The sequence below is a fragment of the Electrona antarctica genome (genome assembly GCF_951216825.1).
Source record: "Electrona antarctica genome assembly, chromosome: 1".
In the NCBI taxonomy this organism is placed as follows: domain Eukaryota; kingdom Metazoa; phylum Chordata; class Actinopteri; order Myctophiformes; family Myctophidae; genus Electrona; species Electrona antarctica.
The window spans coordinates 14,401,008-14,473,096 of NC_136806.1; the positions used below are offsets into that span (position 1 = coordinate 14,401,008).

Below are 72,089 nucleotides of genomic sequence, written 5' to 3' on the forward strand. Positions count from 1 at the left end.
CAATTTTGAGGCATTTGTACTTTACTTTAGTATTCATAATTTCCAATACTTTTATTTCTACTCCACTACATCTCAGAGGCAAATATTGTATTTGTACGCCACTACATTTATTTGCAAACTTTAGTTACTAGTTACTTTGGAGATTTTGATTATTATAAAAAAACATGCATTAACCACTTCCTCAGTATAGTAGACTATTTGAAAATAGCCGATCTACAAGCTCACAATACGTCGTGATGTGCTAGATTATGAGCTTGTAGATTTGCTATTTTCAAAAGATTTGTATACATTTGAAAACTTGAAATGGGACATTCTTAAGTACACTTTGATACCAATAATTTTGTACTTTTACTCAAGTAAATGTTGAATACCGGACTGTTACTTGTAACAGTATGTATTTCAATGTATTTCTATATTGCAGTATTGATACTTTTACTCAAGTACAAAATGTGATACTTTTTCCACCACTCCACTGCATATTGCAAGCTATACTCAGTGCAGCTCTGCTCATCATGGCTTGAAGCCACCTGGTGGTTGAATGGCCACTCCACATATTAAAATAAACCTGTGGGTGTGGCTGAGAATCTGGGGGTGGGTCTGTGGGTGTGTCTATCAGAGGTACCTCTGGGTTCTGATAAATGTCCTTTTGAGACTGAGGCAAAAAGGAATGGGACTCCACTGTACATTAGTTAGGATATAAGTTATTAGTGAAGATTCACTTCTGTCCCAACTAAGAAGCTAGACACACGAAGGTTTTTCCCAATCTCAAATTTGCAATGTTAGTATTGAGGCATGACATAACATGTGTTAAAGAGGTTTTTGTTTTGTTTACCAGATAAGTGACACCCCTTCGGAGGACTTTTTCTGTTCTAAAAAGTAACAGGTCTATTTGGCTGTATATATTGGGCAATTCTGATGACCTCACAGATTCACAGTTGTGTTTCTGGTTTCTAGCTTTACTGGGAGATTGTCACCATTGGCATAACTATGTTTGAACTATCACAAATAACTGTCCACCAGGGGGTCTGCATAGCAGAGGCTTTGATGGTTCTGTGGGTAGAGATGAAGTCATCTCCATTGTTTCATCTTAATCTTTTCTTTGTTTACCAACAAATTATTTAAAAAAAAAAAAGAAGCTAACTTTGGCTAACATGCAGCTATCTCTCCATGTTACCTCTCTTCTACCCAGTCCACTGAGACAAGTTCAAATATTAGTGAGACTGTTGGCTGAATTGAGTGCAATTCTTTTTTCTTTTCCATAGCCATTGTTTCTTGCTTATTTCTCTATGCACCAACACACCGTGACACACTCCTATACTTTGTACTGTGCATATTGTTCAGTTAACTTTTAGTGATTTTTTTTTTTGTTTGTTTTTACTTAAGGTCACAGGGAGTACATTGTGGACTGTAGATGAGAAGCTATTGTCCTGCTCTGTGCACACATCAGGCTGAATTTATAGTGCATTTTTATTTCTTTTTTTAGTGTGTGCATTTCAAGTGTGGAGCTATTTCTGCCTGGTTCTTATTTTGAAAGGATTGGAGAAAATGAACAACCCCTGGTCCCCATTTTGATTGCTAATAAGAAATGGAACATATTGTCTGTACGTTACAATTAAAAAAAACATTATTTATTATTATATTATTTATTTTAAAAAGATTATCTGTTTGAATTACTTACACCTAGCATAGCTGTATTATTTAGTTAAGTTTATTTTTTTAAACGTAATTCTGTCCCATTTTCTTTTTATTTTAACACCATGTTCTAATATCATCTATTCTGTACAAGCCTGAATAAATACTGTGACACTGCAATCCAATCCTGTCTGGTCCTCATGCTCTAACAGGCATGCTGGTGTTCACTCACACACACACACACACACACACACACACACACACACACACACACACACACACACACACACACACACACACACACACACACACCTTAAATGTCTACAATATAAAACAATGCTGCTGCTGTGCTGATAATACTATACAAACATAATCAGTTATCACCAAGCATTCACTTCTATGAAACATCAATAGGTTACATATATATTAGCGAAATTACACTAAAACACATTGATAAGGTGATTCAAATTAAATATGATGATAATAACAAGCGATTTGTATTCAAACTAATGCATATAGGCTGTTATCGCGAGAATCTCAGTTCTTAACAGCTTGTCAATTAATTCTCGCGATACTGCCCGGTCAGAAACTCGTATTGTGCTCTTTCGAGACGTAAATATAATTATATCGTTTGCAAATCATAAAACAACGTATCCGAAAATAACCTTTGACATGTCTTCTTTCATCTGTCAGCATCGATATTTTTTTAGAAGGGCATAGTCATTAATATCGATGTTTTTTCATGCCTTGTCCGCTGGACTCCATTGCATCCCATGCATTCTGTCAACATCCGGTTCAGGAACTGTCCCTAATCGGAGTCCCCAGTAGCGCTAGAGGCCGCCATTACACCGGCCCCATGAAGTGAACGGAGTTTGCAGAACTCTGTTATTTCTAAGGCTCTGGTATGCGCTAGTTCTGTGGTTCTCAATCTGGCGTCCGGGGACCCCCTGCGAGTCCTTGACGGGGTTCCAACTTCCAGGGGGTCCTTATTCAGAATGGTAACAAGACAACTCACCCCTAAACTCACTTTTGGTGAGTTGTCCAGACAACTCACCCCTAAACGTGAAGACATCTCACCCCTGCTTTTTTAGGGGTGAGATGTCTTCACTTTCCGGGGTGAGATGTCTTCACTTTTGGCCACTTTCGGGGTGAGATGTCTTCACGTTTAGGGGTGAGTTGTCAGGACAACTCACCAAAAGTCTGACTGAATATGTAGCCTTTGAGCTATACTTTACTGAATATTTCACAAGAATATAACACAAGAATCAAATGTACGGTCAAATGTAATGTAGTTTATTTAAATATAGAAACATTGTAAACAAAGTTCAAACAGCAGTTTGTACAAAAAATATAAAAAAGGTAAACATCAAAAGTTTAGAAAAACATCAGTTTGTACAAAAAAATATAGAAAAAAGTTAAGTATAGAAAAAATGTAAACTAAAAAATATAGTAAAAAGTTGTCATATCTACAAAAAGAAAGAAAAAAGTTGTGCTGTGTGCAGTGCAGTGTGCTGTCCCATTTTGGTCAAAAGTTGTGCACTAAAAAGTTGTCATATCTACAAAAAGAAAGAAAAAAGTTGTGCTGTGTGCAGTGCAGTGTGCAGTGTGCTGTCCCATTTTGGTCAAAAGTTGTGCAGTGCAGTGTGCTCATCTCCACACTGGGGCATTCAATTCAGATGTAATTCAGTCAGTATAGGCCTATTAGAACTGTGATTGATTGATCATGCGTCCGTTGTGCGTCTAATTAGCAACTTTGTACAGCCGTCAGACTCTGCCTTTGAAGCGCAAACATTATCCACAAACGACCCCCCCCCCCCCCTCAATGCTGCATAGAGAGAGAGAGAGAGAGAGAGAGAGAGAGACGCTCTACTCCTTACAAGTGTTTCACCGGATTTTACTGTTAAATAAATAAATAATTAGCCGTGACTGCGCACGTCTGTAGGAACCGATAGTTAGATCCGAAATTGAATTATGCCTACTGTAATGGGTGCCACGGAAAGTACAGACAACTCACCCCGCAATGTCAGAAAGTGAAGACAGCTCACCCCGGAAAGTAAAGACATCTCACCGGGGTGAGATGTCTTCACTTTCCGGGGTGAGCTGTCTTCACTTTCCGGGGTGAGCTGTCCGGGGTGAGCTGTCCGGACAACTCACCCCGACATGTCAAAAAGTGAAGACAACTCACCGGGGTGAGATGTCTCGTATTCGTCAGAATGAGCTATACATATCGCACCAGAAAGCAAATTAAACCACTTTTTAACCATTCTCTTATTTACCATATCACAGGGGATTTTCTTGAAAGTGTTTATAGAATCATTTATGATTGACACCTTATTATAAGGCAATATTTTCTAAATTTCATTATGCTTTAAGTAGCATGTGACGTGTCAAACTAGGGGGTTTTCATGGTTCTGAATCCATTCCAAGCATTAGTTTTGCATGAAAAACACTCCTTGGACTATATTTGGCCATAGCCACTTACCCAAATGTCCCCAAAACGTGCTGACCTCATCACATTTGTGATGATGATGGCTATGGCCGTTTACAGATTGTGGATCGGCCGTCCAGTGGTGAAAAAAAGAGAAATTGTGAACTGGCCAACGTCTTTGGCCTTTATCAATATTATGTATTTTAATGTTTGCATGTTAATGAAATGTATTGCTTATTTCTGCCAAGGTACTGGTATTGTGGAACATCTTGCTCCATTACCAGAATACATTTCTGGTGTGAAATTGCACGACCCCCACAAAAATAAAACAGCCCAAAAACGGCACATGTGCCTTTTTGTGGGGTTTGGGCACCTGCCCCCTCATTGCTCTCTGCACGGACCTGTGGGTCCGGGGACCCCCTGCCCTGCGGGTCCTTGACAGGGTTCCAGGGGGTCCGGGGACCCCAGTCAGATAGATTTGCTATAAATATCGCACCAGGAAGCAATTGAAACCACTTTTTAACCCTTCTAGGCCAGTCAATCTAAAAAGGGCCACTGTGTCTGTGTGTCAGTCGGAGGAGGCAGAGCCCATATTATGAGCCTATAGGAGGCGGCGCTGTGGTGCTGAACTCTGTCTATAGTGTGTGTGTGTGTGTGTGTGTGTGTGTGTGTGTGTGTGTGTGTGTGTGTGTGTGTGTGTGTGTGTGTGTGTGTGTTGATTTGATTGAAAATTGTATTAACAGTTTGCAGAATTACAGTACATTTTAAGCACAAACTCAATACAAAGGCTGTTAACTGTGAGTGGACGACCCAATTAAGCATTACACTTGTTTACAACAGGGTCCACCATGTTCAATTCATCGTGTGTGTGTGTGTGTGTGTGTGTGTGTGTGTGTGTGTGTGTGTGTGTGTGTGTGTGTGTGTGTGTGTGTGTGTGTGTGTGTGTGTGTGTGTGTGTGTGTGTGTGTGTGTGTGTGTGTGTGTGTGTGTGTGTGTGTTGTGTAGCATGGAATGGCCTTCCTCTGCGTATAAGGGATTGTGCTACATGTCCATCTTTTAAATAGCCTACAATCTGAAAAAATGGTTGCTTGAAAACCAAAGCTTGCAACCATTCATCATTATTTATTTGTTATGCTGCTGTTCCCTATGTAATGCTATGTAAATGTATTCCACTGTTTGCCTGTCTGTTTTCCGTTTGTTTCTTGTGAGGACTGCGGAGGAAAATTTGCAACTGTGCTATATCCGGTGTATTTTGTGTGTGTGTGTGTGTGTGTGTGTGTGTGTGTTGAGTCACAGTGGAGTCACGTGATGCAGAATGACTTCAATCACTTCATGCACGTTTTGAGGAAGTTGAAGTTGTCACATGCACGCACGCACGCACACGCACGGAGAGAGAGAGAGAGAGAGAGAGAGAGAGAGCAGACAGCACAGGTTGACCACTGACCAGCCCACATGGAGAATCATTGGGTCTGAATGCGGAGGTCTGTATATAAACCGTGTCTTTACTCATCAGAGTTCATTCTGAGCTGTTGGAGGAAACTGGGAATTAAGTTGCGGAGATATTGAAAGACATGCACGCAGGAGTGGAGCGTCTTGACTCCACAAATGTGAGTTTTAATCTGAAATATATAAGTAACGACATTGACATCTATCTATATCTATCTATCTATCTATCTATCTATCTATCTATCTATCTATCTATCTATCTATCTATCTATCTATCTATCTATCTATCTATCTATCTATCTATCTATCTATCTATATATTTCTTTACTGTATTTTATTAGCTGGCACGTATAGAGAATTGTTAATCTCGTGGAAAAGTTCAGCTATGTGGAATAAATGTAAATGATGTAATGTATCATGGAATTATCAAGCAGCAACTTAAGACAGAATGCTGGTTTTATTTGGCATGTCTGAGACAAATAGTAAAGTGTGTGATTGGATCGGAGCGCATTGGTGCCAATATGCGCTTCTTTGCCCGGAGAAGAGCGCGCTGCGCGGCGATCTGATATGTTTATTTAGTACTTATGCTGTTGGCTGTTTTGTTGATTTATTATGTTGATTTATTTTTAGCAGTCACCGTGACCTTGGTTAGAAAGTAATCCCCTGAGCGGTTATTTAAATGAATGAGAAAACTCAGATGTAGCTTTAATGATTGTTGTTCACTGTGAATTAAATAGCTGTCTTTCTTCTCTGAACTCAAATTACATAATAGCGTAAATAAAATAATGTTATAATAATCAATGATTATGATTTACGCTGCTGTGTTAATTTGAGTTTAGATTAGGGCTTGTTGTAGCCTATATATTATTCGTTTTAAATTGAATTACCGTTTTCATATAGGATATACTTTTCTCATTTCTTATCTCGTGTCTTTTTATATTTATAAATATATATCTCGTCATTTCAGTTCCGTCTCACTCTCTCTTTGAGAACGCTGTTCTGAAAGGGATAATTCTAGCGCTCTGTCCACAGAGAGTTATAGGGACTCTGGGAGTCATTCTGGCCTGGCCTTTTTGGGGGGAAAAGTTGCAGGCGCAGCTATATACGTCTATTTGTGTTTAGTAATTAAAATGGTAATAGGCTGGCGTGTAAATATAATAACATGGCTGGTTGTATGTGTTGTTGGCTGCGAGTTGGCCAAACGGATCGGATATAGCCTATAGGCATTGAGCGCGCTGCGGTGCTAATACTGCAGGGCGCGTTCGGAATATACCGCACCGGAGCGCACTGGCTTATTAGTTTGCATTTTACAGCTGCGTCCAGTGCGCTATTTCCGAGCGCGCCCACTGTATGTGAGCGCGTGCGCCTCACGGAGCATTGCGCATCTCAGAAGTTCGCACTATAAGTGCGTGTGTTCGGAGGAAAAAACATATCGGCTATACCGTCTGCTAATCATTTCATCCATTTTCCACGCGCGAGCATATATTATACTATGATATCAGCCTGTAGTGCGCATGCATGTCGCGCAGGGAATAGTTATGCAGGTGTAAACCAGACAGCGCCTAATTTATGTATTTATTATAGACAGAACTTTGGTTCCGCCTGGCTTTACAACCTATTGAATTTCCATGTTCTGTATATTTATACTTTTCTCATATAAATGTATGTTCCATTCCGTCTCCCTTTGAGAATGAACACTGATTCATGACTGACTCATTAGACTGAATGGCTCCCACTGAGCTGTCGGGGGGCGGGGCCTAGCACAATGATCGCCGCTGATAGGCTGAATGGCCTATAGCAGCAGCCACATGCAGGTCAACTTTAGTAAACTCTGTCACGGTGCACGCGCCTGCATACAGTTAAGGCTCGCAGAGCGCAGACTTCACGTGAACGCGCTTACGTCGGTGATTGTGACTCAATCTGTTTCATATGTCAAGGACCCCCAAATGTACATGTAGCCCCCGCAGACCCCCACATTTAAAAAGATATGCCAGGGACCCCCATAACCCCATTAGAGAAGATGTTCACGGCTCTATAGCAGTGATTCTCAACCACTTTAATTTCAAGGACCGCCCACATGCATTATAGTCTACGGACCCCCATTTAATGGCATTTCTATCTCTGGGACCCCTGCATTTATGTTGTAAAATCAATGTTAATGTATTCCATGCTGAAGCGGTTTGGTCCTTGGACTCCTTGCGCTGGTGTGATCAAAGTATGTGTGTTCTTGTGTGTTTCAGATCTGGGGCTCTGTGTGCCAAGATGGCTGACAAATGGTGGCGCCGCGGCCTGCGTCCTAAACATCCTTACGTGATTGCTGGCCTCGGTGCCGGCATAGTTTTGGGAATAGTGGTTTTGGTGGCTCTGCTCTGCGGTAAGACAACGTATCATAGCTAAATCTAATATTATTACAGTTCCATTTGTCTGCATCAATTCCTATTTCACGTGAATCATGGTTAAAAGAGGGAGACCCCTTTTTACTGGAGGCTATAGCAAGCAATGATTAGGATACTATTAAAATATAGAGATATTTAACACGTATCCCTTAGGATAATTATTTGTCCCTAATCCCTAAACTTATTTTATCATTTTTTTTACTATTTTAAAACATTTTAAAATAGTACAAATAGCCGATCTACAAGCTAACAACGTGTCGATGTAGATTGGCTAGTTGAACTATTTTTAAACGTTTTAAAATAGTAAAAAATGTCAAATATGTTTAGGGATAAGGGGTAAGGGGTGGTGCAAGATGTATTTGTTTTAATTAATCATACAATGAAGTCTAGTCTACATGAGCCTATAGGTTCTTTAGTGGTTAATTGTATATCTGTGATCTGTGTCTCTTCCAGGTGGAAAGCAGACCGCTGACTCTGTCACGGCGGGGGGAGCCCAGCCGAGAAGCCCAAAGATAGTTGGCGGGAAGCCAGCCAAACTGCCGTTCATTGTCAGCATTCAATACCAAAACAAGCACAGATGCCAAGGAAGTATCGTGTTAGACAAATTTGTGTCTACCACCGCACAATGCGTCCAGTGAGTATAGTGTAATATTATTACACCAGGGAGGGGGTGATTCTCCTTAGAGATCGGCTCTTAGTATCCTACAGTATATTGCCACCATGAAAGACATTAGGCCAAGAGAGAGAGCTATGTAATGTTAAAGCCACATCACAAATAGCATACTGACTAAATGGGATGTTTGTGTATGTTTCTCTTCCAGTGGCCTCAAGATGAAGCACCTGACCCTCGTCATGGGACGGTCCAACCTCGATGACGAAGGCGGTGAGACGAGACGCGTTATTGATGTCACCATCAACTCAAAGTGGACTCCAAGGTAGGGGTCATGTGCATTGTGCACGACTGACCTAAATCACACTACATTATTCTAGTGTTGTTAATAACTAATATTGGATTATTCTGACTCATTCCTAGTCATACGGACTGGCGCTACGATGAAGCCGTGCTGGAAATGGAACGGCCCGTTGTCTTCGGAGAGAACATCCAGCCTGTGTGCTTCGCAGACGAGGGCAGTGTCTTCCCGACTGGCATGAAAGCTGCAGTGTACGGTTGGGGTAATGTCGGACAATCAGGTAAGAACGGGACCCAACATGGCACCATGGGGACCAAATGGACTTGTTTAAGGGTTCCAATTTGGTTCCATGGTTAACACTCTCAGAGCAGGTAACCAAATGGACCCTTATGATCAAGTATAACCCTGGAGGTCCCCGGACTACACTTTGAGTGCCGTACATGTAGAAATTCACTGAATAATGTTTTGACAGGCATGCTGAGTATTAATAATAGTACCTATTGAAGCAATATGCCCTTGAACAAGGCATCAACCACTACGATGAAATGTGTTCTATGAGCAGGGCCTGGCTGGAAACAAGTTCTTGAGCTTAGCCCAGATACCCTGGGTAAATATAGATTTCATTTAATTTCATTTAATTTAATTTCATTTCATTTCATTTCATTTCATTTCAAGCACATGCACCCTATATATAGCCTCCCTATTCTGGCCGAGTCATAATAGGCCAACATTTGGTGAAAACAGCAGATCTACAATAATCGCATAAATAATGCCATTTAGGTTCCCATTCCCCCCCCCCCCACACACACACACACTGATAATGGTTCTGTTCTGTTTGTGTCTATGTATAGAAGAACTGCCTCCACCCAGAACACTTCAAGGAGTCAACGTGACGGTAACTGACCGTGACACTTGTAACCTGAAATACAATGGGAGGGTGACCGAGGATATGCTTTGTACCGGAAACGTGGCAGGAGACAAGGACACCTGCTACGTACGAATGCCTTTCAGATCTTCAGCACTTCAGCCTCTTTCACAGAAAAAACACTACAGCCTTTTTTCTCTCTTCCTGGAAAGTTAGCACACTGAAATAGAATATATAAATTAGATCGAAAAGAGTAAAATGTAAAGTTTTAAATGACCAAACCTGCCTACTGATGATGTCACTGGTAGGCAGGTGGCATGTTAACGGTCCACAGCCCTCCTCTCAGTACACAGAAATGGCTCCACCTTCTTTTTCCCCTAAATTTAGAGTATCCAATTATTTATTTTTACCCCTTTTTCTCCCTGATTTAGTCGTTATACCAATTGATTCCTCTCCCCCCCACCCCTCACTGCTGTCACATCCTACTGAACAATGCTTCACTTGTGTCTTATTAGGGAGATGTAGGAGCTCCCCTGGTGGTGAAACAAGGAGATGACTTCATCCAGATTGGAAACGTCATCAGGATCCCAGATCAGTGCGCTGTTCCAAATGGAATGGAAACGGTTTCCTTGAAACCCTCTAAGACTTTCATCAAAGACGCCATTAAAGGTATGCGTGTGTTGATGTTTTAATGTCCTGCAGTCATTGAAGTGTCTGTCTGTCTGTCTGTCTGTCTGTCTGTCTGTCTGTCTGTCTGTCTGTCTGTCTGTCTGTCTGTCTGTCTGTCTGTCTGTCTGTGTGTGTGTGTATCTTAGTCAGTTAAACTCCTTTATATTGAGTTGACCGAAGTCTCCATGCAGGGCTCTATAGGGCTATACTAGGGTTCTAAGTGAAACTAGCAGATCTATTATCTGCTATTTATATTTCTAGATCTGCTATTTTCACCTGTATTTAGCTGTTATTATTCATAGAGCTGTCCTGGTGTTTTATCGTGTCTTGTGTAGGGATGAAAGACATGACATCAACTACGACCCCAAGGCCACAGTGTGGGAAGAGGAATGTTCCTGTTGTGTTGGACGCGTCGAGAACGGGCGGGAAGCTCCTCCTCAACGTTCCTGAGATGGTCCCCTGGATGAACCCGGTGAACTCTCAGCCCCCTGCTCCAACTCCAGACCCCTCCGACCAAATCTGCTTCAAGAAATATGAAGGTTAATAATTTGTAGAACAGATGTTAACCTCTAAGAAACACCTCACACACGCTGATTAATTAACCTCTTAAAGCCTGGAGTAAATGTTCTCATTTAATTAACCTTTAAAGCCATCCAAACCGGGAAAGCATCTGTTGTGTCATTTTAGATTTGGCTATTGGAGAAATAGCAGATCTACAAGCTCACAGCGTGGCACGAAGTGACGCGCTGTGAGCTTGTAGATCTGCTTTTTTGAAAAAAATATTTTTTGAAAAAATATTGAAAGTGTTTTTGAATAATTTTGATAATTTTCTTTACGCAAATCTTCTCTTCTGGGGGGTCCCTGGCACAAAACATTTTCAGGTGAGGGGTCCACGGACAAATACATCATCATTTTGGGGGTCCTTGGGCACCAAACACTTTGAGAACTACTGATTTAGAAGGAAACTTGTGGAATCGTCCCCTCAGGTCTTCATGGGTTAAACATGTTTTCATTTGATTAAAAACTTTACACTTTCCATATACATGTCTCTCCATGAGGGTTAAAGTGCTTCATTGATTTGAGCAGCAGTGTGATGTATTGATCAGATGGAGTTGTGGCAGCGGTGGCCGAACGGATAGCGGCGCGGTCTTGATACCGGAAGGTTCCTAGTTCGAATCAGCCGTCCGACACGTTAAATTTACCACCGCTGAAGTGCCCTTGAACAAGGCATTGAACCACTACGATGAAATGTGTTCTATGAGCAGGGCCTGGCTGGAAACAAGTTCTTGAGCTTAGCCCAGATACCCTGGGTAAATATAGATTTCATTTCATTTCATTTCATTTCAGTTACTTTGTGCCTTTAAAGAGAAAGCTTTTATAAAACTATTTTTCCTTCATGTCTCTTGGATGAAACAAGGTGTTCACTGCAGACAGGGTTTAATCTCTGACCTCTGATCCTAGGATCAGGATTAAAGTGGTTAATTGCAGTGTGATGGTAGTGATTAGATGGACAGAATGGTTTTAGAATAGTCTTTTTTTCAACTGTATACTTTATGCTTTATCACTGTTTGCAAATGATACATGCACTACACACAGAAAAATAATGTTGTTTAAATGCTTCTTCTTTATTTAGTGAATGGTTATAGAGAACCTTTTCAGTTGTAATTATTAGAGGGACCTTTTCATGGTTCTTTATAGTACCCTTCATTTAAATGGTTCTTTAAATATAACCTTGGTCTGAAAGGTCCTTCCTGGAACCAGTTTAGGTTCTAGTTGACACTTTTATTTTCCTGTGTGTGTAAACTAAACTAACAAGTGTGTTTAACAATAGCTGTAGTAATTACACAGGTGTAAAGATGATCTACACAGAAGGTACTCCATGTACAGTAATGTACATCATATGGAGCGTATTGATGGAACTACAGGATGTACTGTATAGTTAGACAGGTGTGTTGATTGGTATATCTGTGTGATGTGTGCAAATACTAACTAAACTAAACTAAACTATGGGACAGGAAAGGAATAACTGAACATTGGTCCCCCATGAGAACACATTTTATTTTTAATATTTGATTACAAATGTGCTGCAAAAATAATATTTTTTACTAAAGTAATGCAACAAAACCTGCCAGTCATTAGAAGATGTTGAATGGTCTGATAATGATGTACCGTGCATGTTAAAATCAGGTATACTTGACATTATTTATGTCCATTTTCCAAAGCATACATTCATTTGTTTTTTTATACATTTAAGGGGAAAGAAATTTAATGCTGACCATGAATCTGTCCAGAATTTGAACTGAATGTCAATAAATGTCTCTTTATGTCCTTTACTTGTGTCTTTTACTGTCCTTTATACCAGAAGGTTATTTATGAAATTAAATCCAGCATACAGTACATGGATTAAAGGGGCTGATAGTAGGTGTTATACTGTAAATGTGCTCTGAATTAATTTAACACAGTTTAACATGAATCAAACATCGATGTGTCAGTTTTAGTTCAATCTGTTGTGTCTGGGCCTGCCCTGCAGTCCCCAAGACTACATGGGCTACAGGTCAGAGAACAAAGGCTGTCTGTCTGCATCACATCGCATGGAACATGTGACAAACCACCATCACAATTTATACAATACTAGCCCAACTATATTTATATATAAAAGTGAATAAATAAAGATGTGTGTGGTATAACAACTGATGGAATCAAATGTTATAAAATGTGTGTTGTGTGTGGGCTCCATCCTTGGCTGTGTCAGTTTAACAAGAACATGTTATCAGTGACACAGACAGTCGTACTCCCTTCTGAACAAGAGCTCTTTCATGAGTTCAAGGTCTACTAGAACAGAGAAACACTGCATTGTTTAAGGCATGTGAAAAACACTTTTGGTTCGCTTTTTTTACTTGAGACATTTTATCATCCAAAAGTCTACAGCAGTGGTTCTCAACCAGTGGTCCGGGGACCACCAGTGGTCCTTGTGGGGGTTCCAGGTGGTCCCCAGTTAAATGATGGAGAGTTGGTAACCAAATGGAGATCTTTAACTCTTGAGTGTAAAATGAAACCATATGCTGTCAAGAGTTATTACAAATTCATTTAGTATTACAAATTCATTTAGAAGAAGTCTACACAATAATTAGAGAATGTAGAAGAATTGTTACTGTACTGTTACACCCAACGTGACTCTGCGTCCTAATTGGGCTTCACAGCCAGCTAAACTCTCTCCTATAAGTCTCCTCCAAGGAACAGGCAGATGTGTTGTACATGGACCAGATTTATTATAGGAAAGTTTAAAACTGAAACAAAGAAATAGCAGGGGTTTTTGTCCCCAAGGGGCCAGTGAGGCTATTCAACGTTGAAGCTCTGGGCCCTAGTGGTAGGAGGAGGGACTACAGAGCAACTTCCACTGACATGAATAGCTGGGGGGGCGGAGCTTCGCGCCAGTTCAGTCTCTATCCTTTTATATACTCTATGTTTTTTGTCCAGCGTCCACTTTATAAAGTCCATGCACTCCAGTGAATAGCATTTATCCATTTAGATAACTTTTTAATTACTTATCTTTACACAGAAACATTACTTTATTACTTATTTTTTACATAATGTGTGTCTTATATAATCGTTTAAATGCTTAATTTATAGTTTTAAGGTGCAAATGAATCTTTTTTGTCAATACTCTAGAGGGTACTCTTATTTTGAAGAGATCGTCCACCGGAAGTCTTATATTTGCTAGCTTAGATTTGCTAAAAAAAAACAGTGCCGCTTGTAGCATTAGCTTTTTCATGTTAACCGGTGGTGGCACATGCTGCTGATGAAACAAACAAACAATAATACACACATAAATAATAATGGCAGACAATAATAAAACAGAGGTTCAAGAGGCCATTAAAACGCAAGGCGAGGTGGTTCGCAAACTAAAGGCAGAGAAGGCGAGCAAAGAGCAGGTTAGTAACATTGAACAGAGTGAATATTACGATGACGGCTGGTTTAGTTGACATGAAGTAGCTGCTGCTAGCTGAATGAAATGAATGACAACGAATCGACACGACAGACGTCTTCGGACTGTCATATATATGCCTGCCAACACTCCCGAATTTACAATTTACAACTACATTTTAGGCATTTAGCAGGCGCTCTTAATCCGGAGCGATTTACAGTAAGCAAGACCAACGCATGGTAATGCAGAAAATACATTAAAAAAAATGTCATCAAGAATCATAAGCAAGCTAATAACCTCTCTAAACATCTGTCTTAACAGTAGATTATCTGTACTCTACAGTGAAGCCATTAGTGCTACGTCTACATGAAACAATAATGCTAATTATAAATCTAATAAAATGCTAAATTATAAATCTAAATGACAGGAGACCCCTTTTATGTTCACCCTTTTCTGCTCTACTTCTGAATTGTAATTTCTCCTAAATGATGGCAAATAGCCTCCTAGTCCTTATTTTTTGTGCAATTTGACTTTGATCGATTGATTAAATAAATACTGCAGTTTGAAACGAAATTAAAATACAAAAGGATGCTAAAAAAAGGATAAACCCAAGAAAGCCTATGGCTTGTTGTTCCATTTATTGGGGTCCTGCAGTGTGCATTGCATTCAAGCTAGCCCCATATGTGCCCTCTCCCTACGCTCATTCTGTAGCAGCTACAGAATGAGCGTAGGGAGAGGGCACATATGGGGCTACATTCAAGCCAGTTAGTGGCAGACCGTAACCTCGCCTCACCAGGCTTTCCACCACCTCGGAGGAAAGCCTGGTCTCTGTTTCAAAAGTCCGTATGATCCTGTCGGCAGCGGATGATATCGTTACGTCATGTTGTAGTATTGTTTTGTAGGCGACAGGCAGGATTAACAGGCGTCAACTTCCTTTTCCCTCAAACAATAAAAGCTCTCGTAGCCTGTAGCTTTTATTGAGAAAAATCGGTTTGAGGGAAAAGGAAGTTGCCGCCTGTTGTTCCTGCCTGTCGACTATCATCCGCTCCCGACAGGATCATATACCTAAATGAAATGGTGCCCAGGCTAGGCAGACAGTGGTTCACCAAGGTGGACACCATCTCAGCCAGGGCCCCTTTTTGGACCCCTAAATAGGTCTGTGTTACAGGTCCATTAGTTATAATGGCCCAATGGGGGACCTTTTATACATATAAAATGTCGAAGTTTGAGAACCACTTCTCTATGGTAAAAGAGCATGCCCATGGGGCTTACACATCAATTTAATTGAATTCAGTGAATATTTGTTAATTATTTCCACACTGACTGCACTGCAGTGTGCTGACGTGATCTTAAAGGGATAGTTCAGATTTTTTTAACTTAAGTTGTATGAAATACTTGCCATTAATATAGTGGTTGCAACTGTATTAATTGATTGCCCGAGTCCCATGGTGGGAGTTCTGCTCTGGTTTTGGTCAATATTAAGTAGTTCTGGTAATTTTGTGGGGGGCACTGGGGCCACGCAGTAAAAGTAAATTAATCCACAAAACGAAAGTAATTTGTATTGTTGACCTATTTCTAAAATATTAGCGCGACTTTCGTTCAACTTTGACCCCTCACATGGAACTATTTTTTGGGCGTAGTGATATGGACCACAAAAAACATAGTTCTGTGTGATAGAGGGGTAAAAAAAAAAGAACGGAAGTTGCACTAATATTTTAGAAATAGGTCAACAATACAAATTACGTTAGTTTTGTGGATTCATTTACTTTTACTGCGTGGCCCCCAGTGCCCCCCACAAAATGACCGGAACTACTTGATATTTCACCAAAACCAGAGCAGAACTCCCACCACAGGACTCGGGCAATCAATTAATACAGTTGCAACCACTAAATTAATGGCAAGTATTTCATACAACTTAAGTTCAAAAAATCTGAACTATCCCTTTAAGTTCAGCTGCAGCATGGATTGGGGAGTCTCTGGGGTCTTGTCTTTGCTCTAAATGCCATGTCACAGCGTTGCGGTTTGGGCAGAAACCTTGGCTCTTATCTCCATATTCTAACTTTGTGTTTTTTTAAACCCATTTAGGCCTGACGTCGAAATTTAAAAAAAAATGTCTTCTAAAGTTTTCTGAAATACCTCATGTTTCTGTATCAGTGGTGCTCGATATTTCATATCAAGGACCCCAAAAATGATATGTATTTGGCCACCGACCCCCATCTGAAAGTATGTTGTTCCAGGGACCCCCGTAAGCAAAGATTTGAGTTAAAAACGTAATCTAGTCAAAGCTTGGCACTACATTTTCATGATTTTTCAAAAATAGCAGACCTACAAGCTCGTAGCGCGCCACTCGGTGGCGCGCTATGAGCTTGTAGATCTGCTATTTTTCAATAGCTAAAGTATAACAATGCTTAGTTAAAACACCAAAAGGGGTTCCCGCCCAAAATGGGTTAAGTAAATTAAAATGTCCCCTTCATGTTTGCAGGGGGGGATGTGCATGTGTGTGCCCCGACTTAACCCATTTTAGACCTGAGGACGATTCTGCAAATGTCTCCTAAATCCTGACCGTTTTCTTGAAAAACCCATGTTTCTGTGTCAGTCGTTCTCATACATTTTCATGTCAAGGACCCCCAAAAATATTTGTAATTGGCCGCCGACCCCCATCTGAAAATACGTTGTTCCAGAGACCCCCCAGAAGCAAAGATTTGAGTTAAAAACGTTCGCTCTGAAAAAATATACATTTAAAGATTTGCACTACATTTCCACGATGCCGCGCTATGAGCTTGTAGATCTGCTATTTGTCAATAGCTAAAGTATAACATAATGCTTACAACACCAAAAGGGGTTCCTGCCCAAAATTTCTTAACAGATCCGGAAGCTCGAAACACGGTTTGAGGTGACGCGTTCTTCTGACATTGAAAATAGCCGATCTACACAAGCGACGCATTGTGAGCTCGTAGATTGTAGAATACAATATTCAATATTCATATTTGGCCCCCGGGCTGACCTAGAGCTTCATATATGGAGACGACAGAGGCATCTCCATATATGGATAAAGACGACTGGCTGCGTCCATTGTGACAAGCATCTAGCCGACTGGCATTGTAATATTGTGACAAGCATCCAGCCAAGCCCTATAATACAGAGTCAGTGGTTATTACCATTGAGCTCAGAGAGTGTGTGGCGACGTCATATAGTATAAAATAGAGCGTGAATGGGTCAGTGACATCCATCTGTCTTGTCTAAGCTTCGTTTGGCCTGTCGGTTTGATTGACCCGTGCGTTTCATTGTTCTATCTTCCACGCTGTGATGATGATGCCCATCCCCTAGAGATAGGGTCGCTCACCACTTTTCTCCTGTTCTTCCTGCCTGGCCCTCCTAACAACATCACCACCTATTCCTGCTCTACCTGTCTGGACCTTCCTGGGTGGCTGCTACTACTGACTGACTGTCTGGTGGTCCAATGGGACACCTTGGCCCTGGACAACAATGGCTGCACTCACTGATGTGATGGATAATTGGATGGGCTCCTCCTGAACTGTACAACCCTTCCAACTATTTTTTTTTTAACTTGCACTCTTCACTGTTTTTTTTGGGGATGTATGCACTGGGCTTGCTCTCGCTCCGTGCGTGTGGCTGTTTTCCGGGGCGTCACTCTGGACTGCGTGCCCCATTTCTGCGCTCCATCGTCGGGATGACTGTGAATCAGGTTTGTCTCTCTAGGAGGGTGTGGTGTGCACTGGTGGGGGTGGTGGCAGTCCGGTGGTAAAGTAAAAAAAAAATGAAGTCCAAACCTTAAAAGGATCCCTGGCTATAAGACAAATATGCCTTAAAACATTACACTTGCACTACATCAATATTTTATTTCTTTCATAAATAGAGAATCTTTCAATCAATAGGGACTGCTCCCATCGCAGGTTGATATATGTCCATGTGTGGTCCAGCACTATGGAATGCATATGCTAATAGAAACAACTTAATACTTCCTAAAAATAATATGATCATCAAAGCAATATTTAAATACTTGTTATTAGCATGTACATTCCCTGGGGCTGGACCACACATGGACTGGACATATGTCATATGACATCCTCAACTTGCGACAGGAGCAGTTCCTTTTGAGTGAAAGATAAACAGTGTACACTACCCAACTTTATTTTATGAAAGAAATACAAATATTTAAGGTGTTTTTATTTTTAGTTATAGAGAGCAAGTATAGTGTTTTAAGGCATATTTGTCTGGCCAGGGATCCTTTTAAACAAAGAAAGATAAATCCCCTTTGGGATTAAACAAGTGAAAACGTTTACAATATGTCCAAATTAATTCTTAAAAAATAGCCAATTTACTGTTTAGGTGCCCACTCTTCCTGCACCCTTTTGCAATGTGAAATGCCACTGAATCTGTAGGCCTAATCCTTTTCCATTGTGATTCTGTCTCGTCATATGGGCCATGTGAAAAATAATGATGCCACATCTCTTTTCAACTTGTGACAGCTGATGCTTGTACTGTGAAGGCAAAAGTTTATTAACGTCTCATCCTCCATTTGTACGCGTGCTGAAAATAGCCGATCTACTAGCTCACAGCGTGTTGCGGAGGCCACACGTCGTGAGCTTGCACATCAGCTACTTTTTAGCACGCTGATGCAACAGGTCGTACGGCGAAACATAAGACAGGCTTCCCCTTTGTTTTTAGCCGAGGCGACGTACACAGTCAACACAGAGTCAGACACACATGGCTATTGGCTCCTCGATGCAAAATAAACAGTGTACACTACCCAACTTTAGGATAATAAGGGACAGTAGGTCGGGACACGGTATTGATATTAAAGCTTCATGTTCTGCAGCAGCACCCACTCGCCTCTTAGCTCTGGTCCATAGCCCTAATGCTAGGGTAGAATTAGCATTAGGGCTATGGATCAGAGCTACTCTCGCCGCTATGCCTGTCCATTCTCCAGGCACTGGAACAAGCCACTCGTGCCAGTGGCGTATCCAGGAATTACGTTTTGGGCAGGCAAGATGTGTTAATTGTCGTCTCCCCGCGCACAATCGTAGCACTAAAGGTTTTCAAAGAGATATACCTGCCAGACGAGTAGTATACAAAGACTGAAAGGCATTCATTTACATTCCAATGGGTGATTGATGGTCGCGCTCTACCGCAACGGCCAATCAGCTGTCCATTAATAGTTCCCAGGTCTTGTTTTGGTCCTTTTTTTCTCATTGTATGGATTTTGGCCAGGCCAGAAATGGATTTGGACAGGCGGACGCCTGCCCTCGCCTTATTGTAGCTACGCCTCTGACTCGTGCTGCCATCTCCCACAGGGACCGACCCTCCACTATGTCGGAACTAAAACCTGTCCCCGTAAAAAGTGTACCTGTGAGAGACTGCAACACGAGCGTCCCAACCTGCTCCAGCACCCGGAAAACAAACACAAGCACAGCGGCGTGTGCAAAGCGTGTGTGCATCCCCTTTTTACAACTTTTACAACGCTGAGTAGTTTGCTCCAAATCTTAAACGGAGAAGCCGAACCATTTCCAGACGACAGACATTACGTTCCTCCGCCTGTTCGCCTCTATCGGCAGTAGTTGCCGGGTCCCATTGACAAATAATGCACTTCCGGAAAACCCGCTGTTCAAACGTACTGTTAGGTCTCAGAGGCAGTTGCCTGTCGGGAAAGTACAGGTCGTGTTCTACTTGGCCAAAGGTCATGTCCACTTGTACAGGTCGTGTTCTACTTGGCCAAAGGTCATGTCCACTTGTACAGGTCGTGTTCTACTTGGCCAAAGGTCATGTCCACTTGTACAGGTCGTGTTCTACTTGGCCAAAGGTCATGTCCACTTGTACAGGTCGTGTTCTACTTGGCCAAAGGTCATGTCCACTTGTACAGGTTGTGTTCTACTTGGCCAAAGGTCATGTCCACTTGTACAGGTCGTGTAAAGTACAGGTCATGTCCACTTGTACAGGTCGTGTTCTACTTGGCCAAAGGTCATGTCCACTTGTACAGGTCGTGTAAAGTACAGGTCATGTCCACTTGTACAGGTCGTGTTCTACTTGGCCAAAGGTCATGTCCACTTGTACAGGTTGTGTAAAGTACAGGTCGTGTAAAGTACAGGTCGTGTTCTACTTGGCCAAAGGTCATGTCCACTTGCCTGAAAAGTAAATTGTCCATTATGAAAGTATGGGTAATATTTTTTTTTTACTTTCGGGGGCTGTGTGATAAACAAAAATGACTCGAGTGACTCATTCAGTTATTCAGTCAAATGACTAATAACACCTGTATGAATTCACACTTGTTATTTTATATTTTTAAATGTAGCAACAGCGAAAACAGCACAATATACTGTAGGCAAACAGTGCTCTTATTTTACATTCCACTCTGGTGGACACGGGAGTCCTGGGGATTGATTCAGCTGGCTGAAATGTAACAGAAATAACAATAAGGGGTGTCAAGAATCTACACTACATTCATGAAACCATACACGATATTGGGCTGGACTAGATAATGATAATACAACATTGTACATCGTCCATCACCTTCAGTTTGCTCTTGTGGTGGAACTTAACCTGAGTTAATAATACATTTAATAAACTTTGTTTGTACAGCACCTTCCATGATACCAGAGAGTGTTCCTTGTAAATCTTGATCACACAGAAATAGAAGTCGATGCGCATCGCCACGCTTTAATATCGTAATATTTTCTGGCCTGATTATATACGTATTGTGACACCCTTAAAAGTAAATAGTTTTCTTTTCAAGTTGCTTACTGGTCCACATTTGCTGCAAGCAAAACATTTGTATTAAATGTGCGTGTGTGTGTGTTGCAGATCGACGAGGAAGTAGCCAAGCTGCTGCAGCTGAAGGCTCAGCTTGGAGGTGATGATGGCAAACACCAGTTTGTCCTTAAAACACCAAAGGTAAGAACAGACGGCACACAGACACACACACACACAGACACACACACACACACACACACAGTTGATGCTTGCTTTGATTTTCTCATGCATGGATTAAAGTTCTCAGTCACCGCGATTGATTTGAGTTACTTGGATTCCGTAGAAGTCAGCATGTCGTCTATGAAATCGAAAATGGGCTACAAGCTCACAATGGCCTATTTTCCGTTATTTGTTATTTTTTTCTATTTGAAGTGGTCAAACTAGTGCAAAGATGCATGTCCAATCTTCCGGAAAATCCGGAATGATCTCAGATAATTTCATGAAAGCAAACGTGTTTATAAATACAAAATGACCTGTACTATCCTTTTTTTGTCAGGGCTGGTATGACCAACGTTAGCACCAATCTGCAACTGGTTGTCCGTATGGCTACCAAAACATCATACTTCTACTGTACATATTGTGCAAATTGTTTGGGTGGGGGTCCTTTCATATAATCGTATATTATTAATGGTGTTCCGATCAGGATTTTTTTGGGACCGATCCCGATCTTGTGGGTATGGGGACACTTTTAATATTCCAAACATTATTATATATCAAAACTGTGTGTGTGTGTGTGTGTGTGTGTGTGTGTGTGTGTGTGTGTGTGTGTGTGTGTGTGTGTGTGTGTGTGTGTGTGTGTGTGTGTGTGTGTGTGTGTGTGTGTGTGTGTGTGTGTGTGTGTGTGTGTGTGTGTGTGTGTGTGTGTGTGTGTGTGTGTGTGTGTGTGTGTGTGTGTGTGTGTGTGTGTGTGTGTGTGTGGAGGAAGGGGAGAATGTTTAGGCCCGTCACAAAGGTGCAAAATGATATAGTTAGTACCTTTACTTTATTGTCGGTTTGCACTGAAATTTGTCTTTTGCGACCCTTGTACGCACATTTGACAGGACAAGAAAGAAAATACAATTACATAAGGGCAAAGAGCAATGTCCACAGCTCAGTATAGTCCTGGCCAAAATCCTGATTAACAAAGGTAATAGAGCATGCACCTCCACCTGATTAATCCTGATTAAGCCTCAAAGTCGACTGATGGACAAAAGTCCTCTTCAGTATGACCTTATTGTATCCTGGAACACCATATCTCCTTCCTGAAGGCAGCAACCTATACTCTCCATACAAAACATGGCTAGTATTAGAGGTGATATTCCTTGCTAACCTTAGGATGCTGTTATCATGCGTGGATGTGTAGAGCCTCTGAAGTGGTTGTCCAACAATCTTTGAACAAATGTTTAGTTGTTGCAGCAGTTGTGACTTTTAAGGCTACAGACAAACATCCATACCAGGTGGTGCTACAGTACTGAAAATGATCGTCGACTACCGTTTTACACTGAGGAAAACTGAATAAAAACTAGATGAAAACTAAGCCATGATGGCTAAAACTAAGCCTAAATATGTTGACAATTGCGTCAACAAATTCAAAAACTAGACTAAAAAATATTAGGAAGGGACTAGTGGACAGATACAGTATATAAGTAAAAGATACAAGTCATTTTACACTTGTTGCATGCTGAAAATAGCAGATCTACAAGCTCAACGTGTCGCGCTGCCACGCGTTGTGAACCTGTAGATTTGCTAAGTGTAAAACCAGCCATTACGACAGCATCAAGGCCTGCCAAAACACATTTTAGTCCACTAAACCAACTATAGATTTAGTCTAAAACTAGACTAACGCTAAAACATTCCAGGTGACTAAAATGTGACGACAAACTAAATAAACTATTCAAAAGACTACGACTAAAACTATAATCTGCTGTCAAAATCAACACTACCTCCCACCCACCCACCCACCCACCCAGGGGACGAGGGACTACACGCCCAAGCAGATGGCCATCAGAGAGAAGGTGTTCAACACCATCATCGGCTGCTTCAAACGCCACGGCGCCGAGACCATCGACACGCCCGTCTTTGAGTTGAAGGTAAAACGCATGATGAGTACGTCGTCCGACCACATGAACCCCATCCTGGGCATGTCGTCATACACATATGTGACAGAATTTGACTGAGAACTGCCATTGGATTTTTTTTTAAATTTTCGTTTTTTCATGTCATATGAAAGCAGGGAATCATAGCTGACGTATTGGTTGTTCAGTTTGACCCACCAGTTTTGGAGATATGGCTTATAGAGTAATGTCTAACATTACACCTACATACATGTTTTAAGCATTTATTTCATATTTACATGTCGATTTCAGCTCTGACACTTATTTCAGACATGCTCTAGTATGTGAAGAGTCTGCCTGTGCTATTAACTCATTATGAAAAGTTCTTCTCCTCTGGTGAAAAGCTGGAATTTGCGCGATGGCAGTCTCTCAGTCAAATCTGGTCACATATAGGCAAACATTCAGCAAAAGTAGAAGTTCTGCAGTTATTTTCTAGGCCAGTGGTTTTCAACCTTTTTCAAGTCAAGGTCCATGTATTCGGCATTTGAGCCACGAGACCTCCATTTTAGCCTCTTTCAGACTCAAAACGTAGAATATGTTGTTGTCGTTGGGATATGATTTTGTCCACAATTCCATACTGTATTGATGTACTGTATTCCATACTGTATTGATGTACTGTATTCCATACTGTATTGATGCCAGTGGTCCCTGGACCACTGGCTTAAAACCACTGTTCTAGGGCTATTGATGACAACAAACAAATTCTGATTGATATGCTGACAACAAACAAACATTCTCTATAGAATGTTGGTTCTCACTGTCGGAAGAGAGACGATGTTACAGAACAAACACCCTGTAGCAATGATTACTATCACAATATAGTGCTTCAACCTTTTAACAGAAAGAAATTAAAACGTTTTGCTCTCACCAAAAAATATCACTTACCCTACCTAGGTTTCAATGAAGTCATGCATGTTAGAAACTTAATTCCCTCGTGTGTGTGTGTGTGTGTGTGTGTGTGTGTGTGTGTGTGTGTGTGTGTGTGTGTGTGTGTGTGTGTGTGTGTGTGTGTGTGTGTGTGTGTGTGTGTGTGTGTGTGTGTGTGTGTGTGTGTGTGTGTGTGTGTGTGTGTGTGTGTGTGTGTGTGTGTGTGTGTGTGTGTGTGTGTGTGTGTGTGGTATTTTCTTGTGTGTGTGTCTCTCTGTGTGTAGGAGACATTGACGGGCAAGTATGGCGAGGACTCGAAACTCATCTACGACCTCAAGGACCAAGGAGGAGAGCTTCTGTCCCTCAGATATGACCTCACCGTATCCTTAGAACCCAGTCCAAAGATAGCCAGTCTGCAAGTTCTTTTCTTCTTCCTGCCTAATTTTGAACCAAATAAATTAGTTCGGATCCCTAAAAGTTGGTTCCGAACTGGAATTAAAAAAATATATATATTCTTGCCCGGAATTGGGTTCCAAAGTGGTCGTGTCACTATACAGTTGTGATTTAATAAACCGTGATAAAAATTAAAGAACGGAACCAGTTCTAGAACCAAAGATCTTTTGGTGGAAAAGGGGGCCCCCATCCACAACATGTTGTGAGCTTGTAGTAGTGCTGCCGGAATTGTCCAAAAATTACATTCGGATATTCGTTTTAAAAACCCACGTGGATTCGACCCATTCGGATTTCGATTTCGATTCGGGGCCATTCAGATTTTTTAATAATTAGATTTAGACCAATACAACCTGAGACATAACATTTAAGATCGCATTGCTGGCGCAACTCTCTCTCTCTCTCTCTCTCCGTGCATTGGCGCTGCTGAAAACCGAGTTGGAACACAACGCATGCATTCTCCCTTCTCCCGTAAAACTTCACCGACATTTTTCTTAAATGAGCAATCCTACAACACATAGCCTTATCAAAACGAGGCACGGAGGCAGTATTAAGTCACAGAACACTGCATTGCTGATGCTGCCGGACCGGCGCTGCAATTCATCCGTACGCATTTTATTTATCTTTTTAAAATTTCCTGAAGGATAAAGTCGCTTCATGATTGAAGATTGATGAGTGATAGATCCGTGTGTTGTTGTCTAAATATACTCTCCCGTCCGTCCGAAACAACACCGAAGCAAAAATAAAAGTGTCGGTGTAGGCCAGGCCTGTCCCAGATTCTGATCACTAGGTACGCTGTTGACGGAAGATTTCACCCTTCTGAGCAGCGTACACTCACTGCGCAAATAACGTAAAAGGCCACCGCGGCCCCGCCCGCCCTGTGCCCACCGTTCTTTTCGCACCGTCTGTGCGCAAATAACGTAGCACGCTCTTTGCCGACTTTGCGCAGGGCGGGCGGGGGCCTTTTGTGAATCGGGGAACCTGCGTAGTCTGCGTTTAGGAGGAGTCTGAGGCAGCTTATTTATTCTTCAATGTGTGGCGGTGTCGGCGTGTCGCGTGGCAAATGCAAATATAACTAATCTACAAGCTCACAACGCTTACCCACGGCACCGTCTCACGAAAACTTGCACAGTATTTTTTTATTTTTTTTTATTCGAATCTTAATTTTATATATTCAGTTATTCATTTATTTTTTTGATTCGAAAATTCGTTCGAATATGGAATATTCGTTGGCAGCTCTAGCTTGTAGATGTGATTCTACAACTGACACTGACCAGCCACCTGGTCAGTGTATCCTATCCAAACTAAGCAACGGGTGCCAGACACCTGGTCAGTGTATCCTATCCAAACTAAGCAACGGGTGCCAGACACCTGGTCAGTGTATCCTATCCTTGACCCCGGCCACTCTCAGGTGCCTTTTGCTCGCTACCTCGCCATGAACAAGGTTACCAACATCAAGCGCTATCACATCGCCAAGGTCTACCGCCGGGACAACCCAGCCATGACCCGGGGCCGCTACAGGGAGTTCTATCAATGTGTAAGAAAGTGATCCTGAAGGAAAAGGCTCCATGTAGTCTGTAGTGCATGCCAGTTTTTCTCGGGTGCATATGTTTAGTTCTCATGTCAATGAAACGGGCTAGGGTTAGGGTTTTAACAGGAGTATATGCAAACGTAACTGCCATTTACAGAGAAGTGTCTTGTTTCTCTAACGTATGTGTGTGTGTGTGTGTGTGTGTTCCCTCCCAGGATTTTGACATCGCAGGTCAGTATGATCCCATGATCCCCGATGCAGAGTGCCTGAAGATCGTTCATGAAATCCTCAGTGAATTGGACCTGGGAGACTTTCGGATCAAGGTGTCTCTCTCTCTCTCTCTCGCACGCGCGCACGTGCACACGCACATACTCGCCCTGGGATGGGTCCCGATTATCGATTAATCGATTATCGTGAACAGGACCCGAAATCGATTATGAAAATTAATAATCGATAATCGATTTTTTTATTTTTTTAATGAAAATCTGTTGGAAAGGCAATATTGTCATCCAAACAGGACAGGGCTATAGGCCTACCAAAGTGTGCCTCGGATGTGTCTGTGTAGCTGCATGAGGAGTGTGAGTCATTGAGTGTGAGTAGAGATTGATTCCAATCAAGATACATGTTTGGAGGATTTAGCAGGTGTTGGGAATTTACCTAATCAGGCCTAGGCTGGGGTTGCGATGGTGATCAATTGACTCAACACTGGTCCAGGGACCACCAGTGGTCAGTAAGTTAGTAACCAAATGGACCCTTATTAACTCTCAAGAGTTATTGTTAAGCATCTACATCAGGTGTTCCCAAACTTTTTTGACTTAGGTACCCCTAGGGGGGAAGAATGTTTTTATTTGTAGGGTTCATTAAAAATTGGGGGGGGGGGGGGGGGCTTATCGATTATCGATTAATATTGAATTATGCTAATCGATTTTCATTTTTGACACATTTACACATCCACAGGTTTACTGCCACCTGCTGGTAAGCAGTAAGTCTGTTAAATATGCCGCATCAGAGCCCACCATTTTTGCACTCTGTCTGAACATTAACCCAAGCATGTCACCAATACAGGTGAATGATCGGCGCATTCTGGACGGGATGTTTGCAGTGTGTGGCGTGCCAGATGACAAATTCCGAACCATCTGTTCAACGGTTGACAAGTTGGACAAGGTACTGATTGGATAATTTTATATTCTCCATATGTTTCATATTCACTAATAATAATTTACCTATTTTCTTTTTCCATTTTAACATGTTGCTATGTTGCTCTCACAATGTTCTTAAACTCCATATATGGTGTCGGACCCAATGCTGACTGCAGATAGGTCTCCAGAGAGTCAGAAACCTTTTGGGGAGGCACAGTGCGTGCGGCGTGTTCTCACGTAGCAAGCACTCCCTGCTTCCTCCAAGGTCGCGACTCTGCTATAACTTTGATTCTTCTATCAAAGGGCTTTGTACTTTTGCATGTCTAGGTGAGCGACCAGTTTGAACCAGTACAGATTGTTATTGCCCAGCTCATGCCATGCACGTGGAAGACCCACCCATTTTGGAGATAATGTGCTCTCTCATATACTCAATTCAAAGTGCATTTATTTAATGTTGCCCCAACGACTCCTTCAGAGCGGTTGTGACTTCATCACTTGTACGGTACATTTTACTTGTGGAATAAATTTCCCCGTCAGACCAGACCAAGTATTTTTATTTGACTCACTTATTTGTGAACAGTTGCACTTTTTATGCTTGATGCCAAATTGCTCGCATCAAACATGACATCTGGTCTACAGAGGATTTGACCTGAGTTCACACCTCTCTTTCTCAGAGAGAGGCGAGTCCTGTTCCACAGCCTGTGAAGGATCGATATGTATGGGCTGCAAATGTTGTATGTAGTTCTCCTGGTGTATTTGTACTTTTCTGTTCACAGTGACAAAGTCTATTCCCACATAACAGAAGTTTTCATGTTCCTCACGTCCGATTTGGAATGCAGATCTGAGCTGTGGTATCACTGTGGTGGAGGAGCTTAGATCTGAGCTGTGGTATCACTGTGGTGGAGGAGCTTAGATCTGAGCTGTGGTATCACTGTGGTGGAGGAGCTTAGATCTGAGCTGTGGTATCACTGTGGTGGAGGAGCTTAGATCTGAGCTGTGGTATCACTGTGGTGGAGGAGCTTAGATCTGAGCTGTGGTATCACTGGTGGAGGAGCTTAGATCTGAGCTGTGGTATCACTGTGGTGGAGGAGCTTAGATCTGAGCTGTGGTATCACTGTGGTGGAGGAGCTTAGATCTGAGCTGTGGTATCACTGTGGTGGAGGAGCTTAGATCTGAGCTGTGGTATCACTGTGGTGGAGGAGCTTAGATCTGAGCTGTGGTATCACTGTGGTGGAGGAGCTTAGATCTGAGCTGTGGTATCACTGTGGTGGAGGAGCTTTGTGTGAAGTCATCCACATGGCAGGCTAGAACTCCAGACAGCACAGTCCTTATCTAGCCAGTAGAAAATGGCTGGATCAACTTTGGAAATGTTACCTCCTGTTGCCAGCACTATTTCCTTCACTCTGTTGTACCAATAGAGAGAAGCATCTGCCAGTCCATAGACACACTTTTTTAGCTTCCATAATGTGCCTTCACTCTCAGCCTCAGGAGGAGGCCTGATGTAAACGCATCACGTGACAGTGTCATTCCCTGCAACAATGCAGACTTTATGTCCATTGAATGAGGTGTCCACTGTCTTTATGTCCATTGAATGAGGTGTCCACTGTCTTTATGTCCATTGAATGAGGTGTCCACTGTCTTTGACAAATCACTGCCACAAGCAGTCAGAGGGACTAGTCTGTAGCACATGTGGGGGAGTCCTTTTGCAAATCTTGTAACTCCTCAAAACCTCTAGTAACAGTTTCTTCCCCCAGGCAGTCAGGCTGCTGAACAGTTGACCTTGAACTGTATTGCACTTCACTTTGCACTTTGTGTTTGTGTTCTTCTTTGCACTATAGATGTTTGTTTTTGTTTAGTTTTTTTCTCCTGTGTCTATAAGACTGAGAGTGCTCTGAGCAAAATCATTTTCATTGTATTTATACTCTGTATCTATACATATGACAAAATAAACCTGAACCTGATCCCACGAGGTGTGCTTTTGGTACTGGTCCAGTGAGTGTCTCTTCAAGACTACGGTGCAACTGTAGAGAACAGTTGCAACGCTCACTTCACAGGGGTGTGATTTTTATTATCACAGTAGAAGTTTACAGACCAAACTGTAAATAAAAGGTTTACATGACTTTCTGCCTCAGTCCGTATATAGCGAGCTGTATTGAATAAGCAGAGAACAGAATATGGGACAGAGTTGCACCACTCACTTCACATGGGTGTGATTTTTATTATTACTACAGTAGTTTTTTTCTTATGAAAGCAGAGAGTCTTCTGTTTCATACGGTATATAGTATTTATATGTCGCTATAGGCCTTATTTTGTGAATATTGAGGAGTTCACGTCCATGTCTTCTCTGAAGTTATCTGGTGGGCACAAGCTGCATTCAATAACCAATTACTGTCTAACTGTAGATGGGATCAATGTTTACTGTTTTCCTCGTAAAAGTACACATTCAGGGCTTTCATTCGGTGTATAGGATGTATAGGATATTTATTGGGTTCAATTTTATATCTGCTTGTCAATGTCTCTGACTTTAAACCATCCATAACTCTGCTCGCTGTTCAAGATAACCACTTCCAGGCAAATGCAGGTGTTGCAAAAAGGTCTATCTCCAGAATGGAACATGGTAAAATCAAAATGTATTTTTTTAATTGAAGTGGACAAGTTCAGCTTTCTTTTGATGTATGCGTGTGATTCTCGCTATAAGAGAACATTTTGCTGTGGGCCCCCGAAAAAGGCCTTTGTGCAATGTTAAACGGTAGCAACATCAAAATAGGCCTGCCGAGATCCTGTAGCAATCAAAGTGTTAAAGGTACATCAGTTAATCCATCATCACATTCCTTTGGCACATAATTTGTTACTACCTCAAAATTATCAACTTTCGACATGTCTGCTGCATCTGTGGTGCCTGCAATACCAGTCTTTGTATTTGCCCCAAAACCTTCTGTATCTGTATTGTCAGCCGTGTGTTCTGTCTCATTTTGTCCTCCTCATCATTGATAATGCGCGTTGTTAACCGTTCTCCTTATGTGGTCTCCTGTCCTAGATGTCCTGGGACGAGGTGAAGGAGGAGATGGTCAAAGAGAAGGGGCTGTTGTTAACCGTTCTCCTTATGTGGTCTCCTGTCCTAGATGTCCTGGGACGAGGTGAAGGAGGAGATGGTCAAAGAGAAGGGGCTGTCGGAGCACATAGCGGACCAGATCGGGGAGTATGTGAGCATGCAGGGTGAGCCGATCCACATCCATATGACTGGGGAAGTCACATGCAGTAAAGGAGTCGAACCCACGGCACACTGCCAGACTGGATTACCAGCCAAGGTGCCTGGACCGCTGAGCCACGGCCCAGGCCTATGAGCATTAAGTTAACTGTGTGATTGTCCCAGGTGGTATGGACCTGTAGTCAACGGTGTGGTTGTCTCTACCAGGTGGTATGGACCTGTAGTCAACGGTGCGGTTGTCTCTACCAGGTGGTATGGACCTGTAGTCAACGGTGTGGTTGTCTCTACCAGGTGGTATGGACCTGTAGTCAACGGTGTGGTTGTCTCTACCAGGTGGTATGGACCTGTAGTTAACGGTGCGGTTGTCTCTACCAGGTGGTATGGACCTGTAGTCAACGGTGTGGTTGTCTCTACCAGGTGGTATGGACCTGTAGTCAACGGTGTGGTTGTCTCTACCAGGTGGTATGGACCTGTAGTCAACGGTGTGGTTGTCTCTACCAGGTGGTATGGACCTGTAGTCAACGGTGCGGTTGTCTCTACCAGGTGGTATGTACCTGTAGTCAACGGTGTGGTTGTCTCTACCAGGTGGTATGGACCTGTAGTCAACGGTGTGGTTGTCTCTACCAGGTGGTATGGACCTGTAGTCAACGGTGTGGTTGTCTCTACCAGGTGGTATGGACCTGTAGTCAACGGTGTGGTTGTCTCTACCAGGTGGTATGGACCTGTAGTCAACGGTGCGGTTGTCTCTACCAGGTGGTATGGACCTGTAGTCAACGGTGCGGTTGTCTCTACCAGGTGGTATGGACCTGTAGTCAACGGTGCGGTTGTCTCTACCAGGTGGTATGGACCTGTAGTCAACGGTGCGGTTGTCTCTACCAGGTGGTATGGACCTGTAGTTAACGGTGCGGTTGTCTCTACCAGGTGGTATGTACCTGTAGTCAACGGTGCGGTTGTCTCTACCAGGTGGTATGGACCTGTAGTCAACGGTGCGGTTGTCTCTACCAGGTGGTATGGACCTGTAGTGCTGCCGGAATTGTCCAAAAATGACATTCGGATATTCGTTTTAAAAACCTACGTGGATTCGACCAATTCGACCCATTCGGATTTCGATTCCGATTCGGAGCCATTCGGGGCCATTCGGATTTTTTAATAATTATATTTACACCAATACAACCTGAGACATAACATTTAAGATCGCATTGCTGGCGCAACTCTCTCTCCGCGCATTGGCGCTGCTGAAAACCGAGTTGGAACACAACGCATGCATTCTCCCTTCTCCCATAAAACTTCACGGCACGGAGGCAGTATTAATTCACAGAACAGAACACTGCATTGCTGCTGCTGCTGCCGGACCGGCGCCGCAGTTCATCCTTACGCATTTTATTTATCTTTTTATAATTTCCTGAAGGATAAAGTCGCTTCATGATTGAAGATTGATGAGTGATAGATCTGTGTGTTGTTGTCTAAAAATATACTCTCCCGTCCGTCCGAAACAACACAACACAACACAGCACAGCAAAATAAGTTTCGGTGTAGGCCAGGCCTGTCTCTGATTCTGATCACTAGGTACGCTGTTGACGGAAGATTTCACCCTTCTGAGCAGCGTACACTCACTGCGCAAATAACGTAAAAGGCCCCGCCCGCCCTGTGCTCACCGTTATTTGCGCACCGTCCGTACGCAAATAACGTAGTGCGCTCTTTGCCGACTTTGCGCAGGGCGGGCGGGGGCCTTTTGTGAATCGGAACTACGCAGCCTGCGTAGTCTGCGTTTAGGAAGAGTGCGAGGCAGCTGATTTATTCTTCAATGTATGCCGGTGTCGGCGTGTCGCGTGGCAAATATAACTAATCTACAAGCTCACAACGCTTACCCACGGAACCGTCTCGCGAAAACTTGCACAGCATTTTTTTTTTTTCATTCGAATCTTAAAGGAGCATTCAGTGATTTGGGTGATTTGGAAAACCACCCAGCCCGCCCGGTAACAAAATGTGCACATGCACACGCTCTACAGTGGGGGGAAGTGCAACAGCATGTGCACCAAGGACCGCCCCCACACATGATTGGAGGAAGGCCCCTCTCATCCTGATTGGATGAAGGCTTTGCCACCCGCCACCAAAACTGAAACTAGAGTTTTTTGACCCCAGAGGCTCACTGGGGACAGGGAGGAACTCCTTATATGGTCAGCACACTCTATAGTAGGGAGGATTATCCAAATAAAAAGAAAAAATAAGTGATATTTGAATGAAGCAAAATCACTGAATATACCTTTAATTTTATATATTCAGTTATTCATTTCTTTTTTTGATTCGAAAATTCGTTCGAATATGGAATATTCGTTGGCAGCTCTATGGACCTGTAGTTAACGGTGTGGTTGTCTCTACCAGGTGGTATGGACCTGTAGTTAACGGTGCGGTTGTCTCTACCAGGTGGTATGGACCTGTAGTTAACGGTGCGGTTGTCTCTACCAGGTGGTATGGACCTGTAGTCAACGGTGCGGTTGTCTCTACCAGGTGGTATGGACCTGTAGTTAACGGTGCGGTTGTCTCTACCAGGTGGTATGGACCTGTAGTCAACGGTGCGGTTGTCTCTACCAGGTGGTATGGACCTGTAGTTAACGGTGCGGTTGTCTCTACCAGGTGGTATGGACCTCTAGTCAACGGTGCGGTTGTCTCTACCAGGTGGTATGGACCTGTAGTTAACGGTGCGGTTGTCTCTACCAGGTGGTATGGACCTGTAGTCAACGGTGCGGTTGTCTCTACCAGGTGGTATGGACCTGTAGTTAACGGTGCGGTTGTCTCTACCAGGTGGTATGGACCTGTAGTCAACGGTGCGGTTGTCTCTACCAGGTGGTATGGACCTGTAGTTAACGATGCGGTTGTCTCTACCAGGTGGTATGGACCTGTAGTTAACGGTGTGGTTGTCTCTACCAGGTGGTATGGACCTGTAGTTAACGGTGTGGTTGTCTCTACCAGGTGGTATGGACCTGTAGTCAACGGTGCGGTTGTCTCTACCAGGTGGTATGGACCTGTAGTCAACGGTGCGGTTGTCTCTACCAGGTGGTATGGACCTGTAGTTAACGGTGCGGTTGTCTCTACCAGGTGGTATGGACCTGTAGTTAACGGTGCGGTTGTCTCTACCAGGTGGTATGGACCTGTAGTTAACGGTGTGGTTGTCTCTACCAGGTGGTATGGACCTGTAGTCAACGGTGTGGTTGTCTCTACCAGGTGGTATTGACCTGTAGTTAACGGTGTGGTTGTCTCTACCAGGTGGTATGGACCTGTAGTCAACGGTGCGGTTGTCTCTACCAGGTGGTATGGACCTGTAGTTAACGGTGCGGTTGTCTCTACCAGGTGGTATGGACCTGTAGTTGTCTCCACCAGGCCGAAGGCATGGGGAGAGAGTATGTTTTGCACTCCGTCCGTGTGTCCGTCCGTGTGTGTGTCCTTCCGTCCGTCCGTTACCAGCTAATCTCCGGCACCGTTAACCTGGTCGATGCCAAACTTTGCACACACACTCCCTGGATGCCAACGATGAACCTCTGCCCTGCATTTTCCAGAACGGCCTGTTATAGCGCCACCATGAGGCAGCTTTTCACATTGTTTACCTAAAACTGCACCGATCTGCGTGAAACGTTGCATGCACACTAGAGGCCAAGGACAAACCTTTCACCTGCATTTTCCGCATCTGCCTTTTATAGCGCCACCAGGAGGCCGACTTTTGTAAAACACATTTTTTGATATTACTCCTCCAGATTCTGTCCAAAAATCTCACAAATCGTTACACAGTATCTCTATGGTCATGTGTTCAAGTCGGATCTGTCCGATATTTCATATTCCATCCTAATTGGCTATAATTGGCTTTCACAGTTTGCAAGATTGCCCCGTTTTGAACAAAAGCCTCAAATCATGAACGCAGCATGCAATTTACGTGAAATCTTTCACACATTTTCTTACTAGGCTGAGGAATATATCCCACCCTTTTCACATTGGCCTGTTATAGCGCCACCAACAGGTTGATTTTTGCAAAACACATTTTTGGAACAAAATGCCTCAAGTCATCCAATTGCCATCAAAGGCAAACATGTTTATATTACTCCTAAACATTTGGCCAAACATTTCACACAGTCCTATCCTCCTGGTGGAGACCTGTGCCCAGAAGGGCACTTTTTCTAGTTAACTGTGTGATTGTCTCTACCAGGTGGTATGGACCTGTAGTTAACGGTGTGGTTGTCTCTACCAGGTGGTATGGACCTGTAGTCAACGGTGCGGTTGTCTCTACCAGGTGGTATGGACCTGTAGTTAACGGTGTGGTTGTCTCTACCAGGTGGTATGGACCTGTAGTTAACGGTGTGGTTGTCTCTACCAGGTGGTATGGAACCCCTTTTGGTGTTAGCATTATGTTATGCTTTAGCTATTGAAAAATAGCAGCTTATAGCGCGCCACCGAGTGGTGCGCTACGAGCTTGTAGGTCTGCTATTTTTGAAAAATCGAAGAACGACTGACATAGAAACATAGCTTTTTCAGAAAACTGTCAGGATGTAGAAGACATTTTTAGAATCTGATCTCAGGTCAAAATGGGTTAACAGTGTGGTGGTTCCAGGTGGTATGGACCTAGCAGAGCGCTAGGCTAACAGTGTGGTTGGTTGTTCCAGGTGGTATGGACCTAGCAGAGCGCTAGGCTAACAGTGTGGTTGTTCCAGGTGGTATGGACCTAGCAGAGCGCTAGGCTAACAGTGTGGTTGTTCCAGGTGGTATGGACCTAGCAGAGCGCTAGGCTAACAGTGTGGTGGTTCCAGGTGGTATGGACCTAGCAGAGCGCTAGGCTAACAGTGTGGTTGTTCCAGGTGGTATGTGTTGTAATCTAAATACGGGACCCTCGTCTGGGTTGACAGACAGGTAGTGTGTGCAGGCTGGGTGGTGTGTGACAATCCTGTTGAAGTATTACTTTGGTACGGCGACTGCGGCAGCGGCCGGCGCGTACCCGGGAGAACAAATTAACGAGACACGAGACAGTATCACGCTAAGGTTCACAAAGTTTATTACACAAACAGGAAACATATATAGTGCTGGATCATAATGACGTAACAATAAGATATGAGACAGAAGAACGTGCCTACTGCAGCAAGGCTGACCTTGCTGTCGCCTAGATGTCTCTCGTAGCCTATCTATAAAGCATGCTACAGTACCGGCAGTACACAATACATATCACGTACACTGTATCTCAAGTTCAAGTACATAGACTAAGATGTACTGTGCATGGGCTAATATCATAACAGATCACAACAGTATGGACCTAGCAGAGCGCTAGGCTAACAGTGTGGTTGTTCCAGGTGGTATGGACCTAGCAGAGCGTCTCCTCCAGGACCCTAAGATGAGCCAGAGCCCAGCGGCGTGCGCCGGCCTCAAGGACATGAGTCAGCTGTTCAGCTACCTGGAACTGTTCCAGGTCACAGACAAGGTAAGGAGCACAGCCCAGTCGTAAGTTCCTAAACAATGACCTTGGCATTGATGGAGCAGAGCCAGTCAGTCCAAAATGACAAGCTTGACTTGATCTTGTGAGCGACGTAGATCAACTATTTTCACAATATTCATCTGTAGAAAGCGAGTCAAACTAAATGTAACGCCTCAACTCCTACTAATTAAGGCTCTGTTTCATTTAGTGTGCATTGGTTCCAAAGATTTTAATTTCAAGCCAAGGACCCCCATAACTCTGAGAGTGTACAAAGTAAGGGTCCATTTGGTTCCATTTGTACACTCTCGGAGTTACACAGCCATTTGGAACCCACTCAAGGACACATTGAGACCCACTGTTGTAGCTGAGTGTTACCAGTGTCGAGCCGACATGCACAATAGCAGCACTCTGACTCCGTTTGACCAGAATGGAACAGAGCCTTCATTTAGTATCAGCGGTATCACCTGTGAAGGAAGTAGGGAAGGGGCCCAAGTTCTTTCCAAAATAGCATGTGTGCATAGAGCCCATTCCAAGTGGTTGGGGGGGGGGGGGGGGGGTTCAAATATTCAAATATATTTTTTGGGGGGCGTTTCACGCAGTGGTGTTTTTGGCAGCATTTTCATTTAGTTTTAGTCACATTTTAGTCACCTGGAATGTTTTAGTGTTAGTTTAGCTTTAGTCGACTAAATGTCATAAGATTTTAGTCGACTAAATCTACAGGTGATTTAGTCGACTAAAATGAATTTTGGCAGGCCTTGATGCCGTCGAAATGACTGATTTTACACTTGCTGAAAATAGCAGATCTACAAGCTGCGACGCGTTGTGAGCTTGTAGATCGACTATTTTCAGTATGCAACCAAGTGTAAAATGACTCATACTGGTTCTTTTGTCCACTAGTCCCTTCCTAACATTTTAGTCCAGTTTTTATTTGTTGACGAAATTGTCAGTATATTTAGTCTTAGTCTTTTAGCCGTCATAGCTTAGTTTTCATTTAGTTTCCATTTTTAGTTTTTGTCAGTGGTAGTCGACGGACATTTTTCATCTTACCTCTTTCATCTTATCAAACATTTTTTGTTTGATGGCTGTGTTGTGCCCCCCCTCCCCCGCATCAAACAAAAATGTTTGGTCAAACCATGTGACTTCCATTGGGGCGGCCATTAACCCATTTTGGGTGGGAACCCCTTTTGGTGTTAGCATTATGTTATGCTTTAGCTATTGAAAAATAGCAGACCTACAAGCTCGTAGCGCGCCACCGAGTGGCGCGCTACGAGCTTGTAGACATTTTTAGAATCTGATCTCAGGTCAAAATGGGTTAAACACGGACAAGACAGCCGTCTCAATGGTGTGATTTGAGGCCTAAGTTTTAGTCGACAAAAACACGGCCCCTGTTGTTCCCATCCCTCTCCCCCTAGGTGGTGTTCGACCTCAGCCTGGCCAGAGGTCTGGACTACTACACGGGCGTCATCTACGAGGCCATACTGAGCCAGCAGGCCACCACGCCCCCCGCCGCGGAGGACGGCGCTCAGAACGGCGCCGAGGCGGCGGCGGCGGCGGCGGGCAGCGTGGGCAGCGTGGCCGGGGGCGGCCGCTACGACGGCCTGGTGGGCATGTTCGACCCCAAGGGCAGGAAGGTGCCCTGCGTGGGCGTCAGCATCGGCATCGAGAGGATCTTCTCCATCATGGAGGCCAAGGCCAAGGTAGAGCAAGGATCTGTTTTCTTTTCTTTGACGGGAAAAAAAACATGTTTGAAGTGAGGGGGTTCGCTCTTATCATCATACGTCATCGTCTCATTCCGGGCCAATCACAAGTTGCGTCCTCACTTTTGTCGTCAATGTTTGTGTTACGCAATGTTTGTGTTTACACGGAACACTCACGATTGTCCTGTCAATGGCATTTAACCCATTTTAGGCGGGAACCCTTTTTGGTGTTTTAAACATTATGTTGTAATTTAGTGGAGCGCTACGAGCTTGTAGGTCTGCTATTTTTGAAAAATCTTGAAAATATTTATTTCAGAAAACTGGAGGATTTAGGAGACATTTTTTAAATTTCGAGGTCAGGCCTAAATGGGTTAATGTTTGTGTTAGGACAAAGTTTGTGTTTGCACACACACCAAAAGCTGGACATAGGAGGGGCTATGGCCCCTCAAAAGGTCCTTATGCACACCTATGAGAGACAGGTGCATGGGATAAATGAACTAGAATAGTAGGAGACTGTTTGACTCTGTGTTTGTCAGTCGCCTCTTTATGCCTGATGAAGGTCTGACGGACCGACACGTTGCTCTAAGGCTTCAATAAAATTCCGTAAGTGAAGACAGTGTGCGGGATTCCAGTCTTTCTCCTACTAAGGGGCTGCAACGCTCGTCGCACATCCCAGACTATTCTGCCTTCTGGTTCCAAAACTATGGAATGAACTCCCCATTGTAATCAGAACTGCAGACTCGGTCCCAATCTTCCGCCGTAGTCTGAAAACCCACCTCTTCAGACTCCATCTTAGCCCGTAGCACCTGCCTGTAGCACTTGCACTGGCCTCGGCGACCTTACAGGCGTATGCAAAGGCTAAACTTATGTAATTTAGAAAGCATTTTATGTAGACATGGCACTCTATAGTGTATAGTATACTAGCTTCACTAGTACAGATATTCTACTGTTAGACAGATGTTAGGTTCTTAGCTTCTAAGCTTGCTTATGATTCTTGATGACTATTTCTATGTGTTTGATGTATTACTATGTGTTGTTCTTGCTTACTTTAAGTCACTCTGGATTAAGAGCGTCTGCTAAATGCCTACATTGTAAATTGTAATTTGTTGTGTAGTCTTAGAGACACAACAGATTGTTATGAACCAATGTCAGAACACGAAAGTTGTTCAGCATGAGGGGACGCATATGGGTATCAAAGTGTCATTGCCAACGGTCAAACGGTTCATGAGCTATGCACGTTCAAAGTTAGCATTTTCAATTGAGCGCTATAGCGCCACCATTTGGCCAATCGTCTTGGGCTTCGCATATTCACCGTTTGGCATGGCCCTCTACCAGATTACCGCGTTTCGCGAAAACCGACTGCACCATTCAGTCAGAACAGCTATTTTTGGCGGGAGAAGGAGAAGAAGAAAAATAAACACAAAAACAATAAGTGACCAAAGACACTGCGTGACTTCTTGGTCCCTAATAACCAAATATTACAAAAAGCAGGTGCATATGCCTTCCTCTAGTGTGAGGTCAGTTAAGAGTCTTTTAAAAGTAGTAATTGAAACCGTTAGTTGCTGCGAGAGTGAGGACTAGCCAACACCAACTCGGGATTCCTGGATCGCTGCCCTCCACAAATTCCTATCCAACATCATTGAAACAAGGACGTTCAACTTCAATTTGTTTTGACAATTCTTCCATAAATGTGGAGCATACACCCTGAAGGCAGTATCTCCCAATTTAGTAGTAGTTTTTGGTACCTTCAACAAAAGACATACCTGCTTCCATGTGAATGCAGCCTTAGACATACCTGCTTCCATGTGAATGCAGCCTTAGGCATACCTGCTTCCATGTGAATGCAGCCTTAGACATACCTGCTTCCATGTGAATGCAGCCTTAGACATACCTGCTTCTATGTGAATGCAGCCTTAGGCATACCTGATTCCATGTGAATGCAGCCTTAGACATACCTGCTTCCATGTGAATGCAGCCTTAGACATACCTGATTCCATGTGAATGCAGCCTTAGCCATACCTGCTTCCATGTGAATGCAGCCTTAGACATACCTGATTCCATGTGAATGCAGCCTTAGGCATACCTGCTTCCATGTGAATGCAGCCTTAGACATACCTGATTCCATGTGAATGCAGCCTTAGGCATACCTGCTTCCATGTGAATGCAGCCTTAGGCATACCTGTCAAGACCTTGTTTTGTGGGAAGTTGGTTCCGTTCATCCATTGTGTCATCTCTTGTGCATGATATCAACTGCAAGTAATCGTATATCCGGCACTGTACTTAACTGATGGCGTTATTGGCATGTTATCGGCATGTTATCGGCATGTTATTGGCATGTTATCGGCATGTTATTGGCATGTTATCGGCATGTTATTGGCATGTTATTGGCATGTTATCGGCATGTTATCGGCATGTTATTGGCATGTTATCGGCATGTTATTGGCATGTTATCGGCATGTTATCGGCATGTTATTAGCATGTTATCGGCATGTTATTGCTGCACACAGTTGTGTGTACTAAGTCAGTGGTTCCCAAAGTGGGGTCCGGGGACCCCCAGGGGTCCTTGAGAGAGTTCCAGGGGGTCCCCAGCTGAAAGATAGATTAGTAACCAAATGGACCCTTATAGGGTGTGTAACTCAGAGACTGTACAAATGGAACCCTAACGGACCCTAACGGGTCCATTTGGTTCCATTTGTACACACTCAGAGTTAAATTAAGTTGGAATCAAATATACATGGTGGTCCCAGAGATAGGAATGCCATTGAATGGGGGTCCGTAGACTAATGCATGTCAAACTGCGGGTCCTTGCAATTAAATGGGTTGAGAATCTCTGCTAGAGACGTAAGCATCTTCTCTTATTGGGTGGGTCCCTGGCATATCTTTTCAATTGGGGGTCCGCGGGCTTATTAGTGTCAATTTGGGGGTCCTTGACATGAAGAAGTTTGGGAACCCCTGTACTAAGTGATATGAGCACCGGCTACCCTGAACGAGGTTCAATCCTTTGTCATTTTCCACCTGCTGGCAGATCAGTGTTGTTTTTGGCAGCAAATTTCTATTTTAGTTTTAGTCATAGTTCTCTTGAATAGTTTTCACTTAGTTTTAGTCATATTTTAGTCCCCTGGAATGTGTTGGTGTTAGTCTAGTTTTAGTTGATTTAGTGTCGACTATAATGTATTTTGGCGGGCCTTGATGCCGTCGTAATGACTGTTTTTACAGTTGCTGAAAACAGCCGATCTACAAGCTCACAACGCGTCGCAGCGCGACACGTTGTGAGCTTGTAGATCGGCTATTTTCAGCATGCAACAAATTGTAAAATGACTTATACTGGATCTCTTGTCCCTTGTCTTGTCCCTTCCTAACATTTTAGTCTAGTTTTTTATTTGTTGACGAAATTGTCAGTATATTTAGTCTTGGTTTCAGTCATCATAGCTTAGTTTTAATTTAGTTTCCGTTTAGTTTTCGTCAGTGGAAAAAGGTAGTCGACGAACATTTTTCGTCTTAGTTTTAGTCGACGAAATCAACACTGGTGCAGAGGGGGGACTTTTGGTCCTTGATGGGCACCTGCCCTTTTGGTGCTTGATGGGCACCTGCCCTTTTGGTGCTTGATGGGCACCTGCCCTTTTGGTGCTTGATGGTCACCTGCCCTTTTGGTGCTTGATGGGCACCTGCCCTTTTGGTGCTTGATGGGCACCTGCCCTTTTGGTGCTTGATGGGCACCTGCCCTTTTGGTGCTTGATGGGCACCTGCCCTTTTGGTGCTTGATGGGCACCTGCCCTTTTGGTGCTTGATGGGCACCTGCCCTTTTGGTGCTTGATGGGCACCTGCCCTTTTGGTGCTTGATGGGCACCTGCCCTTTTGGTGCTTGATGGGCACCTGCCCTTTTGGTGCTTGATGGGCACCTGCCCTTTTGGTGCTTGATAGGCATCTGCCCTTTTGGTGCTTGATGGGCACCTGCCCTTTTGCCTCAAAGTCCACCCCACAATGTCCGGGCCAAGTTATTGTGGAACATACTAGTTGTTATGATAAATAATAGATGTAATGGTTGTGTTTCCTCCAGGGAGACGTGCGGACCACAGAGACCCAGATCATGGTGGCCTCGGCGCAGAAGAACCTTCTGGAGGAGAGGCTGAAGCTCACAGCCGAGCTCTGGAACGCCGGCATCAAGGTCTGCATTTATAGAGGGCTATAGTGTTTACATCAGTGGTTTTCAACCAGTGGTCCTTAACCCATTCAGGACGGGAACCCCTTTTTGTGTTTAAGCATTATTTTATACTTTAGCTATTGAAAAATAGCAGATATACGAGCTTCTGCTATTTTTGAAAAATCGTGAAAATGGGGGACAAATCTTTGAATACATATTCTTTCAGAGCGAACGCTTTTAACTCAAATCTTTGCTTCTGGGGGGGGGGGGGAGGGCTGGAACAACATATTTTCAGATGGGGGTCTGCGGCCAAATGCAGATAATTCTGGGGGTCCTTGACGTGAAAAAGGTTGAGAACCACTGACATAGAAACATAGGTTTTTCTGAAAACTGTAAGAATTTAGAAGACATTTGTAGAATCTAGTGTCAGTCAGGTCTAAATGGGTTAAGGGGGTTCCAGGTGGTCACCAGCTAAATGATGGACAGTTGGTAACAAAATGGACCCTTCTTAGATCTTTAGCTCTTGAGAGTGTAACATTTTTTCGCTCTCAAGAGTTAAATCATTGTCCGTGGCTCAAGTGCAAAATGAATAATGGACTTTGATATGAAAAGGGTTGAAAACCACTGCTTTACATGATCAGACCATGGTTCAGGTGTACTCACTGTGTGTGTGCGCGCGTGTGTGTTCTTGTGTGTGTGTGTGCGTGACGTGTTTGTGTGTGTGCAGACAGAGACCATGTACAAAAAGAGCCCCAAGATGTTGAACCAGCTGCAGTATGCAGAGGCAACAGGGGTCCCCCTAGTGGCCATCCTGGGAGAACAGGAGCTGAGAGATGGAGTGGTCAAACTGCGCACTGTTTCCACCAGAGAGGAGGTGGGGGAACATTGCGGGGGGGGGACGACGACGACGACCAGATCACTTTCCCTAGCCTTGACAACCTTGCAGGCGAATGCAAAGGCTAAAATTATTGATGACTAATTGACTATTTCTATTTGTTTTGGATGTATTACCATGTGTTATTGTAAATCGCTCTGGATTAAGAGTGTCTGCTAGTGCTAAATGCCTGAATAGAGAGTATGCGCATGCTTAAAGTGAATGGCACATCGAGTGGCAAATCGAGTGGCAAAGCTACAGGCAAAGTGAGTTTAACATTGTTTAATGTTGTTTAATGCAATCAGATAAGACTTTTCTGTGTGGATGTATGGGCTGTCAAGGCCAGAAAGTAGTTTTTTGCCACTCAGTAGGCGTTCCTGCATAACTTCCTCGTTTTGATGATGATGTCACACGCATACCCTCTATTGTAAATTGTTCTAAATTGACCTATAGCTAAACCCCTCCCCAAACTGCTATGGTCCAATCACAGCTAAGCATTACATGGGTTAGACAAACCTCTCCACCAATAGTTGTCCTATATGATAAAACATTGTTTTACAAAAGTAATGCCACGCACATATCTTTCCAGTGCATATGGCTGGCCTTGTTGACGGATTTGGAAGAGATTTTGAAGGTCTGGTTCCAAAAAGGAACCCGTATTTAATGTGTAAAATCCATGGTTTTTACATTGGAATGAATGAGCCCGGCTGGAAAGTGTCCAAGTGGGAGAGGGCAGGGCTTAGCTGAAGGGGAATTGTGACAGTGAGGTGGCAATTTTTAGGACTTTTCAGACATTCTTTAATACCTCAACAAAAAGAAAGAAAAAGTGCTTATAATTTTTGTTGACATTCAAATTTCATTCAAATCATGAAATTCGTTCCGACTGACAGCCCGAGCGCAACTTTACGCAAGATGTGTCTTTTTACTTGCAGGTTTCCATCCCTAGAGGAGATCTAATAGCAGAGATCAGGAGAAGGACCTCGGAGGTCTAGTCCTCTCTGCTCTCTGCCCGACAACAGCTGCTCCGCTTCACCCCATTGGTCAACGTACATTAAACCTACAGAAGAATCCTCCAGGACTCAACCAATACAGTTCTCTTGGACAAATCATATTTCACTGTCCGGGATGCAACTTCTCCATACATTGCAGACGGACACTAGTATAGAGCACCGAAGTCTGACCTAATTTATACATAATTATACCTGGGTCGTGTTTTTTTTTTTTTTCCCCCGCCCCCATTCTGAATTTCCATAGACTTTATTTTTATTTTTACATTGTGTCAATTAAGAACTGTGTTCCCAAAATAAACAAATGATCCCGCCCGTTTCACTCATATAGTTATGAAGAATCGACTGATGGCGAGAAAACGCTATAAGGGGTAGGCAACCTTAGGCACGGGTGCCAACATTGGCACAGCAGAGGGTGATCACTGGCACAAGTGTGAGAGAGATGATTTTTCTTTTAAATTTAAATGTATATAAAAAAAGGTTTACAGTTAAATTAAGTCACATCTGTATGCAAATTACATCCTGCCACATAATTCTACATTAATTTAAACTCACATTAATTGAACTCTGATTGGGGAGACGGTGGTAAAAATAATAGAGTCTAAAAATCATACATGCTGATGTGAAAGAAAATAAAAATAAAGGTTATGTGTGTATGAACAATCAAAATCGGATGGAAATATATAATTTGGATGTGTCATAATTAAACGTAATGTCGATATGGCACGGCAACTATCAAGAAAATAAAGACAAGGCACTTCATGTCGAAAAGGTTGCAGCCCCCTGGCTTTAACCCATTTTGGGCGGGAACCCCTTTTGGTGTTAGCATTATGTTATGCTTTAGCTATTGAAAAATAGCAGATCTACAAGCTCATAGCGCGCCACCGAGTGGCGCGCTACGAACTTGTAGGTCTGCTATTTTTGAAAAATCGAAGAAACTGCATTTATAGAGGGCTATAGTGCTTTACATCAGTGGTTTTCAACCAGTGGTCCTTAACCCATTCAGGACGGGAACGCCTTTTTGTGTTTAAGCATTATTTTATACTTTAGCTATTGAAAAATAGCAGATCTACAAGCTCATAGCGCGGCACCGACATAGAAACATAGCTTTTTCAGAAAACTGTCAGGATGTAGACATTTTTAGAATCTGATCTCAGGTCAAAATGGGATGAACCGGCGCTTATGTGCCACACAGCCGTTCACAGCAGTGTTGTTTTCGTCGACTACCTTTTTTCACTGGCGAAAACTGAATTAAAACTAAATGTAAACTAAGCAATGATGACTAAAACAAAGACTAAATATACTGACAATTTCGTCGACAAATAAAAACTAGAAGTTAGGAAGGGACTAGTGGACAAGAGATCCAGTATAAGTCATTTTACAATTGGTTGCATGCTGAAAATGGCTGATCTACAAGCTCAACGCGTCGCGCTGCGCGCTTGTAGATCGGCTATTTTCAACAAGTGTAAAATGAGCCATTAGGACGGCATCAAGGCCCCGACAAAATTAATTTTGTTCGATTAAATCAAATGTAGATTTAGTCGACTAAAATCTTATATTTAGTCGACTAAAACTAGACTAACACTAAAACATTCCGGGTGACTAAAACTAAACAACACTGGTTCTTAGCTGGTCATATTTCATTCTCATATCTCCAGGTTTACACACTGGTCTTACTCTCTTATTACTGCAGCCGAATTAGTTAAATCTTCTCCAGAAACAGACGAGGTTCTGACTATCGCAAACGATACAGACAGAGCCATCTCCCCGACACACATTTTCAGACCACAATGCTTCTACGAGACGATTTTAAAATGACCCATAGAGAAATCACTTTCGTGACCCCAGGGGACGAGCGAGTGACATCATGAGAGGTCCAGCCTGGACCTCTCCTGATGTCCTGGACCGTCCAGGACGTCATGACTGTAGTTCCTTTTTCCTGGCATTCCCTGTTTCCAGCTGCTACTGTATAGTATACTCTGGAAAATCAGGAGCCTCGTGTATCCTGACAAGGATGTCATGCTTCACAAGCTGGCTTTGAGACCGCGCCATTGGGTTTTTTTGTCACGATATTCACCTGTATGTGTTTTGCTGTTCAAATCTGCTGCTGTCCAATCAAATGAAGCCACGAGGAATTCACAGGAACAGAAAAGGGAACTACGTTCAGTCATAGAGCCTTTCTATAAGTCAGTACTGTATGCCTTGTTATGTACTGGCACTATTATACACTAACATCTAGCCTTTTAGGAGACCAGCAAGTGAACTGCATTGAAAGCCACCATGAATGTGAAGATGGTTTGCTACTTTCAAGGAAATGTCCTGGAGGAAAAAAAAGGAAAGACTCATACAGTATATACATATAAAATACAAAGCAGTCAGTGGTAAAGCCAAACTTGTACATTTATTCAAAATTGTGTAACAAACTTGATTGCAGAGCCTGTAATGTGTATAATATCCAGGAATTCTCTCTGCAACTCTAACATCTCAAGATAACATTGCAGTAGTAATTGTCATTTCAACCTTCCAGGACCTTGTTAATGTCCCATCACAAAAATAATAAAAATTCAAACAATACTTGACTGATTCCACATTCTTTGCTTCATACAGCAATAAACCAAAAATACTGATTCCAGATTTTTGCTTCATAAAACAAATAAACATTGACTGATTGCAGATTTTTTGTGCTTCATACAGCAACAAACTCAAATGATAACTTAACCGATTAGATAATTTGCTTCATACAGCATAATACAAACTCAAATGATATTAAACTTATTCCAGATAATTTGCTTCATACAGCAACTCAAATCGTATGTTAAATGGATTGCATAATTGGCTTGATTTTGTTTGCAGAATACTGAAGTGTTGATCATGCAACACCAGTCAAGCTGTTGTAACTAATAGTAATAATGTAGCAATTTGTTTGCAATAAAAGTAATGATGTACAATATAGTAGTTAGAGGTAGTAGTAGTTGACCATGTCTGTACTTAAACATTGTACTGTAGAACTGCAGTACTATTTCCCTTTTGTTTTAATTCAGTCACAGAAGCACCGATTACACTCCGACGCATCATTCAAATTGGTGTTGAAGTCACTCACAATTCTGTGTGGTTCAAGATGTATCATTTAAATCATCTTCAAATTGGACTGTGTGAAAGTCATTCACGATTCTAAGTGGTTCAAGATTAAGTGTGCTAGACGAAAGCGTTGCCAACCACCATGACTCCTCAAAACTCAAATGCACCCAATAAATGAGACGGAAAAAGAAAACAATATCTTCATCATTTACTTACAATGAGAAAAACTAGCACTAGAATACGGTAATAAAATAAAACTAGCACTAGAATACGGTAATAAAAAAGCATGCATAAAAACATAAAACTTCAAACAGGACAACTTATTTCTTTTTCATAAGCATCAACAATTATAAAAGCACAACATGCATATAAATCCACAAACAGGTTAACAACATACAAAATAGAATCCACAAAACTGCGTCATCTCCACCTCTCCTCCGGGAAAACATGGTAAAGGTTATTACATAGCTGAGGTAGACGTATTGTGTCTAAACAATATCTGAACAAAATTATTTTTAAAGTTGTTGCAAAGTTATTTCAGGTGGTGATAGCCGGTTGGCTTAGTGAAATAGACGTAGCGGTGAAGTCAGGGCAGGTAAAAGGCTCCAAGCACCTGTTTGGCAACGGCACAGCGAGCATCCTCTACTGTGTCCGCGGCGCTTGGGCCCGGCAGGGTCATGACGGTGCCGGTGAAGGGCACAGCGTGGCCAGGAAGGTGCACGGTGTAGGTGAAGTGGAGGTAGCCATCGGGCCCCGAGGCGCTGTACCGAATCTCGTAGTGCGGCTGCCCGAGTCCGTACAGCTCGCACACCCTGCTGAGGAGGACCGTCTGGGACGGTATGGCTATCGCCGCGATCCCCTGGCAGAGGCTGTCGATGGAGCAGCACGAACTGGGGCGGCGCTGCCGGGACGCCGGGGGCGTGGCGGCGACGGGCCCCCCCACCGCCTTGGAGAAGGCCTGCGGCGCGGACAGGGAGCGGAGGAGGCGCGGGGGCAACGGGGTCGAGGCGCGGGACTCGCTAGTCGAGGATTTGGCGGGCGTCGCCAGGAGGCCCCTGAGCGGTTTGTGCGAGGCACTGGGCGTGGCCGCCGAATGCCACTTGACGGAAATGGTCACGTTGTAGTTCTTCTTGAAAGCTGCAAGGGGATGTGAAGAGGAGAAGAATAAAAAAAAATGAATTCAGATCAGGATAACAATTTTGTCCAATGAGGAGAGAGAACTAATGCAGGATAAACAAACAAAAGTGAAGAAACACAATTAGCAGGTACATTTGCTACGGGAATATTATTAAAATTGAAGCTGATAAAATTACTGCCATCTTCAGATACATAATATATAGTTTTGCGGAGAGGTGGTCTTGAGGTCAGAAATATATCCTAGGGGTCCAGAGCTAAAAAACACTTTTGAGTTATAGTATACTTTAGAACAGCAGGGGTCCAAATGAGTTAACTCAGAGTGTACATGGGTCCATTTGGTTTCATTCGTAGTACACTCTCAGAATTAACATACACTACAGATTTGGGTTCCAAGAGATGAAGAAGTTTATCAAATGGGGCTCTATGGCCTAACTAATGTCAAACGGGGAGTCCCCGAAAAAAGAAAATAAATAAGGTTGAGAACCACTGCTTTGGCATACCACATATAGGGCAGTATTATGCGTGTCTTAAGTACCAGGTCTTATTACTTAACTTAAGACCTGGAGGCGTGATCAATGCCATTTGGCTATTCTGAGTGGTCAAACAGCATTGACCACGCCTCCAGGTCTTAAGTTAAGTCATAAGACTTGGTACTTAAGACACGCATAATACTGCCCATAGGCTCTATAGTATAGGCTGCAGAAGGTCGCAGGTTTGCTTCCCAAGCCTGACAACGATTGTTGCTGCGTGTCACTCCCCGTTTTCCTGTCTTTCACTATTGTGTACTATCAAACCCATTGACCCATTTAGGCCTGACGTCGAAATAAATAAAAAGTCTTCTGAAATAAGATATTATATTAAAAGATTTGTGCCACATTTTCACGATTTTTCAAAAATAGCAGACCTACAAGCTATGAGCTTGTAGATCTAATGACTTAAAAGAGAATGTTTCGTTGGGTTTGTGGTGTGTAACACAACAGGACCCATATCCAAACACACACAAGTCAGTGGTTTTCAACCAGTGGTCCTTGAGGGGGCGCCAGGTGGTCGCCAGCTATATGATGGAGTTGGTAACCAAATGGACCTTTATAGATGTTTAACTCTTGAGTGTAAAATGAAACCAAATGGACCCTCCCGGGTACATTTGGTTTCATTTTACACTCAAGAGTTAAATTATTGTTAACATCTGCATTACTTAATTTACAAGAAGTTTACACATTTAGAGGAATTTAATTGTTGATAGGAATTAGAAGAATTGTTATTTTTTGCCTGTTATCTCTCCTGATGGTACCAACATCAATACAGCATGGAATCTTGTCCAACGACAACAAAATATTCCAAGTTTTGGAAATCTCATCAAATGGTGGTTCTGTGGCTCAAATGCAGAATAAATAATGGGCCTTGATATGAAAAGGGTTGAGAACCACTGCACTAGGTCCAACCAGAGCCATCTAATAGAAGAGTTACGATATAGAGGGGGCAGAAACAGAGCCATCTAATAGAAGAGTTACGATATAGAGGGGGCAGAAACAGAGCCATCTAATAGAAGAGTTACGATATAGAGGGGGGCCAAAACAGAGCCATCTAATAGAAGAGTTACGATATAGAGGGGGCCGAAACAGAGCCATCTAATAGAAGAGTTACGATATAGAGGGGGGCAGAAACAGAGCCATCTAATAGAAGAGTTACGATATAGAGGGGGCAGAAACAGAGCCATCTAATAGAAGAGTTACGATATAGAGGGGGCAGAAACAGAGCCATCTAATAGAAGAGTTACGATATAGAGGGGGCAGAAACAGAGCCATCTAATAGAAGAGTTACGATATAGAGGGGGCAGAAACAGAGCCATCTAATAGAAGAGTTACGATATAGAGGGGGCAGAAACAGAGCCATCTAATAGAAGAGTTACGATATAGAGGGGGGCAGAAACAGAGCCATCTAATAGAAGAGTTACGATATAGAGGGGGCAGAAACAGAGCCATCTAATAGAAGAGTTACGATATAGAGGGGGGCAGAAACAGAGCCATCTAATAGAAGAGTTACGATATAGAGGGGGGCAGAAACAGAGCCATCTAATAGAAGAGTTACGATATAGAGGGGGGCAGAAACAGAGCCATCTAATAGAAGAGTTACGATATAGAGGGGGCAGAAACAGAGCCATCTAATAGAAGAGTTACGATATAGAGGGGGGCAGAAACAGAGCCATCTAATAGAAGAGTTACGATATAGAGGGGGCAGAAACAGAGCCATCTAATAGAAGAGTTACGATATAGAGGGGGGCAGAAACAGAGCCATCTAATAGAAGAGTTACGATATAGAGGGGGGCAGAAACAGAGCCATCTAATAGAAGAGTTACGATATAGAGGGGGCAGAAACAGAGCCATCTAATAGAAGAGTTACGATATAGAGGGGGCAGAAACAGAGCCATCTAATAGAAGAGTTACGATATAGAGGGGGCAGAAACAGAGCCATCTAATAGAAGAGTTACGATATAGAGGGGGCAGAAACAGAGCCATCTAATAGAAGAGTTACGATATAGAGGGGGCAGAAACAGAGCCATCTAATAGAAGAGTTACGATATAGAGGGGGCAGAAACAGCCATCTAATAGAAGAGTTACGATATAGAGGGGGCAGAAACAGCCATCTAATAGAAGAGTTACGATATAGAGGGGCCGAAACAGAGTCATCTAATAGAGTTACGATATAGAGGGGGCCGAAACAGAGTCATCTAATAGAGTTACGATATAGAGGGGGGCAGAAACAGAGCCATCTAATAGAAGAGTTACGATATAGAGGGGGCAGAAACAGAGCCATCTAATAGAAGAGTTACGATATAGAGGGGGCAGAAACAGAGCCATCTAATAGAAGAGTTACGATATAGAGGGGGCAGAAACAGAGACATCTAATAGAAGAGTTACGATATAGAGGGGGCAGAAACAGAGCCATCTAATAGAAGAGTTACGATATAGAGGGGGCAGAAACAGAGCCATCTAATAGAAGAGTTACGATATAGAGGGGGCAGAAACAGAGCCATCTAATAGAAGAGTTACGATATAGAGGGGGCAGAAACAGAACCATCTAATAGAAGAGTTACGATATAGAGGGGGCAGAAACAGAGCCATCTAATAGAAGAGTTACGATATAGAGGGGGCAGAAACAGAGCCATCTAATAGAAGAGTTACGATATAGAGGGGGCAGAAACAGAGCCATCTAATAGAAGAGTTACGATATAGAGGGGGCAGAAACCGAGCACTCGAGCGCTGTTCATGCAGCCTGAACTGAGCCAAGCTGGAGTTTTCAACGAGGGTGGCGCAAACAAGAGCTAGTTAAAGCATGTGTGCGACGTGACAACTGTTTTAAAGTATTGTACAGTAACAACTAAAGTCTCTTTAATGTTTATGTTGTACTATTACTACAAAACACTTAACCCATTTAGGCCCGACGTCGAAATAAATAAGTCTTCTGAAAGAATATACTGTATATTCAAAAATAGCTAAAGTATAACATAATGCTTAGTTAAAACACCAAAAGGGGTTCCCGCCCAGAATGGGTTAAGATCATTAAAGCTGGGCTGTTGCCTAGTCTATGTAGGGGCCATTGGACTGGGCCCATGAAGTGAACGCAGTTTGCGTAACTCTGTCTATATCCAAGGCTCTGGGTCCAACAACAAGAACAACCTACCTTCCACCAGGACCTTCTTGGCCATGGAGGCAGTGTGGTGAGAGGAGTATGAACAACCTACCTTCCACCAGAACCTTCTTGGCCATGGAGGCAGTGTGGTGAGAGGAGTATGAACAACCTACCTTCCACCAGGACCCTCTTGGCCATGGAGGCAGTGTGGTGAGAGGAGTATGAACAACCTACCTTCCACCAGAACCTTCTTGGCCATGGAGGCAGTGTGGTGAAAGGAGTATGAACAACCTACCTTCCACCAGGACCTTCTTGGCCATGGAGGCAGTGTGGTGAGGAGTATGAACAACCTACCTTCCACCAGGACCTTCTTGGCCATGGAGGCAGTGTGGTGAGAAGAGTATGAACAACCTACCTTCCACCAGAACCTTCTTGGCCATGGAGGCAGTGTGGTGAGGAGTATGAACAACCTACCTTCCACCAGGACCTTCTTGGCCATGGAGGCCGTGTGGTGAGAGGAGTATGAACAACCTACCTTCCACCAGGACCTTCTTGGCCATGGAGGCAGTGTGGTGAGAAGAGTATGAACAACCTACCTTCCACCAGGACCTTCTTGGCCATGGAGGCCGTGTGGTGAGAAGAGTATGAACAACCTACCTTCCACCAGGACCTTCTTGGCCATGGAGGCAGTGTGGTGAGAGGAGTATGAACAACCTACCTTCCACCAGGACCTTCTTGGCCATGGAGGCAGTGTGGTGAGAGGAGTATGAACAACCTACCTTCCACCAGGACCTTCTTGGCCATGGAGGCAGTGTGGTGAGAGGAGTATGAACAACCTACCTTCCACCAGGACCTTCTTGGCCATGGAGGCAGTGTGGTGAGAGGAGTATGAACAACCTACCTTCCACCAGGACCTTCTTGGCCATGGAGGCAGTGTGGTGAGAGGAGTATGAACAACCTACCTTCCACCAGGACCTTCTTGGCCATGGAGGCAGTGTGGTGAGAGGAGTATGAACAACCTACCTTCCACCAGGACCTTCTTGGCCATGGAGGCAGTGTGGTGAGAGGAGTATGAACAACCTACCTTCCACCAGGACCTTCTTGGCCATGGAGGCAGTGTGGTGAGAAGAGTATGAACAACCTACCTTCCACCAGGACCTTCTTGGCCATGGAGGCAGTGTGGTGAGAGGAGTATGCCACCAGAGCAGACATGCCCTGTATGCCAGGCCCCGTCTTCAGAGTCACACACTCGGCACCTTCACTCAGACCGCGCAGCACCTTGGGAGGGAGGAACAATCATACTTTATAATATCCATGTTGTTTTTAATGGTAGTTTATAGAGCGTCGCAGTCCCGCCCCCTTTCATGACGACGCCAGGCACAGGAAATAATTCCCAATGCATTTTTCCCCAAGACATTTCAAAACGTATTTATTGAATGACCTTATAAGCGTCGTACAAAACCAACTCGAGTTGTGACAAATCATGACAACAAACAATATTTTGGACCAAACAAATAATTACAAAGAAGAAAAACAACAAAAAGGTGTTGTAAACCTGCAGTTCTTTCTTCTTTCTAATTATTTGTTTCGGCCCGGAAAATTGTGTTTGTTGTCATGATTTGTCACGACTCGAGTTGGCTTTGTACGACGCTTAAAAGGTCTTTAAATAAATACTTTTTGAAATGTCTATGAGGAAAATGAACGGGGAATAATTTCCTGGGCCCTGGTAGGGGGCGGGACTGCGACGCTCTATATCCAACCTTAATATTGTTGCTGTCCGGCAGGAACCCCTCATCTCCATATTCTAACTTCTGTTTATTTTTGTCGAAAATTAGGCCTACGTACTGAATTTAATCCTGAAAAGGACGTTTTGGACATCGAAACAACAATAGCTGGTCAGAAATAGAATCGTGTTGCAACTTGCAGATTAAACCTTTCCATAGTTTTCACAGCTAGCTTCAAAGACTTGTGTAGCGTCATGTGGGATTCCTGTTGATGTGTATTTTCAGACAGTTTGCCACTTAAAACCGTCAATACTTAGAAACTTGTGTACGGTGTACTTTTTCCTCTACACCAAACCTCTACATCGAACATAGCCTATCTACAAGCACACAACAGCTCGAGCCGTTGCGTTGTGTCCTTGTATATGTCTATTTTCATTTTCTTTCGGCTAAGGTTACCCTCAGAATACAGATTCTAGGGTTCAATTGAAGACCCCTGTAATAAAGTATTCAATAAATCAGTGGTTTTCAACCAGTGGTCCTTGAGAGGATTCCAGGTGGTCCCCAGCTAAAGGATGGAGTTTGTAACCAAATGGACCCTTATTAGATCTTTAACTCTTTGAGAGCGTTCAATTTACGCTCTCAAGTTAAATTATTGTTAAACACCTGCATTACTTAATTTACAAGAAGTCTATACAATGTAATAGTTATTTTGATACAGCATGGAATCATGGACAAAATATGCTTTCGTCTCGGGTCCGAGAGGCTAAGTCTCATCAAATGGTGGTCCGTGTGACTCAAATGCAGAATAAATAATGGACCTTGATATGAAGCTGCTTGTAGATCTGCTATTTTTGAAAAATCGTGAAAATGTGTGCAAATCTTTGAATATATATTCTTTCACAACGAAATCTTTGCTTCACATTTTCAGATGGGGGTCTGCGGCCAAATACGTATCATCACTGACATAGAAACACAGGTTTTTCAGACATTGTATTAATGGGATAAATCAATCAATCAATACAAAAAAATAAACAGCCCACCTTCAGCAGGTCCTCTCTCCCCATGTCGACAGGGAAGGGCTCCAGACAGAGGTGTCTCTTCTCGGTGCTGCGGCGCACGCTGAGGCGCACCCCGCCACCCTCCTCCAGCACGTGGCCGTGCAGCGACTGGACGGCAGCGGAGGCCAGCGCCGGCGTGCTGTACTTGGCGTAGGCGAAGCCGCGGTTCTGCCCGCTGAAGTTCATCATGAGGCGGAACTCCCACAGCGGCCCCACCGAGGCGAACAGCGGGATGAGCACGTCCTCGTAGGCGTCACGCGGGATGTGGCTGATGAACACCTCGCAGCCACCGCACGGCGCCGGGCCCTTCCAGCCTGAAACCACACCAAGATTAATGCATTAGTTACTAACACCTCACAGCCACCGCCGGGCCCTTCCAGCCTGAAACCACACCAAGATGAATGCATTAGTTACTAACAAAAACACCTCGCAGCTGCCGCACGGGCCCGGGTCGTTCCAACCTAAAACCACACCAAGATTAAACCATTTTGACCTGAGATCAGATTCTAAAAATGTATGTTTGAAAATGACAGTTTTCTGAAAAAGCTATGTTTCTATGTCAGTCGTTCTTCGTTTTTTCAAAAATAGCAGACCTACAAGCTCGTAGCGCGCCACTCAGTGGCTCGCTATGAGCTTGTAGATCTGCTATTTTTCAATAGCTAAAGCATAACATAATGCTAACACCAAAAGGGGTTCCCGCCCAAAATGGGTTAACACTAGGATGTCTGAAAAAAATGCACTACTAATATGACGGCTAACGGTCAGGCTGTTCTTCTTACTGACAAAACATTTAGAAGTTCGGGACCTCTGTCGGGTTGGACTGATTTCAAACACTGTCATTTTTATTTGGCATCGCGCTGATTCGCGCATCGGCGAACATTCTCGCTCCAAGGAAATGTCGGTCGGGTCAAACAGACCATGCTATAAACTTTATTATTCCAGGATAATTGATTCATTTTTATCATCGCCACCTTACATAATTATGCTATAAAGATGGCGTGTATAGTCAACATGTATTTATATCTATTGAGCTATGCGTTTGGTTGAAACAATACGCCAGTCAGTCAATACACCATATTTCACCATATTTTTGATGCGCTGATATATGAAATGAATATGCGCGACATAGTCACAATGCTATAAACTTTATTATTCCAACATAATTATGCTAAAGATGGCGTGTATAGTCAACATGTATTTATATCTATTGAGCTATGCGCTTGGTGGAAACAATACCACACACCATATTTCTTTTTCCGTTTCGAGAAATAAAGTCAGATATCGTTATTTCTGCAAACCGCATATAACAAATATAACATCTAAAACAACATTTAGTTTATGTAAGTTTGTAATGTAAGTTTGCCTACATGTGGAAGGCTAGTTGGAATGCAAATGACACATTAGCTTGAACAATGCCCGTCTCCAGCCGGGAGGGAGGTGTGAAAAGCACTGCTTGTGGGGGAGAAAGGGTGAGGGCTCTAAGAGCGGTCCCACGGACCGAAAAAGAGCAGACATTTTAGTAGAATTATGTCTAAAATCATATTTCCAAAACGTTTCAGATGAAAAAAAAAACAGAGATGGTTTGAATCGAACATTTAGAAAAAGTCATGCAAGGGGAACTTTCTCAGGACTTCATGGGCAACGAAAATCCACTTCAAAATTTCAAAATCGGTCAGCCTGACCGCTCCGACGCGCTAGTGTTAATGCAGTTAGAACACCGACACTTCCAGCCTGTAAATGGTACATTTATATATCGCTTTTATCCAAAGCGGCTTTACATAGATTATTAGATGCGTTACATTACATTAACCCATTCACACACACACGCATTCATACCACGATGGTGGAGGAAAACCATGCAAGGCTCCAGCCTGCACATCAGGAGCAATTTAGGGGGTCTTGCTCAAGGACACTTCGACACCAACTCTGGGGGAGCCCGGGATCAAACTGTTCTACCGGAAACTCTACCCCTGAGCCACTGCCAACATTATTGCAGTTACTGACTAAGCTTTTCTATGTTTGGGTAAATGAGTTGTGTTTTAGTGGCGATACTGGCTACAGATGTTATGTACCCCCTTTGTTACCTCAAAAACTCCTTCCAGCATGACTCCACACAGGTAGTCACATCTGTCACCTCACCTCGTGCAGTGGTTCCCAAACCTTTTCATGTCAAGGACCCCCAAATTGACACTCATTAGCCCGCGGACCCCCATTAAGAAAAGACATGGCAGGGACCCGCATATATAAGAAGATTTTTTACGGCTCTAGCAGTGATTCTCAACCTGTTTAATTTCAAGGACCCCCAGTTTGACATGCATTAGTCTACGGACCCCCATTTAATGGCATTTCTATCTCTACATACAAATTAATTTGTACACTCTCAGAGTTACAGATCCATAAGGGTCCATTTGGTTCCTAACTATTATTTAACTGGGGACCCCCTGAACTCCCTCAAGTACCCCTGGGGGTCCCCGGACCCCGCTTTGGGAACCACTGCTCTAGTGAATCTCCCCCCGTCCTCCTTTAGCAAAAATAAAAAATAGATCTACAAGCTCACAGCGCATCGCAACACGTGATATGATACAGTATTTATTGCCATGTCTCAAATATTCACCCGTTATGACGACATGCACATCATTGGGATATGCTAGGGTTCAATTGGTAATAAGGTTCTCAAGGTGGGGTCTCCCAGGGGACCCCACAGTTTCCCCATGTCCCACAGTTTAAAATGTTTATATTTTATATAAACAAATTATATTTTTAACATATTCTATACTTTTATCCATTTTCAAAACATTTGGACAAACATTAATATTTTCAGATAGCGGTCTAGTTTCACAGACAAATCTGTCTGTGTGTGTGTGTGTGTGTGTGTGTGTGTGTGTGTGTGTTACCTTGGGGCGGACCTCCATATCTCCTCTGGCCGTTGACTTGGGTCAGCTTCAGGTTGGTCATCTTCAACCACATCTCCAGAGCCTTCTTACGTTCAGGGTTCACCACCACCTTCATAGTTACACTGTAGGACTTAGTTTGGAAACAAAACGCCATCAAAACGAACAAACAAACAAAGATGAAAACATTAACGGTTAACCACTTCCAACCAGACCGCTGAGCCAGGCTACAACCACTATCGTCTCCTCACGATGCGTACTGGACTTTTTTTAGGGGGAAAAAAATATATGGAGGAGCCTAATTATTAGTTCATGTGCCACAGCTGCTGAGTCTCCGACATTTTTCTGATTCCGTAGACCCGCACACATTCACACAACATAAACTTGTTTTGACTATAACTAAAAGTGCTACCTTTGGCTAAAACTAGACTTCTATGCTATCAATCCTATTCCTATAAACATGCCTGCCTGGCCCTGAAACATGACTGTCATGATTACCATGCGTCATGTGAAGCATGGCTAATGCCTGCCAAGTTGAATGAACCTAGCATGTCTGCATGCGCAGCCGTTTAGGTAAATGTCTGGGCCTTGTTGCGAAGATTTGATGTTGGAGACTTGGCTGTACGCACGGTATAAACACAATTGTCGACCATGTAAAACAATGTACTCTTAATTAAGTGCAACACGTGCAACGCTTGGCTTGTATTGACTTTTTTTTGTAAGGCCTGCGAGAGTTGAGTTAAGCAACGTAGCAGGTTTGCCATTACGCTCTTTACGCAGCTGTTCATGGGAAGTTCTGGGCCATGTTGTGGGTCAGGTGGGAACTAAACGATGGTGATTTTCACTCCCAACCGCGACGGGAATTAATTGCAAAATAAATGAAAAACAACTAAATCAACAGCATCTTATTTTTTGTTTGTACCTGTTGCTGGTGAGTCCGCTCCACGTCCATCATTTTCAACGGTCGGTGTGTGTGTATGATGAAGGAAGGCTGCAGTGGCTGGGCGTGTGGGTGGGAGTGTCGTGTGTGTGTTGTTGTGCAGTGTGTGTGTTGTGTTGTGTTGTGCAGTGCAGTGCGTGTGTGCGCGTGCGCGTTGTTGTGCAGTGTGTTTGTGTGTGTGTGTGCGTGTGTGTGTGTGTGCGCGCGCGCGTAAAGCAGCAGGGGGGGGGGGGGCGCGCATCAGGGCTCGATGAACCAGCCGTGACCTCCCTGCAGGGCGTGGAGTCATTGGACAGTCAGATGATGATGTGCACAGTTTGGGGGCGTCATCCTAAAAATAAAAAAAAAGATCAGGTCACTAGGTAAGGTTGAGTTTGAGCTGCACTCCCCGAAATCTGTGAAAAAAACAACAACACATCTTTGTTTGGCGCGCCACCGTCGTTCGTACTCAGAGTATATAAAGGAGTTCGTACTACGATAATTGCAACACTTGTAGCCAGAAGATATAATGCGACACCATATGCGTTCATTCATAAAGTCATGCACTCCCAGGTAACCGTGTCACGTCAGTAAAGTTAGTAAAGTAACACAACACAGGCACACAGCATGCAAAACTGTCAACACAAGTTCTTCAACGCACTGCCTTACATTACACACACCGTTTGTTTTGCAAAACCTCAGCTGTAAGTTTACAACTCGATGCTAACTATACACTGTTTGTTTGTTTGCCAAACCGACTGTCATCAACACAACGCACTGCCTTTACAACACCGACTTTGTTGTCGCAAGACTCGCAACCTTTGTTTAATTGCTGTAATTTCAAAGCTGTAACTTACTGCTTTTTACACTTTTAAACACACTGTTTGCAATGTAATTGATTGTAGGCCTACATATTCATTTCTAGCAGCACTATATAAACATACAGTAGCCCCCATTGGTCTCTCTACAAACTTTGCCTTTCCCACATTCACACAGGTGAAAACACTTGTTTTTAGATGAGATGAGTGAGTGAGTTCTAAATCAGACAGGACAGTTACAGAGAGAGAGAGAGAGAGAACTAGTGTAGGTGAAGAGGCAAAAGATGTGGAAAAGGAGAGGAAGGCTAGTCAGTGATGAAATCGTGGCATCTACTGTGGTTAACCATGTTTTCAGGAGGTCAGTGGTCAGCAGGTTCAACCCAATCTGTCTAAGCCTGGTGCAGCTGAAAGAAATACAAATGGCACCAATAGCAAGCAATACTGCAATGTACAATTATTATTCTGTTACAAGTGAAAGTCTGGAATTCAAATTTGACTCGAGTAAAAGTACAAAAGTAAAATGTAAAAAATATCGACTTTCTTTTGAATATAGCAGATCTACAAGTTCACAATCAGGGCCGGTTCGTCTATAGCTAATAGCTATAGAGTGGGCAGGACAAATGGGGCCACCTAGCGGCACTGGTGATTTTTTTGGGTTCCCAATCCCCGTAAACCCCCAAAATGCATTAAAAAAAACAATATTATCAGTCTTATCAATATCTTCTCCTTCTTTGACTTTGACTCATTCTCTTGATTTTTCAGTGGAAGCAGAAAACCACGGCTATGCCCTATAGGCTATCTCAGACTATATGACACCGTATTGTGAACTGGCGCGTGAGAGGAGATGGGGTCTCTCTGCACCCAGCTGGTCTACTGTCCGAAACACTGGGATTAGGATGAGGAGGAGGGGTCTCTTCTGCACCACCTGGTCTACTGATGAAGCAGCTGTACTGTCTGAGACCCTCTGGAAAGGGGAGGGGCACATGAATATGTACAGGTAAGCTATTATACATGAGTCCAGAGAACGGGTACCACCTCATCCCATACTATATGCAGTGGTTCTCAATCTGTGGCAGATGACAGTGAAGTGACAATTTAACCCATTTTGACCTGAGATCAGATTCTAAAAATGTCTTCTACATCCTGACAGTTTTCTGAAAAAGCTATGTTTCTATGTCCGTCGTTCTTCGATTTTTCAAAAATAGCAGATCTACAAGCTAGTGGCGCGCTACAAGCTTGTAGATCTGCTATTTTTGAGTGGTGCAAACCACTCCAATAACCAGCTTTGTCTGTACCCGTGTCTGTACCTGTGTACCAGGTGTGTACCTGTACGTGGGGCCATGTACAGGTGAGCATTGTTGCTATGGTTAGTGAGTGACGTCACTGCACCACTCATTTCACACGGGTGTGATTTTTTTTATTCAATAGCTAAAGCATAACATACACCAAAAGGGGTTCCCGCCCAAAATGGGTTTTAAGGACCTTTAAGACCTTAAAAAACAAAACAAAAAGACCATTAGTGCATCAAAGCCAGGCAGGTAATCGACAAACTATGCTATAAATACTGGTCAAACATTGGCCAAATTGTCAAATAAAATAAGAAAGAGGCAAACATTTTGAAAATGGCCGATTTACAAGCTCAGGTAGATCTGCTAATTTCACAATCTTTATCCGTGGAACCGAAAATGGATTGCCTCAGCTCCTACTATTCCAAGATCTGGTTCGGGGTAGTGGGGCGTCCCCAGTTCAAATAGGATCATTTTGGGGGTCACGGCCTGAAAAGGTTGAGAACCACTGCAGAATAGTACCGAAAGGGTACTACTTGTGTGATGATTTAGGCTGATCTGAAATCAGCACAAAGTCCGGCAGAAATTGCAGAGTGGGTACCGTTTTGTAGTGCTGTGTAACTTGTGTGGTGATTTTGGCTGATCTAGAATCAACACAAAGTCAGGCAGAATGGGTACCGTTTTGTAGTGCTGTGTAACTTGTGTGGCGATTTTGGCTGATCTAGAATCAGCAGCACAAAGTGTAAGGCAGCACTGGCAGCAGTGCTGTACGTACTTCTATCCCAACATTGTGAACGCGATATGTGTCGACGACCATGAACTGATTAGATGTTCAGAACATGACTGCTGATTTAATATTGTGATGTTGCGGAGACCGGGGTTAGCGGGGTATATATATTTTTACGTCCCTTAGTCTTGAGCCCTGGTGTTAGGGTAGACTACTGTACCTCTAGTCCTGTCTGTTACGACCGTGATGAGGTAGCTTACTGTAGGCCTACCTCTAGTTCTGTCAGAGGCAATGTGACCGTGATGAGGTAGCCTACTGTAGGCCTACCTCTAGTTCTGTCAGAGGCAATGTGACCGTGATGAGGTAGCCTACTGTAGACCTACCTCTAGTTCTGTCAGAGGCAATGCGACCGTGATGAGGTAGCCTACTGTAGGCCTACCTCTAGTTCTGTCAGAGGCAATGTGACCGTGATGAGGTAGCCTACTGTAGGCCTACCATTAGTTCCAGACCCACAGGAACGCACCCAGGGTGCCGCCCCGCGTCCGAAACGGTTGAGAAATGACAGAGTTACCGTGTGGGGGTCCCTCTACTGTACCCTCCACTGTACTGTACTGTACTGTACTGTACTGTACTGTACTGTACTGTACTGTACTGTACTGTACTGTACTGGCACACCCAAAATCACCATATATACAGTTAATATGTGCGTGTGTGTTTGTGTGTGTGTTTAGGTTGCGCACAGGTGGTGAAAAACAACCATGCTGTTTTCGTGCTCAGACGCAGCCAGCCACCCAGGCAGGCAGGCACCCACACACATACTCACTTAAGGAAGTGGTTGTACCACTAACTGCGAAGGGTAATGCTGTTCCACCGTGTAGGGGCTGCGACAGCAAAGGCGCGGTCGGTCACCCCTGAGCCTCTTTTTTTGTTGGTGCAGTGATGCAGTCATCATACATCATAATGCATGTGTGGCAAGTGTGGACATGAAAGAAAAACAACTAGAAGGATGCCACGGCAGAAATATCACCTTGATAGTGTGTTATGTTTGGATTAGAATACATCATTTACACATTTGGAGTGTATGTGTGTTTACTAGTCTACGACGCGTTTGACAAAACCTTATTAGATACTTCTTCTATGCACGTCACGTCACGTCACGGCACTCAGAATACACAAAAACCACAAGTGATTTTTCATTTACACACTATCAGTGCTCCATGTGCTTATTCAACAGGTTTGTGTGTGTGCTGTATTGGAACAAAAACACAAATGTTTTGAGTTTTGCAACCATTGTTTGCTTTTGCGACTCGCGAGAAATGTATAATGTTTTGAAGGCTTGGTGTGAGGTTTGATGTTTAGTGTATACAGAGTTTTGCAAAAATATAGCCTATAGTTTCCAAACACTAACCACATGAACCCAAGCCTTGGTACCCAGGCTTTCATTTTTGTCAGCTATGAACCATAGCATCCTTGATTGATTGAATACTTTATTGGCAGAAATGTAATCAGTACAGGTCCTGGGTATTCAATTCATAATCTTGCCACGTTGGGGCTCGTTGTGAGCTTTTACATTGTTTATTGTCAGACAAAGAGATTTATTTCTTCACTTGTTTTTTTAATTGAAAAAAGGTTTCAAAGACACAAAATGAACATAGAAAGAAAAGCAGTACAAACAAAACAAAAGACAAGACATTGCAAGGGTTACTAGGGTTAGGGGTACCCTAACCCTAACCCTTTTCAGATAGCCCATTACTAGGGTTAGGGTTAGTGGTACACTAACCCTAACCCTTTTCAGATAGCCCATTACTTATTTGAATTCCTCATACATTGCATGGGCTGGAGGAAGAGATCCTACTTTTCCACTTTTTTGTTAAACTTATCCTCTTGTAGTCCGAGTATGAATGTTACTGTAGGTTTTACCCTTATAATGTCCATCCAATTGTCTTTGTTTGGTGGGTCCTGTTGGTACCAGCGTTGTCATCGCTTTCTTACTTGCTGCTAAGAGGATCTTGATCTTGATCTTGATTTGTCATGTGGAATATAGTATAAGATAAGTCCGATATCTTAAAACACAGAATGGTCTCCATGGTGGAGTGGATATCCTGCCAGTATTTCTGAATTTTAGGTCCAGAATAAGTTATATGAGCATGGCCCGCCTCCTTGTGGCCACACTGTCTCCAGCATGGCTGATCTGTTTTTAGTTGCCTTGATATCATTTGAGGTGTTATTAAAACAAACTTCTAACTAGATTCTTCCAGCAGAACTCCCTCCACATTCTTGAGTTGGTGGACATACATTGTGTTTTACACATATTTTCCCATTCATCTATAACAACTCTTTTTCCCATTTCGTTTTAATGTACTGGCTGAAACCAGGCCCTTGTATACATTAGACACTGCTCTTCTGGACTCATATTTATAGGCCTGGATAATAAACCCGTATAAGATCATCGTTTTGAGGCCAGGCAAAGAGATTTTTAGTGTAAGGGGAATTATAGACAACCTGGGGGGTCAACAAAGGGCTTTAAGTGGCTAAGCAATCAGTGTAATGTCTGACCGTGTGATGGTGAATTGCACGCCAAATGAAGCGAGTAAAGGCTCATACATAGTCTGGATTTCCGGTGGTTAGGTGACCACCGAACTACAACATGACGTCACGAGCCGCGGTGAAGAGCAAACCACCGCCACCGCTCCAGCCCTTCTCTCTGTTTTTACTCACCACCGCTCAACGTTATTTCAGCTCCGGTGGTCACCTCACCACCGGAGCGGTGGTCACCTCACCACCGAAAATCCAGACTATGAATAGGCCTTAAGTTTACCAGAAGGCCTCAACTCACAACACAGATTTCCGGGGGGAGTGCGGCATGCAGACTAGAGCAGTGTGATTGCAACGTATACTTAAGTGTGTTATTATATACTGGATGTATGCACTTCATCTCACATGTGTTATTATATACTGGATGTATGCACTTCATCTCACATGTGTTATTATATACTGGATGTATGCACTTCATCTCACATGTGTGAAGACATCCAGGCACAAGATCACCTGCAGGGTGTGTATAACGTGTGCTGTCGGGCAGAAACTTCTCATCTCCATGTTTTAACTTTTTGTATTTCTTTTTTTTTTTTACGCCCCAGTGCCAGTATCAAAAGTGGCAGATCCACAAGCTCAAAACAAGGCGCCAAGTGACGCGCTTTGAGCTTGTCAATCTGCTACTTTGGCATTTGGATCCTGAAAAGTAACATCCTTAGACATATGAGGTTTCCGCCCGACAGTCTAGACTAGTCTAGTCTGAGGAAGAGCATTGCGCTCGAAACGTCACAGTCAACCTTTTTGTGCAAATAAAGGCAGTTCACGAGCATCGGAGCCCACAGTGTGCGAGTACTTTCTTTTCATTATCTGTGCATACTACTCACCGCTCAGCACCTGCCCAAGTTCATTATCTGTGCATACTACTACTCACCGCTCAGCACCTGCCCAAGTTCATTATCTGTGCATACTACTCACCGCTCAGCACCTGCCCAAGTTCATTATCTGTGCATACTACTACTCACCGCTCAGCACCTGCCCAAGTTCATTATCTGTGCATACTACTACTCACCGCTCAGCACCTGCCCAAGTTCATTATCTGTGCATACTACTACTCACCGCTCAGCACCTGCCCAAGTTCATTATCTGTGCATACTACTACTCACCGCTCAGCACCTGCCCAAGTTCATTATCTGTGCATACTACTACTCACCGCTCAGCACATGCCCAAGTTCATTATCTGTGCATACTACTCACCGCTCAGCACCTGCCCAAGTTTGGGTTGGATGTGCATGTCTTTGTACTTTTTTCGCAGTTGGCAAACTTGGCAGTTAACACCTGAACCACACTACTGTATATAGCCATCACTTCTAAAGTATATATCATTCATCACCCTTGAGTCAGCTTGAACTCGTTGTCCTTCATATTCAATTCACCTGAGATACTTTTGGTGCAGGGCTGAGCATAATGGATCAGACCTGATCAGACCTGGTGCAGGGCTGAGCATCATGGATCAGACCTGATCAGACCTGGTGCAGGGCTGAGCATCATGGATCAGACCTGGTGCAGGGCTGAGCATCATGGATCAGACCTGATCAGACCTGGTGCAGGGCTGAGCATCATGGATCAGACCTGATCAGACCTGGTGCAGGGCTGAGCATCATGGATCAGACCTGGTGCAGGGCTGAGCATCATGGATCAGACCTGATCAGACCTGGTGCAGGGCTGAGCATCATGGATCAGACCTGATCAGACCTGGTGCAGGGCTGAGCATCATGGATCAGACCTGGTGCAGGGCTGAGCATCATGGATCAGACCTGATCAGACCTGGTGCAGGGCTGAGCATCATGGATCAGACCTGATCAGACCTGGTGCAGGGCTGAGCATCATGGATCAGACCTGATCAGACCTGGTGCAGGGCTGAGCATCATGGATCAGACCTGGTGCAGGGCTGAGCATCATGGATCAGACCTGATCAGACCTGGATCAGACCTGAGCATCATGGATCAGACCTGATCAGACCTGGTGCAGGGCTGAGCATCATGGATCAGACCTGGTGCAGGGCTGAGCATCATGGATCAGACCTGATCAGACCTGGTGCAGGGCTGAGCATCATGGATCAGACCTGATCAGACCTGGTGCAGGGCTGAGCATCATGGATCAGACCTGATCAGACCTGGTGCAGGGCTGAGCATCATGGATCAGACCTGGTGCAGGGCTGAGCATCATGGATCAGACCTGATCAGACCTGGTGCAGGGCTGAGCATCATGGATCAGACCTGGTGCAGGGCTGAGCATCATGGATCAGACCTGATCAGACCTGGTGCAGGGCTGAGCATCATGGATCAGATCCTACCATTATTATTTTTTATTTCACTGCATATAGTCTACATATTACATTTAAAATAATCCATAACCAACCAAGGTTCATGTTTTAGGTTATTATTAGAGAAAGTAATAGACCCCAGGAAATTACATCTGGCCACACAGGATCTACTGAATGCTAAGGGGGTGACAAACTGACATGTTGAGCCATACAACACAGTATGGCATCCCCTTCACATTCAGTAGATCCTGTGATCTTTTGTGGCCAGATGTAATTTCCTGGGGTTTATTAGGGCTATAGTAAATAATAAAAAATAATAATCGCCATAATATTTTGTAAAATAAATACATAATTAGCCCCATGCTCGAATGCCCCCGCCCCCCTGTCAAAAATAGCTAAAATGAAAGAAAGCAGCAAATGAAAAAAAATGTACGCTCATCTTTTACTTTCTCTAATAACAACCTAAAACATGAACCTTGATTGAAAAAAACTAAAGTTGTCCTTTAAATGCAATTCAATATTTCAATGGACTAAAACCTTGTTTTATTTGATGGCCTTAGCTGCCCTGGCATCTGGCCTTTGTGCCCATGCATGGACCACGCTAGCTCTGGTCCATAGCCTTCTACTGCTTCTACGATTCTGCCCTGCAGTATAAGGCTATGGGACTTTCAGTTTTAAATCTCAAATCGAAATCAGACCAGCCTCTCCTCTTTAGTGGAAATCTCACGAACGTTTGACCTACTCACCAATACAAAGACGGGTTGTGTCAATAGAAAGCCTACTTTCCTTAGTGGACGCACTCTGAGCCCCCCACCACACGTATAAACTGTACTTTTTGGCCAAAAGGGAATTTTGTTTCCACCGGAAAAAAAATACTTTTAGTTACTCCGCTGCGCCCTCTACCGATATTGCCCAGAGAACTGCCTCATAGAGAATATTTTTCCTCCGGTGAAAAAAAATCCCTTTCTGGCCAAAAAGTACAGTTTATACGTGTGGTGGGGGGCTCAGAGTGCTTCCACCAAGGAAAGTAGGCTTTCTAATGACACAACCCGCCTTTGTTTTGGTGAGTAGCAAAAACGTTCTTTTTATTTACGCTAAAGACGAGAGGCTGGTCTGCATTCATGCGAGCGGCGGAAGTTGAGAGTAACATAGCTCTAAATGAAACGCATTAGAGCTATGGACCAGAGCTAGGACCACGCCTAACAGGGACGTGCAGAGCGCGTTGGAGAGGCAGGGGCTGAAATCCCATAAGAGGGCACTTTTGGACAGAAAATAGCAGATCTACAAGCTCACAACGCGTCACGCTGCGACACGTTGAGAGCTTGTTGATCAGCTATCTTCGGGGCGCAACCCTGCACTCTTTATCTAGTGGAGATGCAGGTGTGTAACGACATGGATTTCCAAACAAATTTGTTCAACACAAAAATACTGTGTTCAAGTTCAGGAGACTTCGGGAAAAAAAGCAATTCTCCTTTATGCTGCCTTCCAGCATGGCATGGAAAGGAGTGGCATTTGCATTCTTTCAACATAGTAAATGCTGCATTCGTGGTCTGGAGAGGGCAGTTGTTTTACAGACGGGTAAAAGGGGCAGGGGCTGAAGCCCGCTTTGATGTCTATGTGTGCACGTCAGTGACGCCTAGAATGACGAAATGACAGGCTTGGTTGTAGTAGCATAGTGGTGTAAAGGTGGTAATAGTGGCCTGACAGTGACATATAGCCCCATAATTGCAAGATGTGGTTATTAAAAGGATCCCTGGCACTTTTACATATTTGATTTATCCTAGAAATAGTATATGTTTCTCACTGAATCCTGTCACAAGTTGATGATCATGTCCAGCATATGGAATTTATGAAATGCATGTGCTAATAAAAAAAACGACTTAATACGTTAATTATAAGCATCAAAGCAATATTTGAAATACTTTTTATTAACACATTTTATTAGCACAATGCATAGGGCTGGACCACACATGCATGGGCAAATGACATCATCAACCTGTGGCAGGTGTTTTACCTATTGAGTGAGAAATGTACTTTCTAAGATAAATAAAATATTGAAGGCGTTTTTATGTATTTTATTTTAGTTGTAGAGGGCAAGTGTAATGTATTTAGGGCAGGCATATTAAGACTTATTAGCCAGCGATCCTTTTAAACCGGTTGCCCATGAACAATCCCTGCAAGTTCAGTCAGTGTCCACACAATGGCAGTGTGGGTTCATGTATAATGAACAAAATGGCTTGTTGTAGTACTTTTCAATATTCCAATAAATGTGTGGAAGTTAATCATCATCATAATAATCACGCTTATTCCTATTGTAAATTATATATATATATATATATATATTATATAATTATTATTATTCTTTTTTTTTAATAAAAAATACCTTTCTCCCCAATTTGCTAGTTGCCAATTAATTCGTCGTGCTGCTTGCCCACTGCTCTGGTACTGGTTCGGCTGTTATACCAAAGCCTACACAGGTTGTGCAGTCGACGCGCTGTGATTGGCCAGTCGCTGTGATTGACAGCCTAAACCTAACCTTAACCTCAGTAAAACTATACCTAAACCTAACCCTAACCTCAGTAAACTTCACTTGCCCGGGGGCGTGGTTATAAGCACGCAACCCGTGTAGGAATTAGTATGTACTGGTTCAGCTGCCAGTAACAGCAGTGCCCCAGCCGGGGCGCCTGATGGAGGGGAAAGGAACTGGTCGGAATAACGTGTTCCTTCCACGCGCTACGTCCGGCCGGGGAAACTCCCCCCTGTCAGGTGAAAAGAAGCAGCTTGGACTCCTCATGCATAGAAGGAAGCATGAGGTCAGTCCGCTTACTTCACTACAATCATTTGAAAACTTTAGTTACTTTGGCGATTTTAATTTTGATTAGAAAACATACATTAACCACTTCAACCCTATACATTTTGGCCATTTGAAAATAGCAGATCTACAAGCTCAGAATGTGTTGCAACGCGACACATTGTGAGCTTGTAGATCTGCTATTGTCAATAGATTTTGTACACATTTTGAACATTGTGAAATGGGACATTCTGCAATATGAGTACTTTTACTTTTAGTACTTTAAGTACATTTTGATGCCGATACTTTTGTACTTATACGCAAGTATATTTTCAATTCGATTTCTACTTGTAACAAAGTAGTTCTGAATTGCAGTATTGGTACTTTTACTTAAGTAAAACAATTGAGTACTTTTTCCACCACTGCACATAACCGACGTGCAGATCGCTGCTACCGCTATATGCTATTCAGTATCCACACAGCCGGATCACATCAGTTAGTCATAATGTTCATTAATTAGCCATGCTGCCGCGCGACATCTGTCTAAATAAAAACCAAGCCCGGTCGATTGTTGTCACATGTAACACAGCCTGCTATATACAACAACCCCGGTCTGCTATAGCAGGCTGTGCTACATGTGACAAACTGACAACATGCATGCAATGTTTTAAAAAAAAAAATGTCCTCACAACACTCAAAAGCGTGCATGCGTGCGTGCGCACACACACTGGTCTTGCATGAACAAGTCAGTTAGTTGTGTGGAAAGACTCTTTCCTGTTGGTCTCTCTCTCTCTCTCCCTCCCCACACATCAAGGCTTCACCATCATCATCACATAATTTTTCAGCTGCGATCGAGGAGGAAGAATCCGTTTTACTTACATCTCACATGTTTTATTCAGGAACAGCCTTCTGTCCGTGCATGCACACCACACCACACACACACACACACACACACGACACACACGACACACACACACACACACACACACACACACACACACACACACACACACACACACACACACACACACACACACACATGCCACCCACACAGCACTGCATGGGGATTTGTTTGTCTTCTGGACGTTTCATGTTTGTTTTCTGTTACTTTTGTTTGTTCATGTGCGTTCATACTGTCTACCACACACACACACACACACACACACGCACACACACACGCACACACACACGCTACATCCGAACTGCTGGATCGGTGTCCCAAAACTGTTGTTAATTAGGACTCTTTTCCTCTTCTGGGAAGATCGGGTAGAGGAGGAGGAGGAGGAGGGGGGAGGGGGAGAGAGAGAGGGAGAGGGAGGGAGGAGAGAGAGAGAGAGAGAGAGAGAGAGAGAGAGAGAGAGAGAGAGAGAGAGAGAGAGAGAGAGAGAGAGAGAGAGAGAGAGAGAGAGACATTGGCATTAAAAAGAAGTTTCACTGATCACACATCAGGGGTGTGTGTGTGTGTGTGTGTGTGTGTGTGTGTGTGTGTGTGTGTGTGTGTGTGTGTGTGTGTGTGTGTGTGTGTGTGTGCGCGCGCGTGAGTGAGAGTGCTGAAGGAGCAGTTCAGAAATTAAAAACAACAAAACCCTGATGACTTTTTATGGATTTCTGTGGGAGGGGGAGTGTGTGTGTGTGTGTGTGTGTGTGTGTGTGTGTGTGTGTGTGTGTGTGTGTGTGTGTGTGTGTGTGTGTGTGTGTGTGTGTGTGTGTGTGTGTGTGTGTGTGTGTGTGTGTGTGTGTGTGTGTGTGTGTGTGTGTGTGTGTGTGTGTGTGTGTGTGTGTGTGTGTGGGTGGGTGGGTGGGTGGGTGGGTGAGCGCCTTCATCTGCACGCTGCGCTCGGCTCGTTCTGTATGAAAGTGGAAGAGGATGGAAAGAAGGTGTGTTCACGTCGTTGTGAACTTGTAGATTGGCTATTTTCAGCATGCAACCAAGTGTAAAATCACTTATAGTGGATCTCTTGTCCACTAGTCCCTTCCTAACATTTTAGTCTAGTTTTTTATTTGTTTACAAAATCGACGGTATATTTAGCCATAGTTTTAGTCACCATAGCTTAGTTTTTCATTTAGTTTCCATTTAGTTTTCGTCAGTGAAAAAAGGTAGTCGACGGAACTTTTTCGTCACAGTTTTTTAGTCGACGAAAACAACAGCGCTCATAACGGTACAAACGGAGTGGGACGGTCCGCTGTGCTTCATAACGGTACAGAGTGGGACGGTCCGCTGTGCTTCATAACGGTACAGAGTGGGACGGTCCGCTGTGCTTCATAACGGTACAGAGTGGGACGGTCCGCTGTGCTTCATAACGGTACAGAGTGGGACGGTCCGCTGTGCTTCATAACGGTACAGAGTGGGACGGTCCGCTGTGCTTCATAACGGTACAAACGGAGTGGGACGGTCCGCTGTGCTTCATAACGGTTCAAACGGAGTGGGACGGTCCGCTGTGCTTCATAACGGTACAAACAGAGTGGGACGGTGCGCTGTGCTTCATAACGGTACAGACAGAGTGGGACGGTCCGCTGTGCTTCATAACGGTACAAACGGAGTGGGACGGTGCGCTGTGCTTCATAACGGTACAAACAGAGTGGGACGGTCCGCTGTGCTTCATAACGGTACAGACAGAGTGGGACGGTCCGCTGTGCTTCATAACGGTACAGACAGAGTGGGACGGTCCGCTGTGCTTCATAACGGTACAGACAGAGTGGGACAGTCCGCTGTGCTTCATAACGGTACAGAGTGGGACGGTCCGCTGTGCTTCATAACGGTACAAACAGAGTGGGACGGTCCGCTGTGCTTCATAACGGTACAGAGTGGGACGGTCCGCTGTGCTTCATAACGGTACAAACAGAGTGGGACGGTCCGCTGGGCTTCATAACGGTACAGAGTGGGACGGTCCGCTGTGCTTCATAACGGTACAAACAGAGTGGGACGGTCCGCTGTGCTTCATAACGGTACAAACAGAGTGGGACGGTCCGCTGTGCTTCATAACGGTACAGACAGAGTGGGACGGTCCGCTGTGCTTCATAACGGTACAGACAGAGTGGGACAGTCCGCTGTGCTTCATAACGGTACAGAGTGGGACGGTCCGCTGTGCTTCATAACGGTACAAACAGAGTGGGACGGTCCGCTGTGCTTCATAACGGTACAAACAGAGTGGGACGGTCCGCTGTGCTTCACAACGGTACAGAGTGGGACGGTCTGCTGTGCTTCATAACGGTACAAACAGAGTGGGACGGTCCGCTGTGCTTCATAACGGTACAGAGTGGGACGGTCCGCTGTGTTTCATAACGGTACAGAGTGGGACGGTCCGCTGTGCTTCATAACAGTACAAACAGAGTGGGACGGTGCTCTGTGTTTCATAACGGTACAGAGTGGGGCGGTGCGCTGTGCTTCATAACGGTACAAACGGAGTGGGACGGTGCGCTGTGCTTCCTGCCGGGCCCTGCTAGCTAGCCCTGTAATGCTTCTATATCTGTTTTGTTGTTATGTTCCCAGCAGGACCTTTTATCTTTAGTATCTGTGGACACTAAAGTGAATTACTGTAGCTCGGTATCTCCAGAGGGGCAGATAAGCAGAGACCCGTTCGTTCCTTAAGGCCTCTTTCAGGACAATCAGATTTGCATCAAGGTTCTCTCTCTCTCTCTCTCTCTCTCTCTCTCTCTCTCTCTGGGCATTTTTATT

General features: G+C 43.7%; 4 protein-coding genes across 5 annotated transcripts in view; 3 read left to right on the top strand and 1 right to left on the bottom strand.

Annotated features, from left to right (window-relative positions):
* Positions 1–5,531: 5,531 nt before the first annotated feature.
* LOC306926616 (serine protease 27-like) lies at positions 5,532–10,891 on the top strand (the record flags this gene model as incomplete). The annotated part of the gene is made up of 8 exons (XM_079505972.1): positions 5,532–5,667; positions 7,747–7,880; positions 8,356–8,536; positions 8,724–8,837; positions 8,936–9,093; positions 9,665–9,807; positions 10,194–10,347; positions 10,683–10,891. The coding sequence occupies exons 2-8, from the start codon at positions 7,769–7,771 to the stop codon at positions 10,889–10,891; spliced, it is 1,071 nt and encodes a 356-aa protein (XP_079362098.1). The 5' UTR covers positions 5,532–5,667; positions 7,747–7,768.
* A 3,186-nt stretch (positions 10,892–14,077) lies between these two features.
* Positions 14,078–43,811, top strand: hars (histidyl-tRNA synthetase). Of its 2 annotated transcripts, XM_079515299.1 has the most exons (14): positions 14,152–14,279; positions 17,600–17,978; positions 21,092–21,181; positions 22,990–23,109; positions 24,285–24,380; positions 25,862–25,987; positions 26,197–26,304; positions 27,047–27,145; positions 30,243–30,336; positions 35,656–35,783; positions 37,190–37,474; positions 41,532–41,639; positions 42,343–42,489; positions 43,422–43,811. In XM_079515299.1, exons 2-14 carry the CDS (start codon positions 17,868–17,870, stop codon positions 43,479–43,481), a joined length of 1,572 nt encoding a protein of 523 aa, XP_079371425.1. In that variant the 5' UTR covers positions 14,152–14,279; positions 17,600–17,867; the 3' UTR covers positions 43,482–43,811. The 2 variants fall into 2 exon arrangements, with proteins under 2 accessions (XP_079371426.1, XP_079371425.1); XM_079515300.1 differs by lacking the exon at positions 17,600–17,978 and having other exon boundaries at positions 14,078–14,279.
* A 2,954-nt stretch (positions 43,812–46,765) lies between these two features.
* Positions 46,766–58,089, bottom strand: dnd1 (DND microRNA-mediated repression inhibitor 1). Its single transcript, XM_079516800.1, has 5 exons — positions 57,937–58,089; positions 57,018–57,147; positions 54,106–54,437; positions 52,487–52,619; positions 46,766–47,711 (listed from the first exon to the last, which is right to left on the bottom strand). The coding sequence occupies exons 1-5, from the start codon at positions 57,967–57,969 to the stop codon at positions 47,161–47,163; spliced, it is 1,179 nt and encodes a 392-aa protein (XP_079372926.1). The 5' UTR covers positions 57,970–58,089; the 3' UTR covers positions 46,766–47,160.
* A 1,563-nt stretch (positions 58,090–59,652) lies between these two features.
* Positions 59,653–72,089, top strand: part of gfra3 (GDNF family receptor alpha 3) — a 133,026-nt gene continuing 120,589 nt past the window's right edge. Inside the window, exon 1 of the mRNA XM_079515495.1 lies at positions 59,653–59,748. The gene's annotated coding sequence lies outside the window, so the exon portion shown is untranslated. The remainder of the gene's footprint in view (positions 59,749–72,089) is intronic.

Coding starts and splice junctions, on each gene's coding strand:
- hars (XM_079515299.1), top strand. CDS start 17,868: ATGTATGCACTGGGCTTGCTCTCGCTCCGTGCGTGTGGCTGTTTTCCG. Junction 27,146..30,242: donor CGGTTGACAAGTTGGACAAG/GTACTGATTGGA, acceptor CTCCTGTCCTAG/ATGTCCTGGGACGAGGTGAA. Junction 37,475..41,531: donor TCATGGAGGCCAAGGCCAAG/GTAGAGCAAGGA, acceptor TGTTTCCTCCAG/GGAGACGTGCGGACCACAGA.
- dnd1 (XM_079516800.1), bottom strand. CDS start 57,969: ATGATGGACGTGGAGCGGACTCACCAGCAACAG. Junction 52,620..54,105: donor GGAGAGAGGACCTGCTGAAG/GTGGGCTGTTTA, acceptor CTCCCTCCCAAG/GTGCTGCGCGGTCTGAGTGA. Junction 47,712..52,486: donor CAAGAAGGTCCTGGTGGAAG/GTAGGTTGTTCA, acceptor ATCCCCTTGCAG/CTTTCAAGAAGAACTACAAC.